At 40.7% G+C, this 70,662-nt stretch overlaps 2 protein-coding genes across 6 annotated transcripts; both read left to right on the top strand.

The window, feature by feature from the left end:
• Nucleotides 1–17,613: 17,613 nt before the first annotated feature.
• On the top strand, nucleotides 17,614–27,914 carry AKAP17A (A-kinase anchoring protein 17A). Of its 3 annotated transcripts, XM_052664702.1 has the most exons (6): nucleotides 17,614–17,711; nucleotides 17,855–18,082; nucleotides 18,326–19,068; nucleotides 21,213–21,361; nucleotides 22,442–22,682; nucleotides 24,043–27,914. In XM_052664702.1, the coding sequence occupies exons 3-6, from the start codon at nucleotides 18,394–18,396 to the stop codon at nucleotides 24,946–24,948; spliced, it is 1,971 nt and encodes a 656-aa protein (XP_052520662.1). In that variant the 5' UTR covers nucleotides 17,614–17,711; nucleotides 17,855–18,082; nucleotides 18,326–18,393; the 3' UTR covers nucleotides 24,949–27,914. The 3 variants fall into 3 exon arrangements, with proteins under 3 accessions (XP_052520662.1, XP_052520660.1, XP_052520661.1); XM_052664700.1 differs by having other exon boundaries at nucleotides 17,855–19,068; XM_052664701.1 differs by lacking the exon at nucleotides 17,614–17,711 and having other exon boundaries at nucleotides 17,796–19,068.
• On the top strand, nucleotides 17,737–41,044 carry ASMT (acetylserotonin O-methyltransferase). 3 transcript variants are annotated; one of them, XM_052664720.1, is made up of 10 exons: nucleotides 17,737–17,774; nucleotides 32,524–32,681; nucleotides 33,589–33,773; nucleotides 35,665–35,839; nucleotides 37,040–37,169; nucleotides 37,813–37,881; nucleotides 38,358–38,476; nucleotides 39,192–39,332; nucleotides 40,058–40,180; nucleotides 40,438–41,044. In XM_052664720.1, the coding sequence occupies exons 3-10, from the start codon at nucleotides 33,702–33,704 to the stop codon at nucleotides 40,647–40,649; spliced, it is 1,041 nt and encodes a 346-aa protein (XP_052520680.1). In that variant the 5' UTR covers nucleotides 17,737–17,774; nucleotides 32,524–32,681; nucleotides 33,589–33,701; the 3' UTR covers nucleotides 40,650–41,044. The 3 variants fall into 3 exon arrangements, with proteins under 3 accessions (XP_052520680.1, XP_052520682.1, XP_052520683.1); XM_052664722.1 differs by lacking the exons at nucleotides 17,737–17,774; nucleotides 32,524–32,681 and having other exon boundaries at nucleotides 32,717–33,773; XM_052664723.1 differs by lacking the exons at nucleotides 17,737–17,774; nucleotides 32,524–32,681; nucleotides 33,589–33,773 and adding an exon at nucleotides 33,781–34,652.
• Nucleotides 41,045–70,662: the final 29,618 nt, after the last annotated feature.

The raw sequence follows: 70,662 nt of genomic DNA, 5'->3' as shown, positions 1-70,662 counted from the left end.
AAGATAATTCACAAGATTATATTGTATGATTCTTACTAGCACTTATCAGTACTTAATCAATAGTCAATTTAACACAATACCATAATCCATATATATACAGTGAGCAACATATATACAAAGGTTTTAAATACATAACCAGAAGGAAATATGAGAAAATCCAGCCTTTAGCTCAGTATGCAAAGGCTTTCTAAAAGGATAGCAAGCATGCTAGAAGCTAAGCAAGCTTGTGAACCAGAGATATCACTGAAATATAGTGGAGATACTTATTTATTATACCACCCATATTCATCAGTACAGGCTAAAATGGCCAACTGAATCTACAGGCACAAATTTCTTAGGTTTTGCAGCATTACCCAGACAGTACTGTTTCCTGCAAAGTCTTCTGAACAAAACAATCTGTCTGCCCTTGTGACTTCCCCTTTTGTAGGTCAAAGGATCTTGCAATAGTGACGTTTTCCCTTTCTATGACTCATAACTAGGTCGTCTTGCAACTCATATTTAGGTCCCCTTGCACAAACCTAAATAACTTTTTTCTTCAAAGGCTGCTTTATGGATTATTTCATAGCAAATTAGAAGAGAGAAACTAATCAGGCTGTAGCTTGTGTTGATAAAAAAATACATGGTTAAGTTAGATTTCATTGCTTTAAAGTAAAATTACTTGATAAAAAGTATTTTATTCTCCACCGCCCTTTCCAGAAAAAATGTTGCTTTATATCTCTAACTGTGTTTTCATGTCATATCTATTCTGCCCACAGATATGAAATGTAAGGCAACCTGTAATTTTCTTCCCCTTCCATTCCTCTTTCCATCACACCTAGAGTGTTCCTGCAAACAGAATGGGAAAGTATAGCTTAAATAGAAAAACAGTGAAAAGGAAAAAAAAAAAGGTATTCAGTTCAGAATAGAATAAACTGCTTCGGAAACACCACTCAGGAATAACGTCTTACCTGCAGTGATGCTGTGAGTCCTGCAGACAGAATAATGAAAACTCCGAAGACTGGCGTGAATATCTACATACTGACGGTATGAAAATCCTGCATGTGGATGATGTGTCAGATTTTCCTCTGGTGCAGGTCAAGGCAAACTATGCTATATCTGAAGCTGATGTCAATAAAACAAAGTCTTATTTCCACTGACTTTAAGATATTCTGCCACTTTCTAACAATATCATTTCTTATTCGGGTATTTTTTTCTAGCACTTGTACCTTTCTTCAGAGACCTGTCAGCAATGAGAAAGGCAGTTAGCCATTAACGATTGATAGGCTTCAGTCTATTACTGCTGCAGGACTTGTTGGCTCCTGTGGTAACAAGGAGAACATGGCACTCAATACGAGTGATCAGCAAGTCACGTTTATTGATTACCGAAGATTCTCTTTTATACATTGTCGGAAATAAAACCCACTGCAATACATGTCTTAATAATGCTCATACATAGTGCAAAAGCGAGCTCATCATTGGTGCTTAGATCTGAACGCCAATCCCTCTCACTTTATGCCTGTTTCTCATTCCTACAGTTATTGCTTCTGTTTCTTTGTAACCACCGTGTCCTTGCTAGGTTAACAATTTAGGCAAGCTGGGTTCTGTAACTCTCCAACTCGTGATCAGCGAGCTGTACCATTCCCCCGTTTTCTTTAGGGACTGACATTGTTTGCTTAAACATATTGCTAATCATTCTTTGTACCATGGTTTGCAAGCACATACAAAAGCAAGGTAATAGCAGAACTATCAGCATTATCACCACTGCTACCATAATGACTGCTTTTATAATTGAGCATAGCCAAGGAGTCAGACCTAATGATTTAAGCCACCCATCCAAACCTAATCCGGATTCTACTTGCAATTGTCTGGTTAATCCAGTCAACTCAGAAAGCTGTATATGAATAGACACTGAGTGATCCGAAAGGTTCATGCAACACATGCCTTCAAAATTGTCACAACCATGGCCTTGAGCAAGTAGCAAAAAAACAATTGCCGCTCTATTTTGCAATGTCGCATGTTTACAGAATCAACATCAAGCAACAGATTAGAAATTGCCATTGAAGTTGCATTAGTGTGTTTTGCTAACCAGCACCCTAATCTATACAAATTAACGTTAGCACATATTGCAGAGCCCCAGGGAGCCAAGATAGAGACAGAGATTATAGTTTCTAAATTCCAAAAGTACACATCATCACGGCACTACCAAGTAAACGCATGAGTTATACGCTTGGTCCTGCCTTGAGAGTAATGCCGACACATGTTTAAGATCATAGATGTATTAGGTGTCAATAAGGATAACCGTCCAATTGTACAAGGGCCTCCTCTTAATTTGGATGGGATTCTGGGCCAAGCATGATCACCACATATCAGAAAATATCCAGTTGGCAATTGAACAGGGTTGTTAGCAGATACAGAAATGTTTGCAGTCGTATAATTACACCACTCACTTTCATTGCGATATATTAACAAGCTAGAGTTCACAATTGTCGAGGGGTTATTAGTGGCAACTCTACTAGAGTGACTGAAGAAGAGGCATGCATCGACCTTAATGGATCCCAATAATTCTATTTCTTGAGGCTCCTGAGGAGATATCGGAAAATAGGGAATCCATTGATCCCAGTTATCCACATTGTTTCTAGGATCCCTATTACTGCATGTGAATAGTGGTGTGAGGCTTGGGCATGGCCAAGGGTCCGCTGGCAATCCTACGAAGCAGGTTGAGAATGGGTTTCCTGGAGAAGACAGAGACAGGCAGATGGCCTCCTGTTTGGTCATATTTGCTAAGGTTACCCAAACATTAGTCTTGGTTTGGGCTGGGACCCATGCGTGTTTGGGGAGATTAACCCACACATCTCGTTCACAGAATTTCTGTAGTATTTTAGTAGCAGTCTCGACTCCAATTTGTATCACCTCCCGTTTTGTTTCCCACCAAATTTCCAATAATTCCCTTGTCTCCCTGCTTTCAATTAAAGCTAAACCCTGAAGTCCTGGTGAGCCTGTCAAATTCTGCAGGGCCTCAGCTACCGCCACTACGGTCGAACCCCTCTGCCAGCCTTGAGCACAATTAATACACCACAATTGTGTGAGGCTATTTTGATGTGCTCACCAGACCTTGTTACACTCACCACAATGTATCTTCACCCATGCCTTACAACTAAGTTCCTGACAATCAATACATGGATCATAGGCTACTCCTGGTCTGATGATGTGCAAAGTCACTCAGAGTTCAGCCAGTTGACTTCGAGTCTTCCAATGGGCCCAGTTCAGGATCAAGTAAATGAAGTATTGGCTGAATCACTGGGTCCAGAGTCAGGTGAAAGCGATGCTCGCGTCACTTCTCCTTGGCATCCAGTGTGGCCAACTGCTGGGCGAATCCAGCGACTAGTGAGGGACCCAGAGAGGACCTGCTGGAGTAAGCACACAAAGATAGCCCCGACCCAAATAAATTACTTTACACGGTTCCTGACACAATCCTGATTTTGGGTCCCTATAGCGGACCCACATTTCTGGATTCATCTGACTCGGTTTACTCCCTTGATGATGTATCATAGCTAAGGGAGCATCTGAGTTACCAAAAATACATAGATGACTGAGCACAAAAAGGCACTTAAGCAATCTTTCTCTTGGATCCTTAAAGTCCCTCTCGGGGGCATTGCTGGAATATAGCATGCATTTCTCTTGCCCTTGTATGTTGGAACAAGGGTTCCTGTTGACCTATTGCTACTAGGAGGTCTGCCCTAGCATTCCCCTCCCCAAGTTCAATTTCCCATTGATGACTTCGAATATGGATGACTGAATACGAGTCACTTCTTCGATGTACAGCACGTCGCAATTGACATAACTGTTCAAATAGGCGTCTGTTTTGTACATCCTTAATATCGGCATCTTCTATCCCCTGTGCTACACCTACTACATACAGCGAGTCAGTAACAATATTCAAAGGTTCTTGGAAGGTTACCATTGACCAAACTACTGCTAACAGCTCTAAAGTTTGGAGGGTATCTGTAACTTCTGCTGTTAAAATTTGATGATGCCGTTCCTTGTTTCTCATCCAAGTCACCGCTGCAGTCCTGGAGCGTTTTCCTGCATTTGTGAAAACCGTCACTGCATCCTCAATTGGCTGCTTAGTGTATTTCAGCTTTTCTATCCATCCTTTATTACTTTTCCAGGCTAACTTTGGGTCTGATAATGAGTCAATCCGTATTGGTGCACCTGCACTCAACAGGGCCTCCTGTAGACTAACGGAGTTTCGAAGATACCAATCTAAGGTATCTCTCTTCATGGGTATCCTTATTAATCCAGGTTCTTCTCCTGCTACTCGCAGTATTCGAGTATGGCCGTGCTTAATTAGCTGTGCCAGAATCTCGATTTTCTGATTTAAAGTTTTCTGTTGTTGTAAAGGTGGCGCAAGCCACTCCAAAACCCGTATCTCCCCCATTTTCTTTAAATGCTGTGTGAGAGCACCTAATAAGAACTTAATGCCCAAAAGAATAGTAAGATCAATCAGGAGAGTTGGGTCACGCTGTCTAACGCAACGGTTTGTGGTTGAGTTGGCAATATCGCGTATTGTAGCTTGCTGTTCTGGCGTAGGGCATACTGACTGCATAGAGTCTGGACCCTTCAGTAGGGGTCTTAGTATATCCAGAGACTCATTGGGAATGCCAACTAGTGGTCGAAGCCATTGCAGCAGCCATGGGTGCATCATTTACAGTTCTGACCTCAAGGTGCAGTTGCAGTTTCTGGGGTGTGATCTGGCGCTCTTCAACTGTCCATCCCAAATATTTCCATGGACTGGAGTCTTGCACCTTTTCAGGTGCAACTGTTAGTCCCCACTCTTCGAGCTGTTTTGTAATACCAGTCCATTGCTGCTGTGAAAAAGGGTTCTCCTGTGCAAACAATATATCATCCATATAATGATAGATAATTGTAAGTGGCCAGGCCACTCTCAGAGGTTGTAGTGCAGCATCTACGTATAGCTGGCAGAGCGTGGGTGAATTACGCATTCCTTGCAGAAGTACTGTCCATTCAAAACGCTGGCATGGCCTTTCTCTGTTCAAAGCTAGCAGTGTAAAGGCAAATCGAGGTGCGTCATTCTCGTGGAGCCTGATGGTAAAGAAACAGACCTTTAAATCAATAACAAGCAAGTGCCACCGATCTGGTAACATAGCAGGATTCGGCATCCCAGGCTGTAAGGCACCCATAGCCTGCATCTGATCATTCACAGCACGTAGATCATGTAATAGGCGGTACTTTCCAGATTTCTTCTTGATTAAAAAAATTGGAGTATTCCAAGGACTTGTGGATAAACACAGATGCCCTTGTAGATATTGTTCACGAACCAGATGATGGGCTTGTTCAAGACTTTCCTGTTTTAAAGGCCATTGCTCCACCCATATTGGAGCATCAGTTGTCCAACGGATGGGAATTGGGAAAGTCCATGCAATGGCCTCATCTATAAAGGAAGCTCTGTTGTTAGGACCATTCCAAGCTGAGAAAGAACGTCTCTGCCAATGAGGCATTGTACAATTTCAGGTAACAGAACGATTGATAGAGTATATGTAATCCTTTTGCCCTCAATATGCAGAGTCAACAAGGGTGATTTCTTCGCCAATGTAACTCCTCCTACTCCAGACACCATTGCATTACTAGTTAAGGTTGGCCATCCTTTGGGCCAGTGCGCTGCGTCCACAATGCTTGAATCTACACCTGTGTCCAGTAATGCCATTAAAGTGATGTTCTTGCCTTGATATTCCAAGTGTACAGTTCATTTAGGCCTTTGGCGTAAGTCCACAGTCACTAAGGTTAAACCTCCCGTAGAACCAAAACCCTTGTCTTTTCACTGGATGGACACGTGTGGTGTTATGCCTTGACTCATCTGCGAAAGAGGAATCAATTGTGCTATGCACGATCCTTGTAGAATATGTAACGGTGGAATAACAGTCTGTGCCATAATGTAGAATCCACTAGTCCAACCAATACATTTAAGCCTTCCATACTGGTGGATGATCTGCCAATGAGTAAGGCTTCGGTAGCCTGACCGTTGATAAGGACAGGTCCCATTATTCCAGCTGGAATTTGTTGAGGCTTGTTGTCAATCAGGGTACAGTCTATTGTGGTTGCCAGGTCCAAGCTGAGGCTTCCTGTGGTCACGGGTCGAAGTTGGCGGCTACCCCCTGCTGTGCAGGAAAGGCTGCTGATGTTGGAGCTTCTGTTTGTGTCATAGTGCGGCGCCCCCTCGTGCTGAGTCGTCCGTTTCCCAACTTCTGATTTCTGCAGCATGCCATGTTGCTGTGCGAGTTAGTTTTACAGAAGCAGCACCACACTTGACTTACAGTGCACCCTCTGCGGATATGGCCATGGCCTCCACATCTAAAGCATTTGATTTGAGGCGGAGTTGAGCCTGCCGGCTTCTTTGCAGACGTTTGCAAGGGTGCAAGAGAGGCCATTACTTGACTCTGGGTCGCGGCAGCCTGTTCTTTCAAGGCACTCCCTAATTCTTTCACTGCCTGTACCAGCATAGCCTGTGGGCCTACCGGGACATGAGACATTCGCTCTAAAGCTTCCTCTATTGTCCATGTACCTGGCAGTGCAACCAGCACTGCTCATGTTGCCTGATTTGAATTTTGCAATGCACACTGCTTTAATAATGCCCCTCGCATGTATTCTGGAACTCCCGCTTGCTCAATGGCCCCTGCCACTCTATCAATAAACAAACCGAATGGCTCTTCTCGACCCTGCTTAATACCCATGTAAGTTGGAATACCACCTGGAGCTTTCACCCTATTTAAGGCAGCTCTGGCTAATCGCATCGCCTCACGCAGCTTGTCCGGACTTAACAATGCCTGAGCCTCTAGCTGTGAGAAATTCTCCAGTCCCATCAATTCCTGCAGTGCCACACCGTGTAATGGATCACCCGGTTGGCGTTGAACATTAACACTCTCCTGACAAAGCCCTTGCCAATGAGAGGAAAATAACAGGCTTTGATGTTGGGTAAGAATCAATCTCATAATACTTCGAATATCTCCCGGCAATAAAATTTGAGTTCCCCATAGGTAATCTAACATCTGTCTAGTTGGTTCCCCATGTATACCAAATTCACTAACTATAGAACGTAATTGTGTTAGCAACTTCCAATCTAAAGCATTAATAGTCGCTTGCACATCCCTTCCCGCATAATTGTATACCATAGAACAGGCTACCTCAAGCAGTGAGTCTCCTGACTCACGATCCCCAGCCGTGAGCGCTTCCCTAGCCAGGCGATTCCATACCTCTCGCCACTCCTTAGCTATCTCCGATGCAAGTTTTGATTCTGCTCCTGAAACGGGTTCCGCCCCAACCCCCTCCTTTTCTGAGGAATTTGACAGATCTGCGGACATGAGCGGAGCTGATGGCGTTATGGATGGCAACTCAGGTGCCCTTATTAAGATAGTGTTAGTAGTAGGGGGGGTAGGGTATGACAGAGTTTCAGGGCTTGCTGCCCCTACCTTCTCCAGGGCGTCAGTCACCCGTTTTGCCACCTTTTGCTCAGCATGATACTGCTGTAAAGCATTAATCACCACCTTCCATTGTTCTGCTAATTTTTTGGCTGTTTTATCCTCCTCTAACACCGCCTCCCACAATAAATCACCAAGTTTCCTCCACTCCCCCACCTCACGAACTGTATGTGGATTAAGAAAGCAACCTTTAGCCTCCCTGTATGCTAGGATCCCCGAGAGCTCCTTATGGGGGTCAATTCCCTTAACCTGACACTTTTCTAAAAAGCAAGTAAGCAGATCATATGCTGCTTGCCTTTCCATCTCCTCAATTTGTCAGCACGCGCTGTTGCAGCCTTGCAAGGTCTCGGCGGCACATGTTGGCCAGGACTCTCCTGTGAGGTCGCCTGGGACACGGAGCGTCTTTTCTTCGGGCGCTCTTATTAGTATTCCTTGCTGCTAGGAACCGAGCCCTTTAAGTTGTTACCTGTGGTACGCACAATATTTGCCCGCATTCTCCACCATTTGTGGTAACAAGGAGAACATGGCACTCAATACGAGTGATCAGCAAGTCTCGTTTATTGATTATCGAAGATTCTCTTTTATACATGTCTTAATAATCCCCATACATAGTGCAAAAGCGAGCTCATCATTGGTGCTTAGATCTGAACGCCAATCCCTCCCACCGTATGCCTGTTTCTCATTCCTACAGTTATTGCTTCTGTTTCTTTGTAACCACCGTGTCCTTGCTACGTTAACAATTTAGACAAGCTGGGTTCTGTAACTCTCCAACTTGTGATCAGCGAGCTGTACCATGTTTACGTGCCCTTTGTCACGTAGCCATCCCTCCACAGGCTTCATATGCTCCATCATAAGAACTTTGCAAAAATGGTTTCATTTACTTTTCATGGGGATCATTAAAAAAGTTAGCCATTATATTTTTCATCTACCATAGTGATGCTTATCTTGATTATACAGTTCAAAATAAAATGCAAAAATAAAATCTCTGCTTAACATCTGTCAGCGCTACACTGGATGATAAGGTCAATAAGAACCAATGCTCAGATAGGGGCCTATTTGCCCCAAGTCACGAGAGAATCTGTTGCAAAACAAGGACCAGAATCAAAGCTACCGCTTTGAGCATAGAAATCAGCAATTTAGGAGAACCCAGAGTGAAATTTCTATGTTTTTGGGGCTGGTTACTGAAAGTTATAAGTGAAACTGAAGACATTTGAATATGCAACAATAGAAAAAGAAGAAATTGAACAGAAGATCCTTTTAATTCTTTTAAGATCTTGTTACACTGGCACTGAAGAAGACTGCTAAATCCTTTTTTAGCTTATCACTTATTGACCACCTACATGTGGGCAATATATCAAAAACCAAATCATAACAGCTGAAGAGGAAGTAGTCTGTGAATTTGCTATCAAAAACAAATGTTTAGCAATCACTTCTTCATGCTCTTCTCAACACAGATTCAACACATCTTCAGCTCACTACTTCCATCCAACTCTGTAGAGCTTAGATAGAAGTTTGCCAGCAGTTGCTTGGGAACAGCAAGATCAGGGCTACTCCACTAGCCAAAAGGAGCCAGCACAAGTAGGACAGCACCTCCACCACTCAGGGCACTGTCCTGCAGCACACAGGCAGGGACAGCTGGTGAGATGGACAGGCTCCTCTGAGCGCCTGGTGACAACAGACAGGGTAAGGCACTAAGCCTGAGGTCAGTGCAGGAAGCCACTCAGCACACTAGAACAGAAGACAGGACTGCCTACAACATAGCTGATACTTGGCCTGGGCTTCTGGACCTTTGGGCAAGAAGAATCACTGCAGATGTTGTTCCCAGTGGAACTCTTCAGGCTGTTAACACACAAACATTAAAACAACGTTTTTGATGGCCATAGCTGCATGATATTTCTTTAAAGCCCTCACAGTAACTTTTCTTGTAGATAGCATTGCTGATTGCTTCTATGAGAAAATGTGATTGCACAGGCCAAAAATATGCAAAGTCACAGAATTATAGAATTACCAAAGTTGGAAAAGACTTCCAAGATCATCCAATTGTCCACCTATCACCAATAGTTCTTAGTAACCATGTCACTCTACACAACATCTAAACTGTCTTTGAACGCCTCCAGGGTCAGTGACTCCACCACCTCTCTGGGCAGTCCAGGGAAGCTGCTTTTCCCTAAATTAAATCTTTTCCTTCTCTTACAATCTTTGATTTAATTTATCTTAATTCCTGTAAATTTCTTTAACAGAGACAACTCACAAAGATATTGTCTCTTCTATGGATTTTTATTCACTAATCTTGATTCTCAACTTCCAAAATCAGTGAGAATGTTGTAGCTGCCTTCCTCAAAACCCTGGCCCCTATCAGCGTATATAGTCTCGTTAATGACTTAGTTCTTCCCATGATTTTCTTTCTGTAGGAAAGACCTACAATTAGAAGGTGTGTGAGGATCTTTGCAAGATCTCTTATTCTGGTGGCTAATTAAATTTTTGTGCTCCACACTGCTAGCATTACAATTACCAGCCTGATCTGGCTGTAGCTACCGTCAAAGGAGGTTGAGATAGGAAACTGTAATGGAATGAATTTCCCAAATTAACCTGTAATTAAAAAAGTGTTGCTTAACTGTGAGGTCAGAACTCTGACCAAGAGCTTGATGAAAGTTTCCCAGGTGCAGGCTGCTTGATATGCACTGCAATTTGTCCAAGAACATCTGAGTTCTGAATATCTGCTTCTTTGCAGTAAGTTCAACACCCCAGTTCTTTTGGGAGCTTTCAGTCTCTGGCTGGAAGTTAGCTGCTATTAATTTTGTCCCTTATGAGTGCCTATATAACTTAGTAGATTATATCTGACTAGCAGGGCTTTTGTTTTTCGAATCAAAGCTTCAAAAGTGTTTCTCTATCTACAGATTTATCAGGAGACAGGAGGAAAGTGTGACTTACCCCCATGAGTACACCGATGGCGTGGGAGCCATAGGTATAGTATTCTAGCACACAGTCAAGAAAGGAACAGAGGGTGACCAAGGCACTGTGGACTTTTCCTACACACACTTGTGTGTCTCTACTGGCTGCAAATGGAGCTTAAAGTAATCAGTATGTGTAATATCATTTGCAAACATGTATGCTCGTTCGCGTGTATAAACTTCTATGTCTTTATATTATGGGCCAGAAACAAGCTTCAATAAAACTTTGCCAGAGGTCTGGGACACGTGATGATTATTTCATTCTATGAAGCTGTTTTAATCTGAGCCTTTGTATTTGGTCAACAAAAAAAATTATAAGGCACTTGATAAGAGGTACCAAGCCCCTGAAGTTCATTCTGAGATATACTGACAGTCTATCAGTGTGAAAAAAAAAAAAAAAAAAGCAGTGTTATGAGCAAACCAAATGTGATACAGCTCGGTCATCCTCCCTTTTTTTAGCACTTCTTATTTCAAAGTCAGATCCCAGAAAATGAGGAAGGATTACCAGGAGCAAAAAGCAGCAACGACAGTAATGCAGCCCAGCATTCTGCCATTGATTTATCTGACTTTCCTCGACATGTGCACTGGGAAGCAAGGCTGGGGTATAGGCACTGCTGCTGAGACAGAGAATTAATGCTGTAACCATTGAGATTCATGCAGGATCAGTTAAAATGACTTTGGCCTTTCTGTATTAGGTGATAAGTGTGAAGGGCAGGGTGAATGTCATCTGCTTAAGGACACTTTAGAAATTCACAGTTCTACAATTGTGGTAACATCATTTCACCTCAAAAAATAGATATATTTGGGCTGCATTAGTACTGAACATTATTGCATTCTTCCATTTGCCTAAAGAAAATATACTGCTGAGAAAGGTGACTAACATTAACTGTTTTTCATCGTAGGAAATAAAACATATCCCGTGTGCTTTTCTCTGTTATGTGCTTTAGGGCTTAATTTTGCCTTGTGGATAGAGGCTATTTAGAGCCCGAAAAGAACAATGTAATAACACTTCAACAGTTATGCAATCTATTAATTCAAGTCTTCTGTGCTGCTGCCCCCACCTTCAAATACCAGTCATAAACTGATTGCACAATGAATGTCACTGTTTTCCCTTCAATGTGAGAGTAAACAAAAAAATTTACTGTGTTTAATGACAACAGAAAACAGAAAGCACACTGAACATAACTGAGTGTCGTGTATTCTATCTGATTGTACTGATTCTAGAAAGATGCATAATAGAAATATTTCTGGAGATTTAGATCAGTATGGGAGATATATCATTTTCCAACAGACACTGTTAAATTTTAAACTAAAAAGAGTTTTTCTCATTCTTTGTTTTTTTGTTGTCATTTTTTTGTTTTGTTTTATTTTGCTTTGTTTTTGGGGATGGGGGTTAGGGTTAGGGTTGGGGAGGGAGGAAGGAAGATGGAAGGAAAGGAAATAGAATTATACTACTCTGTTGTTTCATTTCATGTAAATACTCACGTAACACATTGCATGCATCACCACAGGTGACCAAGGTCAAGAAAACGATGCACTTCAGGAAGAGCAGAATTACACAGATAAGACCACGTGTAGCTAACAGAATTATACCCTCTTTCAAGAAAAGAAGAATGACTATATTAAGACAGGAATACAAAACCCATTATTTGCTGTTTATAACTTTTTTTTCTTCTAATGAATACATATGTCACATATCTGCAAATAACAAGAGCTCCCTCTAGTGAACTTTTATGGGATTCAAAGTGTTGTAACTACTAAAGGTAGATAAGAAAAAAAGCTAACAGGCAGAAAGACAGTGAGATCATCCACTGTATCGAACAGAAAACAAAGCTTTTAGTTACATTGGATATTTTTTAGGATATGTAGCACAGTGTATGTCTGTGATGGTTTCACGTGGGTAGGTAGCTCAGCTCCACCATGCTGCTCCCCCACTCTTACTCCTCAAAATAACAGGGGGAGAAAATATGAAAAAAGGATGATGAATTGAGATATGGACAAGCTCACACATAAATTACTGTGGCACTGGTGCTTGATTGCTGCTTTCACAGGTAGTGCACATTATGGCTACTTCTTCCTGCATGCCTGTTTTTCATTCAAGAACAAGGCTGGATGTGGCTCTGGGCAACCTGGTCTGGTGGTTGGTGACCCTGCACATAGCAGGGGGGTTGAAACCAGATGATCATTGTGGTCCTCTTCAACCCAGGCCATTCTATGATTCTATGATTATGAAATGTAATCCTTATAACATTTCTTTCAGCTTTCTGTATATCAGAAAAAATGTCTTTGAAAGCTATTATGTCCATGACTGATGTTACAGCAGCAATAACATTAGTGCTAGCACTTTGTAACTTTTCAGAGCATCAATTTACACTTTTTCCTTTAAAATACAGAAGATTTATTTCTGGCATAGTCTTGAGGGGTAGGAATGTAGTTAAGCACCAGATTAAAAATCTTTGCCATATGCCGAGTCTGACTGTGCTGCTATTGAAAGTCCCTGGAATGTTACTGGATCTGCTTTGTCCACTCTCAGATGAAAGCCTGAGGTAGGAAGTGTGATGGACTGTGCTGATGCTCTCAAATTATGATACATGAACTATTTGCAAGTGCTAGATACTAGCAGTGGTTCCTGATTCTGTCTTTGTACTGGAACTTGACTAAACCATGAATTTAGTATTTCCATGCAGTGTGTAGAGCAGTACCAGCAGCTACCAACATCCGTGATCTGAAATTGCTACTCTGCACAACAGTTTCGGTCTTGGTGGAACTGTTTGACCACCAGTGAATGCTTTCATCTGTGCTTCAAAGTCCTTATTTCCATGCAGTGGCTAACACCAGTCTGCTGCTGGGGGTGAATGTAGTCTCAGTTTCTCAACAGATGGGAGTTTTATCTAACGTGAAACCTGATGCCTGTTTCAAAATGCTGGAACAGGAGCAGGAAGGTGCTGTAGTGGTTGAGTCACTGGGAAGCATCAGTGGCTGGCAGCAGGAGCAGCTTGTGGGCTCGGGATCTGCAGCAGGGAACTGAGAGCAGGACTTGAGGACAAGAAGTTATGTACCCAGGGCTCAAACTGAAGTTCTCTGAGAACATGGGGGCCTCAGTCTAGGGGATGGTAGTAGTCTAGGGGAGTGAAGGTAGGCTTTCTCCTGTGCATGTGGTGCTTCGTACACAGCTGGAAGCTTCTGCATCCTTTGCTTGCACTGAACACAAGTATAAGGAATCCATCAATGGCCTATCAAATATTTTTCCACATTTGTACAGTGAGTAAAACAGAAGCAAAAAGCAAACAAACATGAAATGAACAACTGCTTCCTGTGTTCACTACTGCAGCACTTTTTTTCACAACACTTACAAAGTGCCAGTGCGGAATGAAAGTACATTCAAAAGATAGAGTATTTTGGCATGTCTTAAATATATAGCATAATTATGGTAAATATATATGGCAAATTTACTGGTGGATGGTAAGCTGTACATGAGCCAGCAATGTGCCTTCAAAGCCCAGAAAGGTAACTGTATCCTGAGCTGCATCAAAAGAATCTCAGCATGCTGAGAGAGGTGATCCTGCCCCCCAAATACGTGCTACTAAGGCCTCACCTGGAGTACTGCATCCAGATTTGGAGTCCTCAGTACAGAAGAGACATGGACCTGTTGGAGTGTGTCCAGAGGAGGGCCAAGAAAATAGTCCCAGGGATGGAACACCTCTCCTACAAGGACAGGCTAAGAGAGCTGAGGCTATTCAGCCCGGAGAAGAGAAGGCTCTGGGGAGACCTGAGAATAGCCTTTCAGTAACTGAAGGGGGGGGAGGTGCTCTAAGAAAGTAGGGGACAGATTCTTTAGCAAGTTCTGTCCTGACAGACAAAGAGGAAATGGTTTCAAACTAACAGACAAGAGATTTAGACTGGGTATAAAGAAAAACATTTTTACAATAAGGGTGGTGAAGCACCTGATGCAGCTGTAGGTGGTTCATTGCAGGGGAGTTGACTAGATGACCTTTAAAGGTCTTGACATGCGGAATCAAACTCTGTAACCCAAGTAAGATTACAAAGCAGGTACAGTTTATTCAGTGCTGCACAGACACCTAGGTGCAAGGGCGATAGATCCACCTAACTTGCACGCTGTCAGGAAAAATCATGCTACAGATATAGGCCAAACTAATACATCATCAATAGTTTTCCCGGAATTCGGATACATATTCATTAAACCCCAAGAGTTAGTTAGCATGCTGACCCTCCCCTCTTGCACATGTGTAGTGGGTTGTGGGATGAAGATTTGTTGTTTTCCTCGCAAAGGCTTCTGACCATTTTCGCTGTAAACTCCTGGCCTTTCAGGGGGGGGGCATCCCCCCAAACCAGTTTCTTCTTGCCCTGTGGACATCTCATCACCTCCCTGCCAAATGTCCTTGGGCTGTTCTCAAACCCTTATCTTTATGGCCTTCATCCCCCTCACTATCCCAGACACAGTGTCTGCCATCCCTTGCTTCTGTAAACTATCTCTAACTATTCCCCTTCACCCCCCTTATTCTCAGTCACTGTGAAGCCTTCTTGCCTTTTTACTTTCACTTATGGGGCCTGTCTCACCTTTTAGTCTCTTCCAACTCAAACAATTTTATGATTCTATTATATATACTAGTGATTTTTTTTTTTTTTTTTAGGACACATCAGTGATTTCCATATTTCCCTTCCTTTTCCCATGAACATATCTGCTGATAAAACAACTCCTGAATATTGACAGCACCAAGAATGTCATCCAGTTAAAGACTAAGACCTATGAATTCAAGTCTCTGCATGCAGATAGCTGCTTGTTAAACAGAAGCAGGATTCATCTTCTTGGTGTGGGGAACTGAAGCCCACTGAGGTACCCATGTATCTGTTAGCTGAGCTGCAGTAGGTTCAGTCCAGGACTTGCAAAGCCTCAGGTCCTCCTGAAGTAGCAGTAGAAAGCAAACATGACCTTGAGTTCACAGCCCCCAAGACAGCACTGAATTCAGTTGTCCACCTCCTGTGCATTCCGCTGTTCAGAACACTGCAGATCACCCAGCACAGCCTCCAGCTGACAATATGCAGTCCCTCTGGAGACTGTCCAGCCCCATGTATGTGGCCTGGATATTTCACAGCATCCTGAATAACACTAGACACTTGCGTTTATGCAGCCAAATTCTGTACTGTTGGGTTGTGAAGTTTTTTCATAAACATGACTTTGAGTTGATTCTCAGGAAAACCACAAGCTGTCAGATAGGTCAGAAAACAGCAAGTGAGAGGCTGTCTTCCTTTGCAGGTGCTCCCCATGCTTGGAGACATTCAAGGACAATCACGAACCCCTTAGTCAGAGCATTGTGTTGAATGGCACAGAGTCTAGTTGTAGGCCTGTAACTAGTGGTGTTCCCCAGGAGTCAGTCCTGGGCCCAAGCTTGTTCAAACAATTGTCAGCAATCTGGATGAATGCATGAGAAAGTGTGATGATGATACAAAGCTGGGAAGAGTGAATGACACACTGGAAGGCTGTGCTGCCACTCAACAAGACCCAGACAGGCTGCAGAGTTGGGCAGAGAGGAACCTTATGAGGTTCAACATGAGCAAGTGAATAGTCTTGCACCTATGGAGGAATAACTGTGTGCACCAGTACAGGAAAGGGGATGATCTGCTGGAAAGGAGCTCTGCAAAGAAAGACCTGGGTGTCCTGGTGGAGAAAGGGCTAGCCACAAGCTGGCAGTGTGCCCTTGTGGCCAAGAAGGCCAGTGGCATCCTGGAGTGCATTAAAAAGAGTGCAGCTCTTGCACTAGGTAGAGGAAGGTGATCCTTTCCCTTTACTCTGCCTTGGTGAGGCCATATCTGGAGTGCTGTGTTCAGTTGTGGGCTCCACAGTTCAAGAAAGACAGGGAGCTATTAGAGAGAGTCTAGCAGAGGGTGACAAAGATTATTAGGGCCTGGAGCAAAAAAAATCTCCCATATGAGAAAAGGCTGAGAGACCTGTGGCATTTCACTCTGGAGAAGGTTCTGAAGGTATCTCATCACTATTTACAGAATCACAGAATCACAGAATGGTCAGGGTTGGAAGGGACCTCAAGAATCATGAAGTTTCAATCCCCCTACCACATGCAGGGCCACCAACCTCCCCATTTAATACTAGACCAGGCTGCCCAGGACCCCATCCAATCTGGTCTTCCACATCTCCAGGGATGGGGCATCCAAAACCTCTATGGGCAGCCTGTTCCAACCCCTCACCACTCTGTAAAGAATTTCCCCCTTGACATCCAACACAAATCTTCGCTCCCTCAACTTAAAACCATTTCCCCTTGTCCTGCAGTTATCTATCCTTTGAAAGAGTTGATTCCCCTCCTGTCTGTAGGCTCCCTTTAGGTACTGAAAGGCTGCAGTGAGGTCACCCCGCAGCCTTCTTTTCTCCAGGCTTAACAAGCCCAGCTCCCTCCACCTGTCTTCATTCCAGCTGCCTGATCTCCTCTGGACCCTCTCCAACAGCTCCCTGTTTTTCTTGTACTGGGGGCTCCTGACCTGGATACATTACTCCAGATGAGGCTTCACAAGAGCAGAGTAGAGGGGGACAATCACCTCCCTGTCCCTGCAGGCCACCCCTCTTCTGATGGAGACTGTTTACAATTATCTGAAGTGCAGGAATCAAGTCAATGGAGGCAGAGTCTTTTTGGTGGCGTGCAGCAATACAACATGGGGACAAGGGGCAGAAACTGGAACAGAGGTGGTTTCATACAAACATAAGAACTTTACTGTGAGGGTGATGGAGCACTGGAACAGGCTGCCCAGAGAGGCTGTGGAGTCTCTTCTGGAGATATTCAAGACCTGTCCAGACGCCTTCCTAGCTGGGTGTTGGACTTGATCTCTAGAGGTCCCTTCTAACCCCTACAGTGCTGTGATTCAGTGGCTGGACAGGGCCCTAAGTACCCTGGATCTAGCTGTAGGTATCCATGTGCACTGCAGGGTAGTTGGATGATCTGATCCTTAAAGGTCCCTTCCAACTCAAACGATTCTATAATTCTTTGCTCTGAGGGAGAACGCAGATATAGCAAACACAGCGCTCCACAGCACCCAGCGCAACCACCCAGCGCCTGCCTCCGCCACAGCCACCGGCCGCCGCCCGCTGCGCATGCGCCACCGCCCGCTCTGTCCCACTCTACCGCCGCGGAGGCCGCCATCGCTCCCGGACAGGAAGCGGAAGTTGCGGCGGCTGCGCGCGGCGGCGGCGGCGGCGCACGCGGGGTTGGGTGCCGTTTCCTGCGGGGCCCACCCGGCACCCGGCCTGGCCCGGCGACTACGGGTGAGGCGGGGAGGGGGCGGGGAGCCGCGCCTCCGCCGGCGTCTGGTCGGGGACGCCGTCGTGGTTCGTAGTGGTGAGGCTGCCGAGGGCCGGTGGTGGGGCTGCGGGCCTTTATATAAAGGGGTGTTTTTGTGTCGTTGCAGGCAGCTCGCGAGGAGCCTTCCTGCTGGCGAACGGGGCAGCCTTCGCAGCGCTCCCCGCTGGGGTGCGTTTGTTGTTCGGGGCGGGCTGACGTCGCTCCCGTTCCTTCCTCCCTGCAGCAGGGGTAGCCGAGCCGCTTTCCGAGCCGTCGCCGCGAGCCGGCTTCGTGTGTGCCCCGAGATTGCCGTCGGCTCCTTTTCTTCTGAGGCCTTGCTGAGTTTTAATTATTTGTAGGTTCTGGTGGTTGTAAAGTAATTTAAGATGTTTGTGCCGCTCGGTTTTAGCTCGGTAATTGACTCTTGTGTTAGGAGACGTTGGTTGGGAATGGTTAAATGTCCAAAGAATTGGATTGTTTACGGATAAGGGCTGTTTTATTTGACTACTGTGGGCCTGCAACTTTAAACTTGCATCTTTATTTTATTTATTTTTTCTTATCCTGTGCTTTTTCTGTGTTATGGCTGCTGCAACGATAGTTCATGATACATCAGAAGCTGTAGAGCTCTGTGCTCCCTGTGGGTTATACCTTAAACCCATTACAAAAATGACCATCAGTGTGGCACTTCCTCAGCTGAAACAACCCGGAAAGTCCATTTCGAACTGGGAAGTGATGGAAAGACTGAAAGGGATGGTGCAAACCCATCAGTTTTCCACTCTGCGGATTTCCAAAAGCACGATGGATTTCATCCGGTTCGAAGGAGAGGTTGAAAACAAAAGTTTAGTCAAGTCTTTCCTTGCGTGCCTCGATGGCAAAACGATCAAGCTGAGTGGCTTCTCTGACATTTTGAAAGTCCGTGCCGCAGAATACAAGATTGACTTTCCTACCAGGCATGACTGGGATTCGTTTTTCCGTGATGCAAAAGACATGAATGAAACTTTGCCAGGGGAAAGGCCGGATACCATTCATCTAGAAGGCTTACCTTGTAAGTGGTTTGCAGCAAAGGACTCCGGCTCAGAAAAGCCAAGTGAAGAAGTCCTTACAAAAGTTTTCCAGAAATTTGGAGAAATACGTAATGTGGACATACCCATGTTGGACCCTTACAGAGAAGAAATGACTGGCAGAAATTTTCACACGTTCAGCTTTGGAGGCCATTTAAATTTTGAAGCTTATGTTCAGTATCGGGAGTATGCAGGTTTCATTAAAGCCATGAATGCCCTGCGAGGGATGAAGCTGATGTTTAAAGGTGATGATGGCAAGGCTGTGGCTTGCAATATAAAGGTAAGAAGCTGTTGTCACAGATAAATGTTAATTCCATAGTGCCTAAAGCGTACAGTTGTTTACCAGCTGGCATTACTATACGGTGAGAACAGCTGGCATTACTATATGGTATGGGGAACCAGTCCTAATGCAGTTCTAAAAGGAAAGTGGTAGAATAAACATGCTGTTAGACTGTAAACAAAGCAGGATGAGGCTTTGCTCTTGCTCTTTTTTTTTCCCTAAACAAAGCATTTACTGATACGAAAACAGCCAAGCAACTACCAACTATTGGGAACATTACTTGTTAGATGGATTTTATAAAGTAATATATATTTGCAAATCTTGTGTTTTAATTTAAAAAATAATTTGTAGCAAATTCAGACTTGCTATGCCTGACTTTGAAGTGCATTTTCTTTTGTATACACTAACAATTAGAAATTCTGGGAAGAGTAATAGCCTTTATATTTAATACTTGTGTTGATAAGAAGCTCTATCTGTCAAGTGTCAGAATTGTGAAGTAATGCTGCGTGGCCTCTATGGCCTGTGGAATACTGAGTTAATTGTGATTAGCGAACTTCATGAACAGAAAGGCCATTCAAACATTGAAACAACATGTTAGCCTATTTCTCTGTGAATCCAGTGTATTGAATTCATAATATTTACATGCTGAGTTCTTCAGATCTTTTTCTCCGTGACCTCGTTGTCTTAGAAGTTATTGGTGGGAGATTATCTGTCAGTCTCTTCACGTTATATCTGTGCAAGTATGGCCTAAGGAAAGGTTGTGATATGTTAGGAGACTTGTCTGTGTATTTGTATATTGGCTGAATTGCTTGCTTATTTCAGTATATTTGATTTTCATTCATCCAATGAGCAAACAGATTTCAGGAAAAAACTTGAGTACTCATTTATGTAATTTGGGAGCACGCAAATATTAATTTATTAAGTTCTAATTCAGGCAGTTATTATCTGGTTATCAAAGTTGGTCAGCTGAAACGTACACAGTGTTGTACGTATACCCTCCTATTCTCAAGGGGATGTGAAATTCAAACTGTCACTTGCGTGCAGTGGATTGAGGTTCCCAAATTTAGTTTCTCTTTGCAAGAGTATGCGTGCCTTCCTGGCAGCTGCCCTGGAATTGATAGCAGAGAGAGAAGACTGTGTCTGTGCTGTCAAGACAGATCACTTTCATGCAAGGTCAGAAGACTGTCCAGCTCTGTTTCTACAGGACTTTCATTGAAACATTGTTTTTATGTTGTTTGACCAAATTACACTGCACGGTATGTATTCCTCCTTCTGTGCTCCATGGTTCATGTCTTCCACAATACAGCAGCCTGTGTTACAGATCCCTGCTTGCACATGGGTGGTATTGCAGAGTTATAAAATCACTCGGTGGTTTGGGTTGGAAGCGACGTTGAAGATCATCTATTTCCAAATGCTCTGCTGTGGACAGAGGTGCTGCCCACTAAACCAGGTTGTGGTATTTCACACAGGATTTGAGGACACCACGAGTGTGATGTGTGTTCTTGGGTGCAGCTGGACATGGCCAAGCCGTGTCCATGCATTCTAGAAGATGAGCATTTCCCCAGATCTCACTGTTCAGTTGTATGCAGCATCATCATGTTGTTTTTCCTGTGTTAAATCTATAGCTATAAGCAACAGCCTAATATATCTCAATTTGTGAATCTTTAGGCTAGGGTAGGTGAGCAGGCACTTGCTTAAACCAGATGCTAAATGTTTTAGGACTGTTTATTTTCCCCAGAAGAACTTCAGGATTGCAGGGTTGCACACAAAGGGAAGCCTCTGTTAAGGCCCATTTCTGCCTAGAGCTGTGGCATACATGAGTTGAAATTTCAATTTGCTATTCTGGAAAACATTGGACAGCCTGGGCCTGAACCTCATGCAGTTTACAGCTGGCTATCAAAACACAGAAAAGTGTAAATTGGTACCTCATTGTTCTAGCATGTAGGAAGTAACCTTCAGAGACATTTCCCAGTCATCATCTTATGGTTCTCTAGTGCTTGTTTGTTTTGAAAAACACTTTGTTTCTGACTGTATTTACACTGTCTTTTGTTCTGTTGGTTTTTTTTGTTGGTTTTTTTTGTTTTTTTTTTTTGTTTTGGTTTGCTCTGTTTGCTTACATCTCTTTTAACTTATATTCTATAAAGGTTTCTTTTGACTCAACAAAACACCTCAGTGATGCATCAATTAAGAAGCGTCAGCTTGAAAGGCAGAAGCTTCAAGAGCTTGAAAAGCAGAGAGAAGAACAAAAACGCCGGGAGAAGGAAGCTGAGGAAAAACAAAGAGAGGAAGAAAGGTAGTTATTGCTTATGGCTCTCAGTTATATCCTGAACAGTAAAGTATGGCTAAACTGCAGTTACTCATTCCTGTTTGCATCAATAGAAAACAACTGAGTACTTGAGAAGTTTACTTATTCCTGCAGCTGAAGCAAAGCACTTAAAAATGAGTGAGAATATTGTAGTCCTTTCAAGGTAGTAAGGTTCAGGGATTGTGGGACTTGGAGATGAAGAAGGATAGTTTGAACTTTTTTTTTTCTGTAAGTATTTAATTCTAGGGTCTTGAAACACATTTCTTCTACTAGTAAGTAACAAATATTGTGAAGTTTGTTTGCTCGTAGCATTGGTATTTTTCTAGAAAAGAATGAGATGAAAGCATATTGAACAGTGGTATTTTAAGAAAATGGATGTAAATCCAGATGTCAGGTGACAATTATTCAGAATATAACTGTTAATGCAGATTTTTGATGCCCATTTGTTTTGATGGGTATAATTTCTCACTGCTTAATTTCTAATTATTTAACAGTTTCTAGAAGTGTGATGTAAACCATCTTATTGAAGCAGAACTATTAATTTACTCAGTAAGTTATTTAGGTTGTCACATATACTTCTGTTTGGTTCAACATAACAAACCTGCAAAATAGTCAGTTTCTTTAAAATAATCCATTGTAAGTCTGATCTCAGAAAGCTTTAGCATAAGCTACTGTTTTTCCTTGGTGCCTGCAATGAAAAGTACCAACCCACGCACTCGTTAATTGGTTTGGAAATTTTCATCTCACTGTGATGATTGATGCCTAGCTGCCCAGTAATGTATCATTATTGTCTCTATAGAATTGTTTTTTTTTTTTTTTTTTAATCTCTTATAACCATGTTTTATGTTTGAATATCAGCATATTTTTAAATATTGACAAGCTGGTGATTGTTTTTATCAGCACACGTAAAGGCTAAAAAATGCACTGTTTTTTATTTCAGTTATTCAGTAATCAACAAACGTATATTAAGAAAAAAACTAATTCAGAGTACGAAATATATTTTTATATGTAGCCAGAGTCTAAAGTTGCACCTGCCCTAGACAAGGTAAAAATCTAATCTCATTTTAGGAAGCAGAGAGAACTTGAAGAATATGAGAGAGAGAGAAAAAGAGAAGAAAAATTGCGCAAGAGAGAACAGAAGCAGAAAGATCGTGAAGTTCGACGAAACAAAAAGCAGCTTGAGAAACTTCAAGCTGAAGAACAAAAGAAACTTCAAGAGAAGATAAAGTTAGAAGAAAGGAAGCTCCTGTTGGCACAGAGAAATCTTCAGTCCATTAGGCTAATTGCGGAACTGCTAAGCAGGGCAAAGGTAATATTATTTATTGCAAAAGCTAATGAGAAACCCGGCAGAACAACTGATGTAGGTGGGAGTGGGGGGCTGCTGCTCCTCATGGGGTTGTACTAAACCTGTTGTTTAGTTCAAAAATTGAAAACATTGCAATGAGCCCTTGGTAAAATGTGCACATAAAGGTGAATGAAAAAGTGAACTTGAATCTGTAGTCCTTCCAAGACTAATTGGTAGTCCTCTCAAGGCTAGGAAAAGAATGTAAACATGATAACGTTAATTAAACAGACGCTAAGATATAAGACTCCTCATTTCTGATTTGGGTTTTGGTACTCTTTCCACTGTAGCCTTCAGCAGTTCCACTATTTCAGGTTTCAGAGAAAGGGGTTTCATTATTTGATGTTTAAAAAAACGTGTAGAATGATTTATACTCCGGAGCAAGTACTGTCAATTAAAGTTTTGAATGTTAGATTCTGTCTCTAATGGTGATGGTTTTATTTTTTCTCTAGTATTTGATTAAGATTTGGGTAAAGTTTTGTTAAGGTATTATGTAATACACTTGAAATTTTTTTTGCAGGAATGAAAAGCAGTGTGGCAAAGCACACTTTGTTCTTTGATGCTGGTCTATCCCAATAGTGTTTTTGAATTAGAGCTCATACAGGGCTAAATGGTCAATTGTATGCTGGGAGAAAAGAGGAGTAGTTCTTGTGGATTTTGTGGCCAAGTAGACTCATAAAATAGGAGTTTTATTTTCTGTCTATAATATTGAGGACTGCACCAAGCCATTTGGGGTGGAATTTAAAAAAAAAAAAAAAAAAAAAAAGTTTGAATCTCTCTTTAGTGTCATGTGTCAGTAAAGTGACTGACAATGTGAGAATCAGTTTCTACGTGACTGCTTTTTTTTTTTTTTAATAGATCTATTGTAAAATAGTTTATGAATTATAGGTCACAAAACTGTAGGAGAAATTAAGTTTTAAATTTGTCTGAAACCTTCAAGTGTTGAGCTTGAGAATTATCAAATATTTCAAATTGCATATGTTGCTCTTGCTTGTGTGTTACATTTCTCATACTAAGGGTGCATAAAGATGAAGCTTTTCTTTGCATTGTGAAACTGCTGAAACTGAATCCACAAAATTCTTGTCGATGTTATACTGATATTTCACTTTACAACAACTGCATGTTACAGCATTCTTTATGTATTTATTTATTTTTATCTCCTGTAGCAGAGGAAGCAATCTTTTTATTTTAGGACCTTCAACGTCTGTTCATAAGACATTTTATTTTCTTACCAGTTTGCTGCTTATGTGTTATGGTACGACTTGGAAGCATGAACAGATCTATAAGTATTTTCTTTACTGTTACTTTCCCTTTCATTGTCTTTCAGACAGTAAAGCTTTTGGAACAAGAACAAAATGAAGAAAAGATCCGTCTTCAGCAACTAGAGGAGAAACGAAAGCTTCAGGAGGCTGAGCTCAGACGTGTGGAAGAAGAAAAAGAAAGAGCACTGGGGTTGCAAAGAAAAGAAAAAGAGCTGAGGGAGAAACTACTGAACAATCTTCTTAGCAAGAAAATGGATGCAGTTCATCAAAGCAAAGAAGAAACGGAAGCATCTCAGTCTGGCACTGTGAAAATTGCTAGTGATGTTCCGCACACCGTGTCATCCAGCTGCATCACTTCTACCTCAGGACAGGCTGTTACAGACAAACTGGCATCAGACTCTCAAAGAGAACTACCATCCCCTGAGAATGTAAATGCTCAATGCAAGTATTTGAATGGCAATATTCATGACAGAGTTGATGTCAAAGAAGGTCAGAAACTTCATACCACGGACTCGGAGAGGTGTTCAGAGAAAAGAAGTTCAACACTGTCATGTGTTCCTGCCAATAACCAGAAGCAGAATACCTGCAAGAAGGACTCGCGCTGTGAGCAAAGCAAACAAAGCACAGAGCCAAGGAGAAGAAAGAGCCGTTCATGTAGCAGCATAAACACTGATGAGAGTAAGGGTAAGCGAGAGAGAACCAGGCACAGAAGAGATGCGACTTACCAGGATGAAAGAAGGAGGAGGGAAAGGAGGTATTATAGACACTCTAGCAGAAGTTACAGTCCTCGACGAAGTCATAGTCCTCGTCGAAGAAGTGTAAGCCCCAGACGTTCACATTATAGAAGAACTCACAGTAGTGAACGTAAACGAGACAGAAGAGAAAAAAGCCGTAGTCGCAGAAGCTCAAGCAGGAAACGAAGGTACCGGAGGAGATCACTGAGTAAGCAAAGGAGTACTTGGAGTGGGTAGTGGAGGCCCCGACTGTTTGAAAAGGCTGTGGTTGGACACAAGGGCGAGAAAGTCGTAAATGAGACCTCACTGGTGTGACTGCTATAAGAAAACACTTCTGATTCAACCAATGCATAACTTGCATCTAGTCCCTAAAATAGATGCCTGATTTTTTTTGAAGTTCTGTTGTGCTTTGTTGTCTCTTTCTAGGTTTCTACCACAATGTAGTTGTTCTGCTTGTATTTGAATTCCTACTGTGCTAAAAGCCAACCTGCTTTCTGGATTTTTTTTATTTTTATTTTTATTTTATTTTATTTTTTTTTTTCAGTTTTCTAAATTGTAATTTCAGTTGATTTACTTTTTCCTCTCTTATGTATGTGCCAGTTACAGGAACTCCAGTTGTGACAAGCTTTGACCTACAGATTTATCTAAAATGCTTTCTGGTGTACTTAATGAAATCATGTTTAACAAAGTAGAATTTTTCCTGATTGAGACAGATAACAAGACTTTCGTATGATTCTTAAAACTGACTATTAAGATATGCAGGAAATCTTTTAAACTGCTGTGATTCCTTCATACATCTGTATAGTGCCAGGCTTTGTTGCCCAAGCTATTCTGGTATGTAATGCCCTTTGTGTAGTAATACTTTCCATGTAAGAAAGGCACACTGGTGTAGGAAGTAAAAAAGCAGTGGTAAAAAGGTGGAAAAGTTGTTTTGTTGCCTTGTTGACATACTTGGCTTTTAATTACTTCGGGTGATGTTAGAGCCACTTGAAGCGTTTTTTCAGGTACGTACAGAGCTAGCCATTGTCTTTTGAAAAAGGGGCCTTCTTGCTAAATTATTTTTACTTGTGGTGTTGGAAAGTAAGGCTGCAGTGTCTCTTGTTAAATGCATTTAAGACTACATTTGCTTCTAAAATGGAGCTCAGGAATATGAAAAGCTATAACGTTACAGTGAAAGAGTTTATTTTGCCTTTTTATGGTAAAATTAAAGAGAAACCTGTTTCCAGTGAACTGAAGTCGCTGTTTTCATGTGTCAGTATGTTAATATCTGCAGAATTGTTGTATGAGAATCATTTTGTTTAAAACAAACAAACATTTGAATAATGAGGCTTAGCTGCTTGTCTTGCCAGTCCTGTCATATACAGCTGCATCCACTGTTAATTCAGCAGGATGTGTGCTCCTGGGGTGCAGTTTTCCCTACACTGATGTGGGGAGTGCCTCTTTGTTTCTCTCCTTGAATCCACAGACTGATTTATCTAGTCATCTCAATACCACCAGTTTCCTGAATTCTGAGCAGCTGCTTTTGTTGATGAGTTAATTTTCTACAGTCTTTGCTGAAGTATTAGAAATCTATCTACTTGAAGATAAACTTATATTTTGTAACAGTTTGGCTGAAACCCACTATAATGTTGATTGCAAGTTTTGATGGAATGCCTGTTTGTAAATCTCTGTGACTCTAGCCTGCTATCAAATAACTGATGTGCTATCCATGGTAACGTCATATTTGAGGGAAGGAAAAAAAAACCAACTGTGATTACATCTGCAGTTCTGTAAGAAGTTGACCTAAGGCTGTCAATACCAATGTTTTTGAGCTCAGGGTTAGGATTCTTACTAGTTTAGTATTTCCACAATGTATCCTGTGGATTTCCATTGGGATTTATGTCAGGATCTTGGCAATTAATATATGTAATTGGGGAAATGCTAGTATATAGTGCTACTTTCAGGAAGCCTTCATGCTGTTAATGCACTGTGTTATTGCCAAATGTGAAAGTGCTTAAGGCAGTGGCAGTCATCAAAAAGTGTTCATATTAGGAAAATCCAAGAGAGATTATTTCTCGATACAAAAGAAAGCAGTGCTGGATAGGTGGTTTGGCTTTTCGCTCTAAAGAAGGCACCAAGAGTAGGCTTGATATCCCAACCTGAAGTGATTAAATTCAGGTTAAATTCCCCTGATGTCCAATGCAGTGTCTGAGATCAGAGCAATCAGGGGCTGACAGAGGCAAGGGGAAGGATGTTTATCTGTCAGGCTTTGATTGTTTAGCCTGACACATCATATTGAGCACTGTCTTCATACAACATACAAAAAGTACAGTAGCATAAAGTATTCAGTTGATTAAAAGCCTAAAAGTGCTTTGAAGCTACTTGCAAATGCTTACTTAAAATGTGAGGAGAGAATATGAAGGTAGTTGTCTTTCAGCCAGCTTGACCCAATCACAGCCTCTTAAAACTACTGCTTAAAGTTGCCCAATAAATATGCTCACTGCAGAATTTCATCTAGTATTAACACTTTGAGGTATTGTTTCAGATGCATGTTTTGCTTCAAAGCTCTCCAAAGTCTTTTCAGTGCTGAATCCACTGAAATGAATATTGCATCCTGTTTCCTTGTAACCTGGGTCTGGCTGGGCTAACTTTAACTTCATTCATAGCAGTGAGCAGGTTGGTGGTGCTTGGTTGTTGTTATTCAGTTACATAGTGAGATGCACAGTGACATGGACTCCAAAACAAACAAAAAAAATAATAATGCCATCCTATGGTACCTGGGACTGCAAGATAATTTTTTGTCAGCTGAATGACAGGCATGGTACAGTGGTACTTCTTTATAGACCAGCTTCTTTGTCTACTCCATCTGTTCTATTTGTTGGTAACCCAGGACTCGGCATGTTCTAGTCTATTTCACTCCATATGGCCTTGATAATGATGCCTATAGCTGAATGCTTTTGTACTGCAAGTAACCAACAGCACCCACAAGGCAGTCAGTTTAAAACCTGTTCAGATATTTTTCTACTCTGTGATAAGTGTGGATGTACCGTGGAACTGTAGTGGGCGCCACCACGTTTCTGTTATTGGTTCCCAAATTCAGCATTGATGATGTCTTTGAACTGCAAAGAAACTTGTTGAGACTGTAATCTTTTGATACAAACACAGCTATAATTATGTTCTGCTCTGCCCAGTACCATCTATTAAAATTTTTTTCTTATTGCTGAGGTATGTGCTTGTAATACTTCAAAAACCTCGGTGGTGCGATAACATGAAGAACATTATTTTTGATAGTAATCACATGTTCTGTATTGATTATATGTCATTATATCTCTACCAAGTGCATTCTAGAGGTCTTTGTGTTTCAAATGAAAGAATCTGGAATACCAGCAGGCTTTATAATGGCTTCTAGAAGATTACATATTACAGTCACTGATATTTTGCTCTCTTCTGGAAGAATATTGTGATGCTGATTGTCTGCTTGTATTTGCAGGACTGACTTTGAGGAGCTGAAAAAATTAGTTGGTCTTTACCTTCTTTAACATTCATTAAGAGTTAACAACTAATAATTATCAAAGACATCCCAAAATGCTTTTGAAGTACTGAATTTATATTGATATGGTGAATATTGGACAGATACCGACTAGCACGTAAGGCTACTCTGTTAACTTTACTCTCAAGCATTTAGCTGCTAGAAATCCAACTGTGAGAATTTATGCAAAGGTATCTATTTGCATGTTTTAACTCCTGAAATTGGGCTATGAGAATTATGTACCAATGGTTATCCGACTCTTACTCCTTGCTTTGACTTGCCGTGAGATATGCATAACTTTTGTTTCATTGCATCAAAGTTATACATGTATTATCCCACTTGTTAGTGTTCCTATTTATTTCCCTTGCAAAGTGACTGGAAATAGAGATTGATATCAGCGTTTTTATCTGAAATATGGCTGGAAGAGTAGCTTATTCAACAGAAACTACTTCCTATACACAGGAATGCTCCAAGCCCTTCAGTCTCTTGTTGTGAGGCTTTTCATCTGTTTTCATCTGCTTACTGGTTGCCGTGGTAATTTTGATAATGGGCAAGTCTTACTGCCAGAAGTAATTGGGATGAGTAAGAAGTGGTTACTAAAACCATGACTATATCCGTATTTCTTCTAATTGAGTCTGCCTTTGTAGAGTAAGCTATTCAGTGACATAAAATAAAGGGTATGGTTGATTAGGTTGTGCTAATAAAACGTTTCAAATGTCATGTGAAAATTGCATCTTGAAAACTGTTAAGAGTAAATGGTAATTTTAACACTGGCTTCCAACATAGCAAATATGGGATTGTGTAGTTGATGACTGATCAGTGCAGTCTGGACATCACAGGTGTCAGCTTTAAGGCAGTTTTGAACACACTGTGTAAGAGACTTGCAGCTGCTCGTGTTTAAGAGCAGGGGTACAGGTATTAGTTAAGGCAGCAATTAAACCGAGTAGTTTGGTATGTGCCTTAATTTATAAATGGGTAAGGAAAAGCAACCTCTGTTAGCTTGTACTGTTATACAGGTTAAATCTTTTTTTAAATGATGATTAAAAGAAAATATATGCATTGCCTATGTCTGATATGCTGCCTTTGAGGTTTGGTTATAATCTGGATGCAACAGTCATTTCATTAAGTTTATATTGTATTATATTGACGTGGTCCTTCTCCAGCCTGACAAGCATGTTAATTGCAGAGTCTCTCTTGCAGAATCACAATAAATTTACAGAGCTGTCTCTAGAGTGTGTATAAGGCTGCAAACGGGTTGCAGTTCTTGCTTCAGTATGGGGTATGCAGAAGCGATCCCATTGCTGTCTTATGTTCTTATGTGTAAGTGTCACTTTACTGGTATCAAAAGGAAGTGTACCAGTATTTTTCTGTTGTACCTAATCTGAAGACTGAAGGCCTGTAATGCATGGCCTTTTTTTTTTTTTTTTTTTTTTTCCTAATCATAATACAGAAAGCACACTGTACCAATTTTCCTCTTACACGCTGTATGGCCCCAACAGCATCTTCTGCTACCTAACAATAAATCTGTAGATTGGTTTTGCCATAGGTACAGGTACAACTTCTGAAAGTATAAAGCTGTTTGGAATGTTCTTCAGTTGATAACTAATCTAGTCACATGTGCACTGTGGCAGCTGTAAAGTGAGTTCCCCCTGGTCTGGGTGGGATGCTCAGGAGTGCCATCCTTGAAACGATTATTTGTAGGACAAAGAAAAGGGTTGATGGTGTGGGGGTTCTCTGGGCAGCCCAGAAGTCTCAACCTGTCCAGCAGCAAGTGCCCAAGCAAGTATTTATCATCTTGCAGGGATAGATCTTCCCTGCAATTCTGTGCATGACTATGGGAATATGCCTGAATAATCTCCTAGGAAGTACTAGTAGGAGTGTCTGCTACTGTCTACCTTAACCAAGAAAGGGAAGGACTGTCAGTGTCTTTCCCTTTTGCTGTCTGCCCTGAATGTTGATCACAAAGAGCATAAGGCTGTAACAAGCATTTGAGATGTGTCCGCAGGTGATAAGAGGGGTGCTTACCCATGTCAAGCCATGGGGAGACTTGTCACTGAAGCTCAGTTTGGAAGTAACATTGCTTATGACTTCAAATATGTTCTCAATCAGAGTTTCTGCTGAGAAAGGGGAAAGAGACTGAGCTGGGTATACAGGATTTCCTGCCTGCTACAAATGGCTGCCAGTACTGTATGTGATGTAAACAGGAAAAACTAAAACTAGCTGGTTTCAAAACTGGTAGCCAAACATGAGAAGAACAAGAAGTGAAAAAGAAGAAAGTTTCATTGAAGCTGGATGTTCAGACAAAGAAAAAATATGATACTGTCTTAGCTTTTTAGCATTCTTTTTTTTAAAAAAAAAAACAAAAAAAAAAACAAAAAAAAAACCATCAGCTATTATCTTAATGAACTTCCAGGCCAACAGACACCTGACAATAAACTCAGTATGTTCAGAGGCTGAACGTTAGTGAGAACAGTTGTTTCCATGGTAGTGTTATAGAAGCTTGTTGGTGTTGTTGTGTCCCTGAGATTTATTGCTCATAAAGAAAGTTGTATGCATGAATATACTGTCAGCTGTCATTTCTCACCAGCAGGCACATTAGTTTTACTTGAAATATGTTTTATTCATTAAGAATTTCTTTTAAGCATTATACAAAAATGGTGTTTTGTTTTTGTCATATTTGTCTGTAGTGCAAAGATGAATTTATTACCAGAGCAGAAACCTGAAGATAAAGTATCAGCTTTAGCCTGAGTGTGATCTAAGTGCTATGACAAAAACCTTGATAGGGTTTTCAGAGGCAGAAATCCACTGCAAGTTCATCTCCATGAATGCATTTTTAGCTTACAAGGGGCTTAGGCTTTAAGCCCCAGTAAAGTTTACTTGGAAACAGCAACACAGTGCATGTGGCTCTAGATCAATCTGATGTGAGTTATCCGTAACCCTCCTCCCCTATATCTCTCTGCTGGTAGTAATCCCATTAGATGATTGCATCTGGTGTCCTTGACAGATGGATTTAGTCAATTGAAAAAGAACTCCAGGTGGTTTAATCGACTGTGTGGTTGTTTTATAACCAGAGCCTCTTGTACCTACAACTTTGCCTCAAGTGGAGTGGATCTACGGCTCATTACTGGGCTCTATCAGTTATGCACATAACCATTTTGTTATTTAGTTAGAACTACAAGAATTGAGATGTTTTAAGCATTTTCTTTTCCTGTAGAACTGTCTTTAGAATGGGTCTGAGGAACAGGGGAGAACAGTTTTAGATTTGGTGAAGTGAATGAATTTTGCAGAATCACAATTCCAATATGCATTACCTAAATGATAGCTGTGATTAGTCAATATCTTTTGGGGTGTGGGGATAGCTGGGGAAGATGCTTTTTTTTTTTTTTTTTTTTTTTAGTGTAGCCACATTATTGGAATCTGTTGTCTAGTTTTCCTTCAAAGAAGCCACCTCTTGTATAAATCAGCTCACATTTTACAGTCGCAGGCAAGGAGGTATGGTTCGATCTGCAGCATTCACAATAAAAAACCAGCAGAATCTAATCTGTACAGACACATCAGGCAAGGCCATAACACTGTAATTGCAGGCTGTGTTGTCCAGGATGGTGAACTCTGTACAGTTTGGGTGAGCTGTAGCTTTTTTATATTTGGCAGAAACGCGTTGGTAATGCAGTACACCTTGTGTTGATAGAATATAGGAAACATAGATGGTTTTTGCGTTGTGTACAGAAGGGAAAAAGGCTGATAACTACTTCAAGAGTTAGTTACAGTTAGCTAGTTATATTTCACTGTTTTATTACTGGCTGAAACAAATACAGTATTTTCTGGCTATAATGAAAGGAACATAATAGAAAATATGGATTGTCAAAAGGAAACTTTCAGTTGTTAAAGTTTTGCTGCATCCTCAGAGTGGCAAAAAGGAAAGTATAGGAAACTGAATTGGCCTGTTTCTTCTAAAAATGAGGTAGGATCGAAGGAAAAGCACTGAACTGGCCTTCTGCAGTTGCAGATAAATACAACCCTAATTCCTAGGAAAAGGAGAACATCAAAATTTTATGTTGGGACAGTAAGTGCACCTTTTTAAAGATGCAGTGAGATAAAATACACAAAGTGTTGAGCTGCATTGTATTGCTCAGGTTTTGACTGTTAACCTTACTGCTGAAGCACGGAAAAAAACTACAACTGGAAAAGCATTATTTTGTAACATGTTGCCATGGCCATATCACCCAAGTCAGGTCTGATTTAATCTTATTGACTGAAGGGTCACTAAATGTGTAATATAAAAACTGTGATTCTTTCCTTTCTAGAAAGGGCCTGCTTTTACAAAATGCTGAGGGCATGATGACCAGCATTTACAAGCTGGTGTAATGAACAGTGAGGCTGATGATGAAGATGACATCTATTCCACCTCTGTCATTTGGAGGTCATCTCGTGGTCACCTGCAAAATAAAGGAAAACATGAGGAGTAAGTTTAGGGTTTTTTTTTTTTGTTTTTTGTTTTTGTTTTTTTGATTTTTTTTGTAGACTTTGCTTGCGTGACAACTGTCAGAACAAATTTATCACTGTGACAAAGCAGGACAGCAGACAGGCTCTTGTAGCCCTTCCTTGGTCTTGCTGTTTCTGTGCCTATGGATAGGATGTGCTTCATGGCAGTCTGTGGACCTGTGCCTGTCACAGCACTTCTCAGGTCCCCTCCTGCATGCTTTGCAGTAGTTATGTCATTCTTTAAATTGTATGGCTAAGCCTTGATGTCACGCTATTCTAATCTGAACAGGTCCCTGTTTCAGTGGTATCAAGGTAAAGACTGTGTGTGTCTCCTAGCTCATGATGATTGATGGATGAGTGAAACTGGGAAGGTCAGAGATGCTTGGCTTGGCTAGGAGGATGTCTAGACCTTTCTGAACTGAGTGGATGCTCCTCCACTCATAACCCATGAGAATGTCCCAGTTTCACTTCTGAAGAAGCATGCCACCAAGTTGTCTTCTGTCCTCCATTTCATTGGGCTTCCTGTACTAGGAATGTCTCTCAGCATCAAGACATCAGTGTGATGGGATAGAGCTGCTTTTGAAGAAGCCTAGGATAAGACTTGGGTTTGGTTTATGAACTGGTGCATTATACTGAGTTCAGGTTCTTCATATCTGCTCTGTATTGTGATCTTCAGAGCTCGTTTTTTCCTCAGACATCTTCAACTTTCAGTTGTTTCTGAAATACCATCATGTTAATTGACCACTGAACCAATGGTATTTGCTTTAATCTGCGCCAACACTTCTTAGCCTGGTTCTTGATGATGAAAGATGCAAAGAAATAGTTGAGGCTGCCTTAAAAAAACTGTTGAAGGTAAATAACTTAGCTTATGTGTTTGTTAACCAAAGTGTTTCTCAGAAGCAATGAGATTAAGTGGATCAGCTGGTGTGCTGTGCCTAGTGGAAAGAAGCTTATTTAAATTAAGAGGAGCAGAGAACCTGTGTCTCAGTACTAAAGGAAGATGGACTCCACAGAAGACCTTGAGTATCCTCAAATCATCTTTCAATACAGCAATGGATTTTTAGTCTCAAAGGTAAGAACCATAAATCAGTCTTGGATAGAAATCTTAAAAGCAAAGTGAAAGATATACTCAAAAATCTCACCTTAGTTCCTTAATCTAAACCTTTAGAAAGAAAATTGTCTCATAGGAAACTATCCTATCTCCTCATCTAGCTGTGAAGGAAATTTGAGAAGACAAAAGTTTGAGAACTTTGGCTCCTCAGGTTAGAATTAATGTTTATTGAGATCCCACTGACCTTAGGATGAGCAGATCTTGTCGCTGCTGGAGGCTTTGAAAGCACAGTGCATTATAGCTGAGAACTTGTTGTCTGCCTCAAATGAGCAAGGCTCCTTATATCATGGGATTTCTTTTCTTTTTTTTTTTTTTTTTTTTGGAGTTTGAGAGCCAGAAGACTGCCTTGCGTTTCTGCCTTTTCCCTTTTCATACCCAACAAATGGTAAGACTTTTCAGATTTGTTCTGAGAGAGTTTCCTTTCTTCTCACATGATTTTTTGATTTATATTTTGCAGAAGGCAATTTTTGGTAACTTCCATTTGTTGTCACTTTTTGACTTTAAAAGGATGGTCTTCTTTAAAGCTATTTTTTCCAGACAGCATCTGATCATGGCACAAGGTTAGAATGAATAGTTGTAATTTCCTTAACACTTGCTGATGTTTGCCTTTGTGTGTGGACATAGGCAGAAAAATCCTGTCTTCCAATGCAGTGGAGGTTTTTTCTTCATTTACAACTCTAGTTATCTTTCCTACTGTCTTCTGCTGCACCTCTAGCCAACATGGTAACAAAAGGAATACACTTCAGAGGTCTGTAAATGCTGCTGAATCCAAAGGCTCCAGAAGTGCAGAACACTTAGTGAAGAGAGGAAAAAATAGATGACGACAGACCTTTCTGCTTGGTGAGAAATAAGATTGCCCAGCACTTTCAAAATTAAAAGCAATATGATGTTTTTGAGAAGCAGTCTCAACTTTGGTTAAGCCATGCTGTTCTTACTGAGGGTAAGAGTAGCTTCCCTTGGACGTTATCAAATCACTGTATAATCAGTAGTCCAATGAGCTGATGACGTTATGCAGGTTTTGGGGGGCTTTTAGGTGGTCAATGAAATAGGTTATCTGCTACTTACAAATTTGACTGTTTACAGCTAGAGAAGGATATTTTTGTTATGTGTAGTTGTGTATGTCTGTCTTAAGGCTTCTCTCTAAAGCTTATACATACACCTTCACTCTTTTTGAAAAGACAGTGCATTTTTGTTGGCCTGAATAAGGCTGCCATCTCGGTTGAGACAAAACTCCCTTCCCTGGAGACTCTGCTGTAGCTGTGGACTTTGGTACCTGAAAATAAATCAGTTTTGTGTGTGCGTATTACTCAAAGAGGGTCTACAGAGTGGGATATCCACCCCTTCCCTATAGCATATGTTAAATAATTAGTTGAAAGGGGAGGGGAAAAAAAAAAAAGAAAGAAAAAAAGAATGACCCCCTCCTCTGAATAAGACCAAACCAACAAAACATAAAGCCAACAAACTCACAGTCTTACCTTTGCTTAAGTTCTCCAAGCCAAAAAAAAAAAATCCCAAAAAACAGAGCAACCAAACAAGTGAGACTTGTAAATGTGTTCTGAAACAAAGCTAAAATCAAGAACATTCACAACCGAAGAATGGCCCTTAAGCATGAACTTTATAAGTCTGAAAAATTGTTTGGTTTGGCTAGTAAACATAAAAATAAGGTTGCACTATAAGGAATCTATGGCATTATCAGTGCTTAGAGAATATTCAGCTGGACTTGTGCATATAAAATAATTTTTTTTTTCAGGTAAAAAAAATATTTTATTATGTGCATATTTTCTCCAACAAAACAACTTGGAAATGCAGTTAACTTTGGTACTTTCACCTGAGCCCTTCCTCTCACTTCCAGGTTATGTTCACTGCCTGTGAGTTAGGAGTCTTCGATCTTCTGCTGGAGTCAGGACAACCTCTATCTTTAGATGTCATTGCTGCACGCTTGGGTACAAGCATCATGGGGATGGAAAGACTTCTGGATGCCTGTGTGGGATTGAAGCTTTTGGCAGTAGAGCTGAGACGAGAAGGAGGTAAAGAAGGAAGATGAAGGGGAATCACAGAATGGTTGAGATTGACGAGGACCTCTGGGTTCATCTGGTCTGACTCCTTTCCAGCAGGGCCACCCAGAGCAGGGTGCCCAGATCAATGTCCAGGCAGCTATTGGAGATCTCCAAGGAGGAGATTCTACAGCCTCTGGGAGCCTGTGCTTTTTCACCCGCACGACACAGAAGTGCTGTCTGGTGTTCAGACTTCCCTTATTCTTGTTTGTGCCCACTGCCTCTTGTCCTGGCACTGGGCATCATGAAAGAGAGCCTGGCTCCATCTTCTTTGCACCCTTTAAAGGGTAGAAGGAAAAAAGGAAAACTCTTAGAGTTCTCATGATTTTGAAACTGAGGTCCAGTGTGAGGAAAGGTGATACCTAGTCTTAGGCCGGTTACCATAGCTTAAAGAAGAGATCATCTGAAAGAAGCAGGAAATGTCGGCATGATTGGAGACATACAGAAACTCTCTCTTGGGGTTTCGTTTATCTCTAAACTTCTTTGTGCAAGAGCTTTAAATGATCTTGTACAAGATAACTATCACTACAGAACTTGTGTCCAGAGAAGTATGATGTGTGGGCATGATTTTAAGCTTTAAAACAAAATGTGAAGGCAACTTAAAAGCACATTTGTTTTCTTTGGAAGTTTTACCATTGTGTGAAGGAGCTTGTTAGGTTTCTGGTCTGAACTGAGAAGTGACAGGAATTCCATCTTGCCCTGAAGTCTTTGAGTCCATGTAATCAGAAAAGGCTGTGCCCATCAGACATCTAGTGATGATGAACTTTGAAATGTTTGAGTCCTGGTGTGGTTGTGTTTTCTTGCCCTATTTCAGGCTTACAGCAGGTGCTCTAGGAGTTCAGGGAACTTATTCTGACAGCAGAAGCATGTAGATAAATAATGAACCTTACAAAATGTTCCTCTTGCTGTTCCTGAGATGTTTGACTCTGAAGGAAACATAGGTAGATAGTGTTTACCCATGCTAAATGGGACAATGCAGATTTCACCAGCCCTCACCAACCCCAGAATACTGTGCTACACATTACCTTTGGAAGAACTAAGTGTAGAAGCAACGTGTTTCTCTGTTGGGATGTACAGATATGTTCTGATAATGTGTATATATATCATGCTGTACAATGGGCTTGGCAAGATGATATCATATATGTTAGTAAATGTATTTATTTCACCTCTTAGCCTTCTACAGAAACACAGAAATTTCCAATATCTACCTTACGAAGTCAAGTCCCAAGTCTCAGTATCATATTATGATGTATTACTCCAATACCGTCTACTTGTGCTGGCACTACCTGACTGATACTGTGAGGTGAGGATGAGGATGCGGGTGTTGCAGGCTACTTTGCTACATTTGTGTGTCTCTTCTTAGCGTCCCTAGAAGGGGTACAGAAGATATTGGATGGTTCTGAGAAAATAAAATTAAAAAAAAAAAAAAAAAAATCTACTGCTGTTGCTACTGCATGTTTGTCCATTTCTCCTCCTATCTCCTCCCTACAGTAGATCTAGAAAGGACCTCTGTGTGTTTTGGTATTTGGGAGACAACTTGTTCATTGCAGTTGCTTTTATTTTTGGAGACATCAAAATAAAGGATGAGTAGCAATGACTAAGGATACTTCTATTGCAAAGGCATAATAGAGTAGCTCACTATAGGGCATGGAGTCTCACTTATTCTAGTCTGCAACAAATGAAAAACTGGCTATGCATGAAGGTGGTGACTGGTGATCATCACACCAGTTTTGCACCTCTGCCTCAAATGTAGCTCCATGGAGAACAAGACATTCTTGTTGAAATATTTCGCCATCTTTTGGGAGTGGCAGGCAGGGATGTCATTACATCCATGGCACAGAGACATATAGTCTGTCTACTAACCTCAGCTCCTGTGTGTGTTTGCAGTAAAGAAGGAATCCATGCTAATATGATAATGTTTTGGGGTTTTTTTATTGCTATTTTAGAGAAGGAAGAAATCAATATGAAAGAGCTTTTGGCATTTCATCTGAAGACCTCTTTGGAGCCATGTACAGGTATTAGTATATTAATATAAATATATTTCTTGTGGTAGGCAAAATTTGTTTTTAATTATGACTGAGTTTTAATATTGTGATGTGAGAATTCAATTCATTAAAAACATCATGCAGAGTTTTCCCTTCTCAGCAATATCCATTACTGGAACACTTGGATATTTTGAATAGGAATGTATAATTTCCTATTATGAAAAAGAAATCTCAGGTCTCCCTGAAGTACAAGAACTAGCAGTAATACACTCATTGACTTTGCTATATTTAATTCCCAATTCAAGTGCATCAGTGCATACCTATTCCTTTTTGCTGGATAAGTCTCAAGCTTGGTTTATGTGCAAAGAGAAGATACTGGTTGCAAATAAAATGAGATGTCAATGCTTAAGCTAAATTTCTTAGTAAGAATTCTATGATAAGAGTCACTAAGAATACTATGAGTTACATTTCTAAGTTACGTTTCTGTATGCTGTGTCTGTTACTAGATCAGAAGAAGAAATGCTGAAGTTCTTGGCTGGCCAGAACTCAATCTGGAGTATATGTGGCAGAGATGTACTTACTGCATTTGACCTTTCTCCTTTCACACAGATTTATGATCTCGGAGGTGAGCATCAGTAGATCTTTTTCAAAAAGCCTCTGAATTATTTTTCCAAGCTTGAGGAGGGCAAATAAAAACATACAGAAGAGCATCTTCTATTTTATATGATGGGCAAAGCAATGGATAGGGTATATCTTAATCTTGTCAGCAACAGAGGGATGTTTTCTCATTCTGCATGTGTTTTTAAAAAATATTAGATTGGTGTGAGTATTAGGAAGCTCAAGTTTTTGTCCGTGGATTCTCATATGTGCATATAGTGGCTCATCTCATTTACATGTCAGATTTGCTCTTTTGTATTTCCTTGCTTGATATGTTCTTCCAGAGCCAGACTCTTTCTCCTACAGTCAGTGCCATTATATTGATGTGCCATTATGCCCGCACTCTCTTTCCCCATTGCTGCTGAGCACTGCTGAGATTTATGGAACCTGTTAGGTTACCTTACTGCTCCATCCCTCACTTGGCAGCTCTGTTTTTCACTTCCCACCTTTTGTGACCCACCACTGGCTGAGGTGCTGTGTAAGGGCTGTAAGAGCTGGAGCTGACCCTGCAGGCTGGAGTGGCCACTGCTGTCCTTCCTCTTCCTTTTCTATGGCACTTGAGGACAAACGTATGCCATCAGGTGCTGTAGAGCTGGATGCACCACTGCTGACGTTGCTTTACAGTAGGTGTGCAGAACAAGGTGGTTTTGTTTCAGCACTGATCTACTTTTCTCTCCACAAAGGTGGTGGAGGAGCTCTGGCCCAAGAATGTGTTTTCTTGTATCCAAATTGCACAGTCACTGTTTATGACCTGCCCAAAGTTGTACAAGTGGCCAAAGAGCGATTGGTTCCCTCAGAGGAGCGACGGATTGCCTTCCATGAAGGTAGGTGCAGACATCTCTGTGGGAAGGTGCTAGCAGTGGTGGGGCGATGTAGGCCTGCAGGGTTGTGGTGGGCAAGGGTTGCCTATGGCTGGTTGCTCACTGGGGAGATTGGTGACCAAAAGTGCCCTTGTTCAACACTGCCTTGAATTAGTCACTTATCCAGACAACGTGAAAGTACTGACAGCCAAAGTTGGTGTGCAGAGCATTGTGTGTTCCTCTTATCCAGTCCTCAAATAGCCTTTGTACCATCTGTGATGAAAATGTGTTTAGGGACATCTTGTGTTTAATGTCTTCAGAAATCTTTATTGAAAGGACTGAGTATTGCTCAAAGTTATGAGAAAAGAAAGAAGCTTTTGAAGAAGGGAAGAAATATGTTAAAGCAAAGATGAAGAAACAGGGGAAAGGCTGTATATGTACAGTGATGCAAAGAACTAGGAGTGCTGATGAGAAAGTAAGCTGTGAATAGAAAAATATGAATGCAGTAAATGCAGTACACCAGATGCTGAGTAAAAGGCATGACTGTGTAACTAGTGTTAGGAGGTGCAAACGTGTTTTCTCCTGATGGATTTATGGTGTAGCTCCATTTTACTGGGTTAGTCTGTTGAGGTCTGATGTGGGTCATAGGTCAAACCTAGAGTCCTTAGATTTTAAGAGAACAAAAGATACTTGCTGAACCTCCTCTTTGTTTCAGGAGTTTTGTGTGGAACACGTATTTTGCTTTACAGGAGATTTTTTTAAAGATTCAATCCCTGAAGCTGACCTCTACATTTTATCAAAGATACTGCATGATTGGGATGATGAAAAATGTGGGCAGCTGCTGGCAGAAGTTTATAAGGCCTGCAGACCTGGTAGGTGTGAGCTTTGGGGAAAAGAAAGGGAGACTCTCACCCATTAGTTATATGGATCACACAGCTTCAGCAACGGGATAGCCAAAAAGTGGGATGCTCCAATGCCTTTTCTCCCTTCTTGTCCTCTGTGATGAAAAAACAAGACTTAACTGAGAGGCTGCTGCTTATGGAAAGAACAGAATAGGATCTGGTCTAACAACTCAATTGAAAAATATCCCATCTTCGCAGGGTTTTCATAACACTCTTTGTTCAACCAGGTGGTGGAGTGCTACTGGTTGAATCACTCCTGAGAGGAGACAGAAGCGGACCTGTGGAAACCCAGCTGTATTCATTGAACATGTTGGTGCAGACAGAAGGAAAGGAACGAACAGCAGCTGAGTACAGCGAGCTCCTTGGGGCAGCTGGCTTCAGGGACGTCCGAGTCAGGAGAACTGGAAAGATCTATGATGCTGTTCTGGGGAGGAAATGATAGTGTCTTTTATTCTGTGTGACTAAGTACACGTGGACAAATGTGATATTCTTTTCGTAGAAGACTATTATAGATGTAGTTTTTATTGAAGGAAGTCAACTTCTCTGTTAGCTGATTATCAGGAGAATCATTAATAATACACTTTCGGTGTGTATAGGTTGTGAATTCAGCAGCCTGACTAGGGCTTGCCTTTGAATCTGAATAGCACAGAGAGAATTTGACATCTGTTCCACAGTAAATTACCCATGAAAGAAATGTGCAGTGTTGCTGCTAACCACTTTACATATTTTTCTTCTTTTTTATTTTTATTTTAAGTTTAACAGAGTACCTGACAAAAGCGAAGCTGAATTTTCATTTGTGGATTCCGGCATAATAAAACTGACCACTGTACTGAGCTGTGTTATATGCTTTTTTTTATTCCTTGGAACCAAAGTAGTATAAGACGACTATATTATATCCTTGTGGTTTATCTTGTCTGAGTTTCCAGAGAAAATCTCTTTGAGGTTTGGTGATTTTTAGCATGTAAAATGATTTATTTTTAAATTTCTTCTGGATTTGTGTTGAAGTTGAGAGAGAAAATTTTGTAGTCTAACTTGATGATTAGCTAAGCCTGGTGATGTTACTGAGGGAGTGGTGAGGTACTGAAGCAGATTGCTGTAGAGGTTGTATTTGCTTAGGTCCTGGAGGTATTCAAGGCTAGACTGGATGCTTCTCCATTTCTGTGTTTTGTTTTGTTTTTTTTTTTTAATTTTTTTTTTTTTTTTAACCTCCTGGACAGTAACCACATCATCAGATTCCCTGAATATTATTGCCATTATTTTTATCATCTTACTCACCCATTTCTTTCAGCATGGTTTTCAACAGTTCATTGTATTGTTTGATTTTGTGAGAAGCCCTGGGCAATCTGATCTAGTACTTAAGATAGCAAGTGGCAGCTCTGCCTGTGGCAGGAGGGGTGGGAGTGGTATAGGATCTTTATGATCCTTGAAGGCCTTTCCAACTCAAGCTATTCTGTTGCAGCTGGGAGGGAGAATGGTGCAGCCTTAGCGTTTAGCTGCATACTTGGTAAGTCTTCAAGAATTATCAGGAGACATTCAGTAAAATCATTTGGTCAAGCACTATCTGCAATAACTCACCCAGTTTTTGGAAGCAGAAATACAGACTGCTGGAGTGAGAATCATTTGGAAAAGGCAGGTCATTCTGTTGATGCAACATGAGCACTTGTTTGTTGCATATTTACCTGGAGACTGAGATGCTCTTCTTAGGAGCTCCTGAGAGATCTGCAGCAGGAAGGTGACTTTGCCAGGAGCTGCTGTCTGTGAGTAATTTGTTCTGAGTGCTGGCTGGCTAGACAGAGCGAGGTGCTGTGTCCTGCAGCAAGCAGGCACACATGCAAAGTAATCAAACGAGCAGCCAGTGGGCAGTGCGTGGGGCTGACTCAGGTCTTTGCTGATATCCCCATCCCCACCTTAAAACAGTTTAGAGAGATGTTTTTGCTTATTGGACCGCTTTGGTAAGGGTGGCAGTTTCATGCTATGGTGGTATCTGTGAATTAATTGCCTTTGTAAGTGAATGAATTAAGTGGCTAAGAATGAACCATCTACAGTTTTTTACCAAGGATAAATTAATGTTAATATTCTTGAATGAGGAGCACAGCAAAAATGGCCAATGATGTATGCTGAATCAGAAAGTCCAGCATATGCTTTCTTTCATATGCTTTTTTTTCCCAATAAAGTCCCTGTTCACATGCTCCCTGTTGCTCACATGGCTGCACCGTTAACAGCATCAGTAGATAGGACAATCATGGTTGATGTGCTGCTGCATGTAAAATGGTGCACCCTACAACTTTGAGTTAGAATTCCTCATGGCTGATGTCAATGGTAATCCTGCCTTTTACCTGAGGGGGTAAAAAAATGCACATGAGTATTGATAATGACAATGGCAGTATACTGAATTTGTTAAATGAAAATCTATATTCATCTTTAGAGATGTGGAGCTTTAAAACTACAAAGTAATGTAATTATAGGACTTGACGTTTCCTTTGAGCTATTTCTACTCAGTTTTGATTTTCCTACTCTGTTTCTGACCCCTGTCCTTTCCACCATGATTTGTTCAACTTCCTCTTTCTTCCGAGTCTCTCTTCTTGGGGCGGTGTGGCTGGAGGACTGCGTAGAGGAAATGGATCTGGGGGTATTGACTGATGCTCGGCTGAACATGAGCCAACAGTGTGCCCAGGTGGCTAAGAAGGCCAATGGCATCCTGGCTTGCATCAGAAACAGCGTTGCAAGCAGGAGCAGAGAGGTGATTGTTCCCCTGTATTCAGCACTGGTGAGGCCGCACCTCGAGTACTGTGTCCAGTTTTGGGCCCCTCACTGCAAGAAAGATATTGAGGCCCTGGAACGTGTTCGAAGGAGGGCAACAAAGCTGGTGAGGGGTCTGGAACACAGGCCATATGAGGAGAGGCTGAAGGAGCTGGGAATGTTCAGCCTGGAGAAGAGGAGGCTCAGGGGAGACCTCATTGCTCTCTATAACTTCCTGAAGGGAGGCTGTAGTGAGCTGGGGGTCGGCCTCTTCTCTCGTGTCATTAGTGATAGGACCAGGGGGAATGGCTTCAAGCTACGGCAGGGGAGATTCAGGCTGGACATGAGGAAGTATTACTTTTCGGAAAGGGTGGTCAGGCACTGGAATGGACTGCCCAGGGAGGTGGTGGAGTCACCGAGCCTGGGGGTGTTCAAGGAAAGACTGGATGTTGTGTTGAGGGACATGGTTTAGTAGGAGCTATTGGGAATAGGTGAACGGTTGGACTGGGTGATCTTTTAGGTCTTTTCCAACCTTGGTGATTCTATGATTCTATGATTCTGTGTGCTTTTGTCCTTTGTTCATCTACTCTTTGCTTCCAGAATCAAGAATAGAGAGTTGCCTTATTCATATTGAACAAATCAGTGCCACAGAAGGGCCCAGCTTAAGACCCGCCTTGACCAAAGCTATAGCTGGTCTCATCAGAGCCTCTTCCCTTCCCTTCCTTTTACTTTTTTCTCCTTTTACTAACAGACAGATTGTGAAGACAATCTTCTCCCCACATGAGGAAGAACGCATGCTCAGAAGGACCAAGTTGCTTCCTTTGCTCATGAGGGGATTGCTTTTGTGAGGAGCAGCCACTCTAGGCAGGGCTCCTGCTCATCTTGATGGCAGATACCAAAGAGAACTTTTCTTTGCAGGAATTTTTATATATAGCAACTACTTTGCTGTATACAGGCAAATAAAAACCCTGTTCTCTATGGCTTCCATGCTCCAGTAGGAATTTCTAGCAGCACCTTGTTATATTCAGATCTTGCGGCTGTTTTTTTGCTTGTTGTTGGATATTGTAATGTTGACAAAGATCATACAGGAACAAAGCAGTAAGGTGGAGTTTTCCAAGCAACAGCCTTTTGTCCTTTAGTTGATGGATACATAACACAAGCAGTTCCCAAATTCAAGGCTCTTTCATAGTACTACAGCAGGAGATTTTCTGTTTGATATGGATGGCTCTTGTCAACAGGGTTCTTTCCTCCTCTTATGGGGTTTCTAGCCATGTAGGCTGAGATGAATTTTTTTAGCTCCCAATATGACTTAGGAGTAAAGAATGAAACTTGGCCAAAACTGGGTAAAACAGCAAGAGCAAAACAAGGAGTGTCTTGAATGCATCAGGCAGGAAATGCAATTCCGAAGCTGAGATGGCTGTGGCCAGTAGGGCTGGGTGAGTTCTCCTGCCCCACGGTCACTCTGGTGGGACAGAAATGCCACACAACATCTCCCTCCTCCTGAGTAGGGCTGCTGCTCTTTTGGTTAGTGTTTAGACATGAGATGACAGTGAAAGGGTAGTCATGAAATACGATCAAAATTAAGAGATACGCGTATAACAATGTTAAACGCGGTGTTTTTGTTGTTTTAATTTATTTTATCTGCTGAAGTAGTCTTTCCTTTTTCTGTGGCAATAATTCAACTTGTAAGGTTTCACTAAGAGCAAATGAGATGGTTTCCTGACTGTATCAGGGAGGTATTACTTCATCTATAACAGTGGTGCCTAGTGGTTCAGTGCATGGAGCTTACAGAGCAAGCTTTTGGAGGCAGAGGAGCTGCAGGGGTGGCTTCTGTGAGCAGAGTCCAGCATTGCCCCATGTCAGAGCAGAGCAGCTGCAAATGAACCCACTGCTGCCAGAGCTGCACCGTGAGCAATGCTGGGTGTGCAATGGGAGAGTGGATTTAAGGAAGGGAACACCGCTGTGCTATAGCAGCTGGGAAAGAGGGGTGAGAGGTGGGAGAGAAGTGGCCCTGCAGGCACAGAGGTCAATGAGAGTGGAAACTTGTGAGCCATCTTCCTGCCCTTATCTCAATACACGATCTTTGTAAATCATGTTTTTTCCCCATTAAAGAAGGACAAAAAAGAGAGCAGTGTGATGAAGCTCAGTTGCCCATTGGTGTTCAATTGCACTTCTGTTAACTTTGCAAGGTTCTGCTTCTGATCTACAGTGGTTGGTATCAGTACATTTTGAGAAACTGCAGTGTGAAAAAAGCTTGATAGATGTCTCTTGCTGCTTATTATCCCACACCTAAATTCCACATCATAACAAAGACCCTGAAAGCATTAAGTTGATTGAAGACAGATGCCCCTGGTTCGTAAAGGATTTGCTGGTAGCCAAGGGTCTTTGGGAAGCACGGCTGGGTCTGTCCACCAGGTGTCCTGGGCTGCTCATGCTGCTAGAAGCACGTGTGTGTTTTTCTCTATAGATAATGTACATTTACGCACTCTAATTTCACCCTTCAAAAAACACCTTATTGTAAATCATCCATGTTTGGAACAATCTCTCAGCGATTATCAATGATGTGGTAAAAGCTTCCATACAGTAATATGAAATGGTAGAGGTTTTAGGAGAGCAACAAGATGAATTATTTCTATGCATTAAAGGCCTATGAACGTCAAACTTTATACAAAAAGAAAGGTGCTGACTGGAATGCTATCTCTTTCATGTCACATGCTGATATGCAGATTTTATTATTTCCAAGAAAAAGAGGCTGTTCCATTAAGGATGAAATATCCTCTGTGATAACCTGTAAATGGGAAGATCGTGTGCCATAAAGCATACCTTAACAGCATTGTGGCTGAGAAAACCATAGCATTTGTTCTCTAGTGGGTGTTTTAAAATAACAATTGATAAAATAATGCTCTTGAGAAGACAGGAAATACCAGCTGGTGGAAACAGCTGGTTCCCCAGCTATAAGCATATATAATAAGCAAAACACTGTGTAAGCCAGTTTGTTAGAGAAGTTCATTTGTTATTATAGAGCAAATTGATTAGTTTTAAAAGCGTGTGATCACAGTGTTTCTGTTTTAGAAAAAATTCTGCAGCTACCCGTGTCTGTGAAGAACGACTCTGATACAAAAGTTACATTCATTGTTGTGCAAAATGAATGTATTTAGTGTAATGTATCTTGTGATTTAATCATACGGTCACACTGAAGTGAAAACCACACTTTACAAGAGGTTTGGTGTTCTGCACACCTCTGTGTTGTGTTCCACTCCCCTAACCTGGCATTTGGAAAGCTGGAGTGTCCCTTTATCCTGACTGCAGGCTTGGCAGCCCTGGGGATACAGCACAGGGATAAGGGAAGAACAACCTGAAAATTCAGGAAATCCTCAGAGCAAGTAACTCCTCCAGAAATATTAAGCTTATCCATGAATTCATGCCAAATTCAGGTAACTTAGCCTTTTTTATTCCAGGTAGCAATACCAAGCCCTCAAACGTGAGGTGTGTGAATGTTTTCCATCTGGTAGAAAACAGGGACTTTATGAGAAGTTTTAGTGATTTCTTTTCCTATGGAACTGTCTTTGGAATAGGTCTGAGGAAACAAAATAGTTGCAGAGGGTTCAGTGAGAATGGGCCTAGATCTGGGCAAATGATTGAGCTCTGCAGGATTATGTTTAGTATCTATGCAGACCGAAGATCCTAAATAGAAACTATCATCATGCATTATACTCAGAATGGGGATGGTATGAGGAGATGTCTATTGTTAATGTAGTTGTGTTCTTGAAACTCACTGCCCTGCGTTTTCCTTTAGAGAAGACACGTCTTGCAAATGCAAGCTGCACGGATGCCAGGGTATGTTGTTGAGGATGAGGAGCTCAAAGCATTTCCATACTTTGGGGTTTGCTGTAGTTTCATTATGTTCAGATCTAGTATTCTGGTAATGCAGGAGGATGTTACGATAGGAAGTGTATGCTGTTTCTGAATTGTATATATTAGGATATTTTGAGTGCTAAGTATATATATGTATGTGCAATGTAAGGATACTTGGATTTAAATAGCTGGTTATGGACTATTCAGCCTGAAAGATAAAGGCAAGAAACAAAAATATAAGAAATCATAGTGAGGTACACAAATGCCAGCAAACAGGCTTCGACAAGGACAATGCCAAATGATGACACTCTATGGGGTCCACTAGAGGATGTCCTAAAGAGGTTAATCTAGATCTCTGTATCTGAGAAATGAAATAAACAGGAATTTGATGAGAGAGAGCAAACACCATGGGATTGTTTGCTGTTATGTATATCCAAGCCTGTTCATTCTGTTCCCTGCAGGTAATATGGTATTTGAAAATAACACAGCATTCTTTAGTTGACTTGGGGGAATTAATGTGGAAAACTTAATGTGAGGTTCAAGGGTAACACTGTATTTAGGGAAAGGTCCAGAAGCACGAAAAGGAATGAATCAAGGGGACAGGGGAAGAACATGTCGAGGAACATGGAGATGAAGGAGAATGAAATGGCTGGTTTTGTGTTGGTGCAGACAGAAGGAAAGGAGCAGCAGCAGAATACAGTGAGCTCCTTGGGACAGATGGCTTCAGGGAGGTTTGAGTTGGGAGAACTGGAAAACTCTGATTCTGTTCTAGGGAGGAAAATATGGTAAGCTGCCATATTTTTACTTAAGGCAGTGAATGTTTCTGTAGGCTGGTACATTGTTAGGAGAATCACTGATATCTGAGCACATTTGGGTTGTGCATCTGAGTATGGGAAAAATAAATTCATACCTGTTCCAGAAGGAATTGCCTAGAAAAGAAAAGTAGCATGGAGAGCTTATTCTTACTGCTCTGTGTGCTGGTTTTGCTTCAGGTCTTTGTTCCATTCTCTCCAATTTTAACACAGTACCTGACAAAGACAGTTCTTAATTTCTGCTGTTTCCTTTCTTGTAGTATAAAACTGATAACTGTACTGAGCTCTGTTGAACTCATGTTCCCTGGAGACTGATGAAGTGAATTCTAACTCTTTGTTATTGGTCACTTTTGAACTTGTGATTCTGTCCTAAGGGGAACAGACAATGGCACCTGAATTGGGAAGTAAAAAAACTCCTAGCAAATGAAATATTTCTTCTTTTTTTGCTATAGTTTGTAAGACACATTGGAACAGCAGTCAATACCTGTACACTTGCAGGGGCAGCAATGCAATTTGTTATTGGAGGAAAAAATACACTCTTTCCAAATCCTCCTTAGGAGTTAAGCACTGAATTTCTGGATGTGAGTATCCCACAAGTGCCAGAATTCAGAAGGAAACTTGTTTACAAAGACAATTTCTCTCTATTCAGGAGCTGCACAGAAACACATACTGGCCTTGCGTTATGTGCCATTTCAACTGTAGCAGATGTGCCTCTTGCAAAAAGAGAGGGTCTTTGGATGAGAAAGTGGACTTAGAGGAACACGAGACCCACCTGGCTTTTGTTGTGATAGGACCGGTGGTTTTGGCATTAAGTGATCAATTCAAGATAAGGTAGTATCCAAGAAGCCAGATCCATGGTGAACCAAGATACAAGGAAGGTCTGGGGGAAGATGTTAAGAAAAATAGAGTTGTCCTCCCCTTAAAAGGCAGATTAACTTGGGAAAAAGAGAACTTCACAGTCTAGCCTGATGACTGTCAGGAGTACAGATTCTCTAAATGAGTGACAGTTCTTAGACCCCAGGGAATAGCAGCTGTGAGTTAGCATGAAGTTGTGGAGCATCTAATTACCCATCAGGGATCTCCCTGCTACTTGTTGTCCATTATTTGTTTAAATCAATTGATGTTAAATCAGCTCTGATGTGGGTGCAGCTCTCTCACTTGCCACTAGATGTTGCTGTTGCTGTGTCCATCTGCTACAGTAGCATCAGCCACTATCAAGGAGAAACAAACAAACAAAAACCAAACCGAAAGACTGGAAAATTTTATATGGTCATTTGCGGAGACAGCTAAGGTGCCATGTAAATTATGAAGTTTAGATATAGGGGGTCAAGGTGAAAATGAATAAGGCATCTCTGTTCAGCTCTCAGTAAATGCAAACCTGTCTTTATCATGTGGTGCTCAGTCTGGAAGCTGAGGTGGAAGAAACAAACCCCTGACCTTAATGTTCTATGCATTTTATGCCTTGAACACACCATTCCTTTTACAGCCTCTGCTTCCCTCCTAATGATCTTCAATACTATTTCCAAGGTCCCTAAACTGCCTGCTGCTCTGTGTTCCCCAGCGGGCCCAGTTGCCAGCTTGCTATCCCATGCCTGCAGCCACCCTCCAGGTAGCTCTGAATTCTGTACATTTCTCAAGGTCTGCTTGGCCAGTTACGTCCCTAGCCAGGGCCCCATCATCTGCCATAAATGCCTGGCCTAGATGATGCATTTCTGGATCCTGCATTTCAGCAAAAGGATCAAAGCAGGGTGCAGTGGAGGGTTTCACTACTGAACAATTTGTAGCTGTAAACAGGGAAGACAGGCAAAGAGATTTGCTTGGTTTCCCCATGAAGTCTACGGTGAGGCCGAGAGAAGAATCCACCATCACCAAGACCATGCCGGCACTTATCCACTAGAGGGACTCAAAGCACAGAGTAATGAGGTTAGGAGCAAGCCAGGACTGCATACTTGACATCTTCATGTAATCCAGGATTCCCCCATGCCATGTGTGGCGTTCCTGACTCTGCTTTATATGCAGGAGGGACTTTGGAGTGCCTACAAGTTGGATGCAATCATGCCGGAGTTTCTCTGCTCTTGTGTTAATTCATGTAATGTAGACAGTGATCCGTGTGATATAACTGGAATATTTTAGAACCATTTATTCAATTTTGTATACTTAAATTTGCCAGTGAGCAAGCAGCACAGTGAACACTATTTGTACATCTCTGAATTCATGTTCTGCAGACATTCACGTTTTGTGTGGTAGATTTCGTTACTTGAATCTGAGGTGACATTCCTGCGTTTAACAGCAGTATGTGAACAGATGCGAACCAGAATTTTTTTACTTTTTGACAATTTCTGAAGGCTTTTAGAGGACTAAAAGTGTCACTGGAGGTGGGGGCCATGCATCAACTGTATTTTTACCTGCCTCAAAGTGATGCTAATTAGTGTTGGTTTAACCCCATTAGGCAGCCAAGCACTGCATAGCTGCTTATTCACCTGTCTGCACAAATGAATCGGTGATAGAATCTGAAGAACAAAAGTCAGAAAATTTTTAGGTTGAGATAAAGACAGCTTAGTAAGTGGGAAAAAAAAAAAGAAAAAAAAAAAGAAGTGATTCAAATGCAGTCACTCATTGTCTCCCAGAAGCAAATTAATTATTGGCCAATCTCCAAGCAATGTCTGCCTTCTACAAACCACCCACCCATCTGTTTTACAGTTGAATATGTCATTGCATGGTGTGGAATACCCTCCTAGCCAATTTGGGTCAGCTGTTCAGCCTAGCTGATTGGTGAGAGGCCCATTGCCTTAAAGTCTGGGCTCAGGCACTCTAATTTACTGGGCATCTGCTATAGAGATCTTGTGGTATTTGCCCTACTCAGCTGGAGTTTAAACCTTGGAGGCTGAACTCACACAAGAAACCATGAAGGAGACACACAAGGAGATCTACTAAATCTGGGTGTTTCCTTTGGGGTCTGTGTACCAGGAGGAGGACCAGTAACAGATAGCAGATAATTGACTATCGTGAAGGGAATGAAATATGAACTTGAACCTGGACATAATTCAGTTTACTTTCACAGCTTCTTTGTGGAAGTAATACAACCTTTCTAGTGTGAAAATAAGACAGGGAATGGAATAGGAGAAAGTATAGGTTTGAAAGTGGCCAGTCTACCTGATTGTTTTAGGATTTTGGTTATGGTTAGTTAGTGTTTAGGTTAAGAGAAAGACAGCCAAAACTCCAGGTGGAGTGGACTGGAAAGAGTTTATCAATAGGAATGGCTGGCTAGAAGAGAACTTGCTTATGAGAGGTTTTTTTTATCTGGGTTACAACTTTGTGACCCAGCCTAAGCCTTCAAGTAGGGCTCTTAGTGCTCAGATTCAGAAAAAGAGAAAGCCTACAGCTCCAGCCTAGCAAGAAGCTAGAGTGTAGCTGCAGCAGGAAAAAACAGTCTGGAAATAAAAAACTAAACACTCGTCTGGAAGATCTTCTTGGACTAGGGATTGGATGTGTGACTTCACTTAAACTTAACCTCCAGTTAGGCCTATTTTAGTGTTATAGAGTTAGTGTTAAGAGAAAGAGAAAACTGAAAACTCCAGATAGAGTGGGACTGGAAAGGTGTCAGATGAAAGAGCAGTCTAGACAATGGCTTCTCTAAGGCTCAGCCCAAACTTAATTTCTTTCTTCCAGTTGATGTTAAGACATCAAAGTTGGAGTTACTCCTAGAAATGTTAACAAAGCTTTGTATTTCTCATTTCCCTCCATCAGGGCTGATGATAGAAGTGCCTTGCTACTCCTACTCTCCTATCAGGCCTTGCAGGCTTTATTTGAAGACAATGGAATGTTGTAAACAGACATCTCAAATATGAGATATTTCTCCTGAGTTGTTCATCTTGTTTATAAAATTTTGACAAAGGTTTCAGATATATATATTTTAATAATTCCGCATTAAGATTATAAAAAAGTGCCTTCCATTTTGTGCCGGAATCTATTTTTTACAGAGTTGTCAACCTTAATATCTCAAACATTAGGAAGGTCTGAAAATCATGAAACTTATTTTTTTAAATAAATTAGACATTTTTAACTTGCTTATACATTTCTGAATCTCTATGACATGATATTCATGTTTATGAGCTTTTCTGCACAGATACACAGGGTAGAAGCTTCTCTGTTTTCTCTTATTGGAAGCAAGAATTTATCTTGTTGGTAACTCTCTGACAACCAGGAAAAATCTACAAGAAAAAAAAGCAAGAGGATAAATATCAAAATGAAAATGAAAAGAGAGAAGAAGTGGTGCTCATCCTTGTATTCACCTGTACCCATAAGTTCCTTTTGTTGCAAGGAAAGAAATATAGGCACTTAAGGGTACCATTTTTCCAGAATATTTTGCATATCCTATTAACCTACAGAGACTAGAAAGGGAAGTGAGGGCATCTGGAAGAGACAGACATCAGATGATTCTATCTGTGGTGCTTTTAATCCAGGAACAGATGCCTTTCTGAAATGAATGTTCAGTTCAATGAATTCCTGAGCTTAGTAATTGGCATCAAACGTTGCTTAAGAAATCTTTGCAAAGGCTATTATCTTTATGGGGCTAATCTCCCTGGGCTCTCATTAGGATCAGAGGAGACTGAATGAATCAGGTACAGAAGGAGTCTGTCTACAGCCATCTACATGAGCCTCCCTCTTCTTATACTATAGGAAGAGCTTAGAGAAAAGCTTTTTTGTTCCCTCTGTGATATTTACAAAATCAAACCACAAGGCCACAATGGCCTTTCTTATCCTTAAACAAACCAGGGCATGGTTCCTGGTTGAGCCATTGTGCAGATCATATCTGAGTAGGATCGTTGCCCTGTAGATACCCACAGGTTCCTTGGTGGAATGAGAGGCTGTGGAGAGTTCCCTCACAAGCTGCAGCTGTTGTGCAGTGTTCCCCACCTGAGAGATCTGCAGCAGGAAGGTGACTTTGCCAGGAGCTGCTGTCTGTGAGTAATTTGTTCTGAGTGCTGGCTGGCTAGACAGAGCGAGGTGCTGTGTCCTGCAGCAAGCAGGCACACATGCAAAGTAATCAAACGAGGCTGACTGAGCAGCCAGTGGGCAGTGCGTGGGGCTGACTCAGGTCTTTGCTGATATCCCCATCCCCACCTTAAAATAGTTCAGAGAGATGTTTTTGCTTATTGGACCGCTTTGGTAAGGGTGGCAGTTTCATGCTACAAAGTAGCCTGAAGGATATGGTGGTGTCTGTGAATTAATTGCCTTTGTAAGTGAATGAATTAAGTGGCTAAGAATGAACCATCTACAGATTTACCAAGGAGAACTTAATGTACTCCTGAATGAGGAGCACAGGAAAATCAGCCTCTCTTCTCTGTTGAAAAAAATCAAAACAACTCTCACACAGGTTTGTCTGCAAGCTCTTCCAAACACTTACATCTATGGACACTCATCAACCCCATCTCATTATCTTCTGTGCCTCTAAACTCCTTTTTCAGCTTTGCTACTATCTGTTGTGATCCCGCTATGTAAAACCCACTGTAATTGTCAGCTCTTCCAAGTATGGAACCAACCTGTAAAGCCCAGGCATGCCAAATATATTTGGTCTTAGCCAATGTGGGCAGATGTAGTGTGCCCCAAATCCTGCAATTTCCCAGCCCGGGCTCAGCACACTGGCTTAGTACTGCAGTGGCAACTGAATCTACTGGGCAGGTGTCAGTGAAAAGGGCACAGTTTGAGTCCCTAGAAGTTTTAGGTTGCAAACATGAGGGGTTGCAGAAAAATGAAACAATATGCCTTTGATTTGGGGGTTGGACTCGATGATCTCTGGAGGTCCCTTCCAACCCCTGCAATTCTGTGATTCTGTGATTTCTAGAGTGAACCTTGAGTTGGGCAAGGAATTAAAAGCAGAAAAAGAGCTAAATCCAGAGCGTACCAATGGAATATCCATTGCTCATCTGGTTGCTCTGTCCCCTGAGTCAGCAGATAGGCTAGACACAATCAGTATGCTACAGCTGCATGTATAATCTGATGTTTAAGCTTGACGAGTCAGAGGACTCCTGTCTCAGTTGGAGTCAATGATAATCCTGCCCTTAACTTGAGCAAGTGCAAGAATGGGCCATTTTTGTTAATCAGAACTAATTCTCTAAACTCAGTACTTGTGTGAGTACTGTAGTAGGGAAGAGCAATGACAGGGACTTAGAACTACCATGCCTTTGCTAGAAAACCTTTGTGGGGTGAGCTCAGAGTCTCTTCTGTTCCTCTGAAAGTTGTAGCCATTTTGCTGTGCAGGCACTGGCAACTTTACTGGAAAGATATCAGCCTATATATGTAAAAGCAAAAATGAAAACTCAGCCAACGCCCCTTCAAAAAGTTGCTTTCATTTTTTTCCCCACTAGTTGCAGTACCTAGGGTCTGACAGAGCCTGAAGCCAAACTGTGCTTGCCAAGCTAAGGAAACGACAACCCTGACTGCCCTGAATTGAAGGCCTTGTCAGACTTAGCAGAGTTTTTGCTAAAGAGTTTCTTCATTTTTCTTGCTAAATGATGAACACTGCTGAAAACCTCCTGTCCACATGAAGAGCGCACATGTGATCAACAGAATCAAGTTGCTCCTTTTACTCACGAGGACATTGAGGAGCAGGCACCCTTGGCAATGTTTCTGCTAGCACTGGTGATTGATGATTCTCTGTGAGAACCCTGATAATTCTGCGCAACAGTGCTTTGCAGTGCAGGGGCAAATTGAAACCCTATTATCTCTAAGATTCTCAGTAGGAATTGATGGTGAAAACTTGTCATGTTTGGTGTCTTTCAGCTATGATTTTGCCCGATGGTGGATGTGTGTTTTAAAGCGTGCATTCCAGAAATAGCTAAGTTGACACCTCTCAGTGACCTTTAACAGTCCTTTAAGCAAACTGCAATCAGCAGATTGAGTTTTAGCATAACTTCAATTGCGAAATTTGATCTGAGAGGCTCTTACACATGGTTGGATAATGCAATCTTCAGAGTTTTTGCTAAAAACATCTTCGCTAAGAAGCAATTAACTCTGGTCTTCACTTTTGCACCTGGTGAATTTTTAGCTGTGCTTTAGCTTTTACACTGAAGAGCAGTGACAGCCCTTGAACAAAAATGGTAGGTTGGGTGTAGAGAGATCTGCTGTGAGATAGACAGACTTGAGTGAGATATCCTTTGTTTAGTCTGGAGAAGAGGAGGCTCAGGGGAGAGATCATTGCACTCTACAACTTCCTGAAGGGAGGCTGTGATGAGGAGGGATTTGGCCTCTTCTCCCAAGCAACAAACAGGACCCAAGGAAATGGCCACAAGTTGTATCAGAGGAGGTTTAGTTTAGACATAAGGAAGAACTTTTTCTCTCAGAGAGTGGTCAGGCACTGGAATGGCTGCCCAGGGAGGTGGTGGAGTCACCATCACTTGCAGCATTCAAGAGGCATCTGGATGAGGAGCTATGAGATGTGGTTTAGAGACAGTGGTAAGAGGAGAATGGTTGGACTAGACGATCTTATAGGTCGTTTCCAACCTTGTGATTCTATGATTCTACAATTCATGAGGGTGTCCTGTTTCCAAAAGCAGTGATGGAGACCTGGCACAAATTGGAAAAGAAAGCAGGTGATTTTAGCAGTGGCATTGTTGCCCCTCTAGGTCTATCCGGATGAAGAGAGAGGAATGTGTTGGCATGACTTGTGCTCATTCATTCTTTGTTGTTCGGTTTTCTTGGCAGTCTGGCTGAGTTTCTTCTAAAACAGTGAAATGGGAAAAACAAATTGTGACTTTTTTAGGGTTTATTTTCCCTCTACTGATGTTAAAAAATGGTATGATGACAGTGATCAGTGTGTTTTGGGTTAAAACAGTTCCCAAATTTCAAACCTGTGCTGGGAACAGAAGCTTGCCTTGGCGGATACAGATGGCTCCTGTAGACAGAGCAGAGTTCCTGTCTACTCTTCATCACTGATCCCCTCATACCTACTCTGTATTTTTAAATCCTTGAAATCTTTGCTCCTTGAGAGAAGGATCAACTCCTCTAATGTGTATGGAAGGGACATCACCCTCATTTTGAATGAGTAAATAAATGGAAAATCATGCAGCAGAACTATTCAGGCAACAAGCAACTGGAAGCAGTTACCTACTGAGTTTTGTGATGTGTTGTTATATCTACTCTGCAAATTTATAAGCATGCTGCACACCATTGATCAATTTTTCTCTGTATCAGTGGGAAACGCGACTAGAAAACACAGCTATACACTGTACAATCCAAGTTAAGGTATCATAAAGAAAAAATGTAGAAATTCTTTCACTTCATTTATTAATTTTTGTAGGATTTTCACCCAAATTCCCAGTAAGTGTCTAAATGTGAATTGAGATTTTGCTATTTTTTCTGAGATCATAATCTCAGAATATATGCTAAGCATTCATTTAATTTTGTGACTTCCCAATGAAGCAAATGCATGTCCTACTAAAATTCTGAAATCAAATACTGGGTAAAAAAGTTTTTAAACCCTTCTTCGTTTGTTTGTATAAAAGCTAACGTTATATTCTACAGATATGGAGGCAGCTTGTATTCAGCATCAATTGCAAATGCAGAATGCGATACAGCCGTGCCTCTCAGGATTCATAGCCTGAAAGCTTCTTTTGTGACCACAATGAAGTAGAAATATCAAACATAAGAAATCATAAAGTAAAAGAATAGCTGCTAAGCCAAGGTTCTTTACACTGGCCAAGTACACTATTTGCAGAAGAAAGAACACCAACCAAAACAATAACATTGTTGTGCATTTAAAGATAAATTGCAAGGAAGTTTTGAATTGTGGAAGGGAAAGGTTGCTGACTTTGAAACCAGTTAAAAAATGGATTTATCTTCAGGAAAAAATAATTGTTAATCCTGGCTGAAGTGTTAAAGCTTGACCTTGCTTGTTCGGCTCCTCAAAGACAACAGCAATTTTCTTTATAAAAACAGCAGTTAATGTAGTTGCCATTGGGGGTAGCTATTGTGTTTCTCTCTCCCTAGATGATCCCATAATGAACACAGAACCGGTTATTTCTGCAATATAGCTGGTATAGAAAAAAATCTTTATCCACAACAATTTCAGGTTCAGCAGTATCTTAGAAGTATGACAGAAATCACACTAATTATTAGCATTGCCTACAGCATGGAAAGAAAGACTTTACCGTAAATCCCTATAACTGATGCACATTTTAATCATTGAACTAATAAAAAAATATGTACAGTACATTTTGTGCTGGAGCTTGAAGTTGGCATACTTGAAGAGATGTGCCTTTCCCTAGTTTGAATAAATTTGGTTTTGAAATAACAATGATCTGGAGGAGTGGAAAAAATCCACTTAAAGCTAATGAAACCTCAAGAGTATGCAGAAATGTCTCATAAGCAGATTCTGTGTGCCTAGCAGAACTTGTTGTTCTACTCCCACGTGATTAGTTGTTCTCATGGGAATAAAGGGAGCTAAATAAATGCTTTCCCTCCCTCTCCCTTCTCCAGCATATGGGACATTGAGATGTAAACGTTTCCCTGCTTTTAAGACATTGGTGGACAAAGTAAGAGAAGTAAGAGGACCTGAGGACATGGTCAGGATAACGCCTGGATCATTGGGTCTTCTCAGATTATTGAAGAGATCATCAATTCCATACTGGTGTCAATACACAACTTTACAAAGCTGAATTTATGATAAATAGCGCACTTTGAACATATTATGTATCTAACATTAAAAACATTGTTTCCAAGAGAGGGATGTGATGCAGTGATAAAGTACCTTGGACTGGTAGAAATTAGAGCTTTTCAGATGACAATGTGAAAGACATTTCTGCTGCATGAAGAGCAAGTCTGTTCCCTGTACCTCTGCAGCAGTGCAAGACATGTATGGCTTCCCATGGAAAGCAGAAAAGATCACATCTTCCCTGGCTTTCTTCTAGTTTATGGAGGAAGAGCGGGAAGAATGAGAAACATGATGGCATAACTCAATGTCTGGGAAATATAATATGTGGGAATCTCTTTGTTCTGTGTTATAACTTGAATCCATAGCTTCCTCCAGAAAAGGATATGGTCTTGGTAGTCATATTGAGCGATTCTGGTTTGAGCACCAGCAGCTCAGTTTTTCAAACTATATTCTTTTTGATCTAAAGCTGAATTCCGAGCATACTGAAGCTTCAGCAAACACCTGTATTTTTCCTGGAGTGGTATAAAACACCGATAAGATATACAATTGCTTTAATGATTGTATGGGTTTAATTTGGTACTTATTAAAAGAGGGAGTTCTAACTCCAACTTGCTTCACAGCACACAGATGTTTTCTGCACCTTTCTGTAAGACTTTTGATCTGCAGACACTTCAGTAGTTGTACCTATAGAATGTTGAAGTGTGATCTGTGCCTGGGTGTGGAGAAATGTCAGGTTCAGGCTGAGATGACAAGGAAAGAGCACAGATGACAAATGAATATGAGACTCCTTCAAGGGAGTCAGTGGCAGTCACTAATCTTGATCTCAACCAGGAATATTTCCATGGCCATTCAAATTGGCAGTTATCTGCTTGGCTGTCAACAAATTTGTTCATTTGATCCAAATTATCTAAGACATGTTAAATGGCCAGTTAATCCAGAATAAACTAATCAACATTTTCAAATACTTTTTAGTCAGTTAACAGAATGTCTTTAAGATTCTGAAACTTACTAGCAGAGTATAAACTTTCTTCTAGAATTCAGATTCAACCCAGAGAAATTCTAGGAAATGGGAGTACAGATTCACGAGTTCCAAAGAGTCAAATAAGCACTCTGGGCATTTGAAAATACGAACCCTGTCCAAGGAATTAATGAATTATATTACAGGATCTTATGCTGAACTGTTCCAGTAATGATAACACAAAAACACAAAAAACATCTGGTTTTCTTAAAAGGAAAATTGTAGCTAATTGTAATTTGTGAATTGTCCTTTTGCCAGTTAAGATTTCGGAAAGACAAAAGAGCTTTTTGTCTGCCCTCATTTTGGCTCTTGAAATGGGTCTGCCACCTACTTTAGTTTTTGATCTTTCTACAGTGTTAATTGGGTAAGGCTGCATCATGTTTCTTGATTCCCAGCAGAAAAGACGGGGAGAGCCTTGTAACTCCTCCTTATTCAACAACAGCAACAAGATGGCACAGGTGTAGGTAGTAGGCCTTATTTATGCTCCTGTGGTACTTTCAGGAGTACAGACTCTTTATGATTTTTGCACTGTATCTGTAGGCAAAGCCCTTTTCCCAGGCTCTGGCTGTGATGACTTTTTCAGTTACATTGCATTGGAAGGATGTTACTGAGTTGTGATGCTGAAAGTTACATAGAAGGATAAAGATGAAAGAAAAGGAAAACAAAAAAGCAAGTGTGTTACTTGTAAGAATAGAGAACTGCCTAAGAAACACATTAAAGATAACAAGAATGAAAGTTTAAATTAATTACTTGCAGTACTTAAGACATTCCAATATAAGAAAGATGAAGGAAGGGTAATAAAGAAAAGTTTTCCTAAATCATGTGAAGCCATTCAGCACTGGTTTCCAACCAAACAGAACATGTAGAGACACAAAGAGGAATAAAAACATAAAACAAGGCTGAGGTTGGTCTGGGAGGAGATTTGGGTGAAGGTCTTCGCTCAAGCAGCTCTGCTCTGCAGATGGTGAGGCAGTGAGCTGCCCCATGCTTCACCAGAAAAAAAAATAATAAAAAAAAAAAATTGAGGAAAGTGAATCACACAAACAGTATAAGAACTTAGATGAAAATCATATGCTCTGCTATTATTCTTTCACATCTTCCATTAAAACAAATGGACAAGAGTGTATATCTTGCAGAATATAATTGTCTTTATTTTGCAGAAGACTGACATTCACAGTTCTCCAGTACTACATTATACATATCTATGAAAAGGTCATGTTAGCCTTTGGCCAGATCAATAATTGTCGATTTCTTATTCTGTCAATTTTTTCATTAATGACTAGAGCTAGCCACAGAAGGGATGAATGTCTAAAAATTACTAATTGGATCAGTAAATGGGCAGCAAAAAGAGTGTAACTGAGTGGATTTTCTGGACAATATTGAAAAGCAGGTCAAAATGGTTGTGATATTGCTGTGCAAGGTAAATTGTGTTTCTGAAGCATGGCTCTGTGTACTCTGATTTGTAAATAAACAAACCATTCCTTACATTAGCCTTTTGGAGAAAATTGGGATTTTTTTTCAAAATGTATATATAGCCTAAGACCCTGCTATGGGCAGGGTCACCAACCAGCAGACCAGGCTGCCCAGAGCCACATCCAGCCTGGCCTTGAATGCCTCCAGGGATGGGGCATCCACAGCCTCCTTGGGCAACCTGTTCCAGTGTGTCACCACCCTCTGAGTGAAAAAATACCTCCTAATATCTAACATAAATTTTATTTGCTCTTAGTTAAACCTGGTGTTTGCCATTCATGTACAAATATCTGAGTTCATTTTCTGATGACTCTACTGTTGAAGTTTCTGAACAGCAGATTTCTGCAAACTACTCTCTTTGTTATATAAATCCTTGCTGTAAATAAATTAATGTATGTCTGTCTAATGACACACTGAACATAACTGACACCAGTCTAAGGACAGCTTATTTTCTCACATTCTTTGGAATAAAATATTTCTCTGGCCTGTTTTCCTAAAGGAAAAGTCTCTTTTCCCTCTTTACTATGGGTAATTTCAGTCAAGTATTTACCAGGGAAAGGAATGGCCTGACATACACACCACACATGATTGTTTCTTCGGTAAATACAGCTAAAATTATCATGTTTTCCATTATTTTGAGGCAAAATAAAGAAGCCTAGGTTGTTTTTCTTTGTTACCTTGCTTTGAAGATGTGTAAATGTAGCTTAAGTCTGAGTGATTATCACAAAGCTTCTGCATTTCAACTCTTACAGTAGGGGACAGAAGAGAAAAGAAAAGGTCTTCAAATCTCAGGATGATATCTTTTGTAAAATATGAACTAATTCTTTAGACCAATGCAGGAGAGGCTGAGAACAACACATTAAATCTGAATTGAGAAGAACCAACCAGCTCCTGTACAACATTCTTTGTTTTTGTGCTTTGCCCCATGCATTGACTAATGTATCATGTTATGTTCCCAATATGGAGAAAAATTAATCATTGCTATAATTAACCTTTTTTCAACAAAACATAGTTTTCAATATTTCTTATTAGATAAGAACACTAGATTAAAAAAAACAAAGCCGGAATGATCTCATGGAATTATACTGGCTATTAGTTGGCTATTTCTGGATTAGTGAAATGACTAACAGCTGAAAAAGGCTGTATACCTGGCTGGATGTGACTAGGAAAGCTCTAAGTGTATTCAATAGGGAAGAACACACCAGACAGAAGCCTTCAGGTTTCTTCTGCAAACCATATGTTTGTTGCATTTGATGCAAGAAAAGCAATGCTTGGCACATGTGAGAATGCTATGGTGTCCTGAATGATTTTTCTATCTGAACGCATGCCAGAATGATCAGCTTTGAGATTTTCTTATGACTCCTAACATATCAGCAGAATTTAACCTAAAGAAAATCACTGTTACAGGAGACACAGTCTGACTATTTAGTCCATATTTTCTTGTCAGTGCCCAAGAAGTATTTCATCAGCTAATGGAAAACATAAATCACATCCTTCTTTTATGCATCTGTGATGTGTATCTCAACAATGATATAATTACCCAAAAGAACTCTGAACACCTCGTTCATCTCTAACATTTTTTTTCGTAAGTCTAAGGATTTTTTAAGAGATAATCTTAAGTAAATAGGTATCAGCTATGATTTACGTAGACAGTTAACCTGCTAATATACTCTTTGATTTCAATCTCAATTTTCCACTAGCTGCTTAGCTAGAACACATACAGCACTTCAGTTTAAGCAAATCCATTTTCTTGCCTGTCCCACAGGCTTCTGTCCATTCTGGGGGTGGTATACCATAGGCAAAATTCTAAATAGTTATGCTGCAGGAGCTCAGATATGATTGACTGTTGTTCAAGGCATCCCGCTTCTGCTACCTCAGAGACAGGCTCTAAATGGAAGAAAATAATATAGGAGAATAGCTAGGAACAATCCTGAATGCTCAAGATGGAGTTAGAAAAAGATGTGTCTTAGCAAAAATAAAACCAATGCAGACCTGATTCTCCAGTCTGTCACCCCAATTTTAAATCAGTGTAACATCATAGAATTGTGTGCAGTTAAACCAATAGACAGCTCAGGCAATGGAGATGAAAGCTGGACTCCAGTGAGCCTTTGGAAGTATGCTGCAGCATTCTGCTGTGCTGAATTCAAAATGCAACAGTGAGAGCACTCTTGTCAGGCTGGCTTCTCATATACCTTTTTCAGCAATGCACAATATTTTCATCAGACAGTTTGGAAAAGGAGCATTCCAGCTGAGGACAAATTAAGGTCGAAAACAAAAATACCCAGTCTCAAGATGATAAGGGAGACTGAAAAGATTGTAGATTTTTCATTTTCTTTTGCCTTTTGTTGTTGTTGTTGTTATTGTTGTATTATGCATTAAAAAATCCTGAGTAGGAAAATCAGCAGACTGGGAATAATGGAAGCTAGGAAAAGGCACGAAAAGCAGTCAGACTGGAGAAAAAAATATTGCAACACTATCAATAAAAAACTATCATAAAGATTCCTTCCTTAAAAATGGAAGCCCTGGATAGAGAAGAAGGGAAAACTAGAAAATGGCCCCATGGACACCAGTCCAGGGAAAGCCTCTGACCTTTGCTCTGATGCAGAATTCAGAGAGTAGAGTGGGGCTCTGCACAGGTCCTGGAGTTTGGTCTGGTAAATCTGATTGCATATCGATATTCACAAAATACTGAATCAATACAATGGCAATATTCATTGTAAAGTTCTCCTGACAGGATCCAGGAGAGCTAGAACTCCGATGGGCTTCGCTCTTGATGCCAGGCCAGTGTAGGAACACAAGGTGGGGGAGATGTCAGTTCCTTTGAATTTTGCTTTTTAAAAGACCCATTGTTTCTTAAGTCATATGGGAAGAAGGGGTTTGTGGGTAGAAATAATTCAGCATTAGAAGGAAGATCCCAGTGAGAAACTGTTTTTATGTGGGCAGATGGATTTGAAACTTGGCTCAGTGCTGTTCCTAATCTATAATAAGAAGCTGTTGTTCTGTGTGATATCCTGGCCATATGCTAAAGCCAGTGGATAGTCTATAATAAAAGAGTGAAGAATAGTTTATATTTCTGAATTTGTTCGTACACTCTGTGGCTCTTGCTTCCTTGTCAGACAAGTAAAGCTCAGATGGAGACAGACAGTTCTCCTATTTGTCCTTTGTTTATCATAAGAAGGGAACATTCTGCCTCTTTCCTGAAAATTATGTATTTCAGAACAGACAAGAACAAACTGAACAATTGGGCTCAGACGTTTTTAACAACTCCAGCTCTCAGACCTTAATGCTATTTTCTGCTGTGCTAGTAAGGGGACACAAGGCAGTTAAGTTGTATGGGAAACTCAGGTGACTAGAAAGTAAAGAAAAAACACATTTACTCATGCATCCTCAGTCTGCAAATAAGACAAAGAGAAATAAGACAAATACAGTCTTGACATGTATTGACAGCATAAGCACAGCGGGAGACATCTGTCTGGCCAAGGACACTTGTGGTGAAGCCTGACTAGGACAGAACCTGTCAGAAGCCTCCCTTCCCATGTGTTACACCCATTTTCAAGTTTCTGAAATCTTTAGAATTTTGCAGCACTTATTTAGAGTTACTTCTAGATGTTTCAGATCCACTTGATAGTGACAGGACACTGAGAAAGGGAGGGTTCAGATTAGATATTAGGAGGAAGTTTTTTACTCAGAAGGTGGTGACACACTGGAACAGGTTGCCCAAGGAGGCTTTGGATGCCCCGTCCCTGGAGGCATTCAAGGCCAGGCTGGATGTGGCTCTGGGCAGCCTGGTTTGGTGGTTGGTGACCCTGCCCATAGCAGGGGGTTGGAACTAGGGGATCACTGTGGTCCTTTTCAACCAAGGTCATTCTATGATTCTATGATTCTATGATCCAAGAGTTGGTAGATGGAGCTATTAACATATTAACATGAAGTTATTTTGCTTGTTTGGTCCTGTTGTTATTGTGGTAATGAAGGGAATCTGGATCCTTAAGCAGAGTATGGAGCGATTGGGTGGGCTGTGGGAAATGTAATCTTGGATTTCTTTGGGGATATACCATAAGGCTCTCTTTCTTAGACAAAACACAAAATTTGAGAAAAAGCTTTGAATATTGTCAAGGCCTGCATTGAAGAACAAACAGGAAATACATAGTAGTTAGTGAAGTAGCCCAACAGCCATGCCATTACTTTGTTGTGGAAGATACATTACAGTAGAAATACTTCCACTGAGGTATGCAACATATATTCTGCCTTTCTGTTTTAACATGCTTTTTTTTTTTTTTTTTTTTTTTTTTCTTTCTTTCTTTCTTTCTTTGTTTCTTTCTTTCTTTTTTTTTTTTTTTTTTTTTTTTTTTTTTTTTTTTTTTTTTTTAAAGTGATGCATTTTCTGAAAGCTTTGTTAAAAATCAGGACTCTGTATATTTTAAAGTGAACCAAGGATCAGTGGAGTTGTAGTATTATATTAAATCTCTGGGAAGAAAGTGAGATGGCTGAAAGTGAAGGCTGCTCCAAAGGTAATGCTTCCTACGTTCTCATGTAGGCCCACGACTGCAGAGGTGGAGGATGGTGGTATGGCAGTAGAGGCTGAACCTCACCACCAACATTCCTTTACATGTTGCCATGCAACAGATGGCTGCAGAGGGGCAGTCTGACAAAATGGCATCCGACATGAAAGTGAAGATGAAAAAAGTGTGTCACTGCACTCCTCCATGTGGAAAAAATGGCACCCACTGACATTCACTGATGCTTATTGAATGTTGATAGAGACCAATCAGTGGATGTTAGCACAGTGAGGCAGTGGGTGCTGTGTTTCAGCAGTAGCAACAGTGACAGTGGATTACCTCAGTTCACACAGATTTTTACAAGTGTGGCATGCAGGCACTTTGTTGATCATTGGTGAAAATGCATAGCTAATGGTGGTGACTATGCTGAAAAACAGTATTTTATTTCTGAGAATTTTTCTTTCAAATAGTGTTATTGTGCTTTTTGCATTTGTTGTAGTTTGAAGAAAAAACCACAACATTACTCTCAGGGCAAATTATGTATTTATTTCAAAAGGAGAGTAGCTCTAGAGGTAGTTTGGTACATACCTGTCTAGCCTAGAAAAGCATTGTGGTAGTGTTTCCAAGCCGTCTGCAAGCTAAGTAGTGTACCTACACATCTACACTACAGAGAACAAGGCTGTGCAGTTGTCAGAATCAGTCCCAAAAGTAAAGGAGTGAACAGTGTGCTGACCATGGGCTACAAGGCCCTACTTCTCAGGGTGGTTTTGGTTTAGGCAGTCACTGGCAGCCTATTTACATTCTCTCCAAGACAGCAGATAATTTGGTGAACTCGGCATTCTTCTTCATTTTTGGAGGGCAACAGTTTAATTTGAACGTACTGTATTTTCCTTCTAAATCCCTTTCTCCGATCATATGCCATTTAGTCAAAAAGCTTTTCTTCAAAAGGAAAAATGTATCATCACAGACTTAAGGATAGGTTGATTTTCCTGACAAAATCTATTCTTGACTTTCTAGGCATAACCATTTCCAGTGAAAATGGAGTAACTTCACAATAACACCTGCCCTATCTTTCAGTTCATTTTGTCCACGGTATGAGTTTTTCTTATATAACAAAATTAATTTTCATTTAGAAAAGTCTCAGTGATATACATTATTCTAAATTAAACCATTTATAGGCAAACGAGAATTAATTAATACATTGTATTACAAAGTATGCCTCTTTATTGCCTAAGGTTCAAAGGAAACTCTTAGATATAGTAAAAAATGCAGAGGAAAATGATTGCGTATGTTCTGCTCTTTTATTCCACAGGTCTAAAAAACATTTGCTTATACAGATAAAAATATTCAATTATTATTTCACAGAAGCTATTTTGTTTTCCACCTTTTTTTTTTTTTTTTTTTTTTTTTTTTGCCATTTTCTCCTGTATTTTACTGAAAATATGATGAAAAAAAGTGAGATGAAAAACTCAATTTTTGTGTTCTCATTTTAATGAAAAACCATGAGTTTAAAAAAAGGCTGAAACTTAATACAAACCTTTCTTAGAGGGATATTTGCTGGAAAACTTCCAGACAACTTTAGAAAGAGCAAAGAGCTAGCTAGTGAAAACTTTGCTTTTCAGTGAGGTTTAATGCTGTTGTCTGAGTTTATTCACTGAATGGGTTGTAAGGCATGAAGGCTGAATGTCACTGCTCATGGTGTACAGTTGTGCTAAAGAAGTTGTGCTAAAGAATACCTTTTTTTTTTTCAAATGAGACTGGAGATACTGTTAGGTCTATTGTGTTAATTATGTTAAAACAAGTACAACAGAAATACAATGAAAAGCTTAAAAGGAAGCAGAATTAGATGTTTGCTTCATTAACTTTAATTGAAGAAAAGCCAGAACCAAATTAAAGTCAAGTAGGAATGAACTGCATACATCTTGAAACAGCAATAGGAATTGTTTGACATGGTGCTGTATTTAATTGGTTTGTTATAATAAATTAAGAGGAGGTTTAATATGATGTAGAGGTAATCCTTCTAAATTTAGGAAAGACAAGAGTGGCTGGTGACTCATGCACTTTGGAGAGATTTAAGTGTATGTTTTAAGACAGTGAAGAAATGGAAAAAGCATTTCAAAAAACAAAAATCTGAAAGAGTGAAAGAGATGAATGAGAAAAGGCTAAATGGTGAAAAATAGACAACATGACTATTATATAACTGTGTGGGCACAGAAGGCACAATCCCTTCATATCTCTGATCAGGCATATAGGGTTCTGCTGTCTTTTGCAAGCTAAGGTGTTGGTCAGCAATGTTTGGAGATGGTAACTTTAGTGCTTCTGGAAGTGGCTAAAAGATAGACAGACATCACAAGGATAAATTATAATTCTGTCAGAATCAAAATCCAGAGGTTAAAGAAGATGAGACTTATGTGTAGAATGGCTTCAGCCCTAGCAGTAAAAACATACTATTTATATTCCATAGGGGAAAACATTATTTATGGTAGTCCTAATGGGATAGGAATTCAACTGTACAAAAGGCCACTCTAAAGCCAAAAATAAACACACCAAGGCTTTTAATACAGGAAAAATTCTCTGAAGATATGCCCTATTCACGTCATCATTTATGAAAGTCACTAATATGATTAATTTTGACATATCTAAATGTGCTTAAGTGTGTCTTCTGCAGGATAGGCTTCCATATACCTGAAAATACTGAATGTTTATGTCACTTTCAAAGATGGCAAGGAAATTATACTGTGACAGTAGCTTTAGTATTGTAGATAGAGAAATATATGCATTCATTGACAGAAAAGCAATATGTTTTATGGTACTTACTCAAAATTCTCAAGAAAACAGCAGAAACCAGGATGCTTTCAGGAAGTGGCTACATAAAACTTAGTAGTCTGATTACAGAGCAGAAGCATTTTTAAATGTATTAGTCTGACCCAGGGAGAGAATAAAGTACTTTAGACCAAGATTTACTTACTAATAAAAGACTGAATCAGCAGTACAAAAGAGGGGGCTCAAAAAAAACCAGCTGAGTCAATAGTGTTCTCCCAACACTTCAAAGGACTGAGATTTGGTTTTCATGTAGTTCCAGATTCTAGCGCTTATGGAACAAGGTGACATCACTTTAAGGCAGCTTAGGACCAGAATCCTTAGGGCCAGATAATGCATTTGCCCTTAGTCACGTGTGGTATAGTCTCTCTTTCCTGGTTATACCATTTAAAATTTAGGTGCTCGGGTGAACACAAGCATGTTCACAGTGCAACTTGGGCGCTGAAGTTTTAGGAGAATATTGTCTCAAACCTCTACCAAGAGGAAAGGGAAGTGCAGGGGAATGAGCTTTAAAAGAAGAGGATGGAATCGTGTAGAGTAGATGGAGTCTGGTTCATTATGGATAGTGTGATAGGGGATGACAGGAGATGAGTGTCTCATATGTCCTCGGTCTTCCTCAGATAGTCAATAGCTGGGCTCATTTTGTGTGAAGAGAGGTGGTTCAGATTTTATTTAACCCAACCATTACTCTCCTCTACTACTGATCACACACTGACACTTCATCTGTCATGTCTTAACAATCTGAAATGGTGGAAGCTGTGACACATTGCTCCAGAATAGTGAAAAATGATTTGTAAAGGTTTATTCTCAGATTCACTGTAGCAGTGTTTTCACTGATTAACATATACATTGACTGCTGTATATTTTGTAGGCTGACATATGTATCATAATTTTTCCCTCTCTTGTCTCCACATATCTTAAGCATACCAGTGGTCTATGAAATGATTAGATGTGCCCTTAAATAAACGCAAAGGATCTAGAAATAGTTACAATAATTGCTTTATTACCTCATTTCTGTTTATCACTTCTCTATTAGCTTTTATGAATGGATTTACCTGTCAGATAAGATACTTTCTGTAGACTGCCAAAGCCAATGCTTTTAAGTACCTCAGTGAAATCAACCCTTTCTCCCAGTGGAATGTTTGTAACTTTCCCCATGTAAAACACATACAGCAACATCTAAGAAGATAAAGGCAAAGCAAATATGTAGAATCTATCAAACACTCATCATTTATCTGGTCCCTTGCTCAGGCCACATTGGGTACAACTGAGAAGGAAAATCTGGAACGAGACAACCATTACTTCCTCAGCCACCAGTCTGGGTGCAGAGCAGGAGAGCCATAGTGTCACTTCTGTATGCTACTGCTGCAGTGTGCTGGAGCTTGCTGGTGATAACAAAAAGCAAGAAGAAATTGCTCTCTCTTCTCTTTCTCTGCAGGGCCACCTGCTTATTTCAGAGGAGCCCTCACCAGGGCACTTCAAGTCACTCTCAGCTTTCTTCACACTGATCTAAAGAAGATGAAGTCAGCAGTAAAACTGCCTTGCAGCAACTAGGATATTTCATTTTTCTTTTCCTACTTTCTACTTTCATTGTTAAATGATGATGAATCAACACAATCAAGCTGAACAGTTCTTCCTTTTGTTTGCTTTGTATTTTTCTCTCCAATGAAAGTGACTGCTCGTTGGTGCAAGGCGAACAATTACAATAATTTACCCCTGAAGGGTTTTCAAACCTTATTCTTCAGAGCTGAAGCTTTTCTTTATGGCTTTAAAGCTGAGGTTTTTTGGTTGTTGATTTTCTTTTTAATTAAAGGTTTAAACCCTTCAATTTTCATCTCGTATTTGAGCCGTTGAAGCGCTCTTCAGAAGCTTGCAAACTAAACTTCAAATAGAGGGCCTGTTTCTGCTCCCTTTGAAGTCATGACAAGCCTCCTGTTGATTGCAGAGAGGAAAAGTAGCCAAAAGTACAAAGGAGCTTTATTTCCTTCCGATTTCTTCACTTACCCTGCTATTGTACCATATATCAGAGGTGATGCAGACTTCTGTTGGCAAAACAGATATATCATTAAAACAACTTCCAAAGCAACAGCTTATAAAGCTGTTACTATGAGCACAGCTGAACATTATTCACCAATGACTTCATCTGGTCTCTGCTGAACACTGCAAAGCAAAGTAAGAGAGCCCTGAGTTGCAGCAAAAAGCTCCCATGGTCAGTGGCTCCAGGTGGAGCTGCCAGGGTGTCTCCAGTGAGGGCAAACATAGTTGTTCAGGCAGCATTTTTCTTTTAGGAACCATCACTGATTCAGTAATTCTCTTTTGTTTTTTTCTCAGAACTGCTGTTTTTGTAAGAAAAGGCAGGTGAAGATAGGAGCTTTAGCTTGACTGAGCTCAAAAACTTTTACGTTGTTTTTTAAGTGGCATTCCCTGTAGACTGGCAACTCTTTTTTTCCTGCCACTTCCAATCAGAAAGATGCTTGAAGTTGGCCAACTGGGAGACAATACTTGTCCTAAACTTAGAAAACTTAAAAAAGTGAAATTTTGTACCCTGTGAAGTTGTTGATGAAAGCCACCAGAAAAAAAGCAGTGAGGAAATTCCAGGAAATGAAAAATGTAGCTTCTCTAGCCATATCATCAGAAGAGATTTTTTTTCCTTGCAATAGGAGATAAAGGAGGAAGACAATCTTGGGGACTATCACTGTCCAGATGTTGTATGAAACTGATAAAGCTGTTGGTGAACACATCTGGAATTGCAGATCCTCGAAATGTATCCCACTGAAGTTGTACTAGCCATTCTGAAACCCAGTGCCTTCAAGATGATTCTCATCTCTCATCTCTGTGTGCTCATCTTCACTTTTCTGATTCACTCTCTCTCTCTATTATTCAAATGAAAGCATAGAGGAATTATCTTGCTCGGAGAGGATAAAAAGGATATGCATTCAGGACTAACCATTAGTGGTTGACATAGGAGGGATGTAAAGATTTCCAGGATCTAGTCTAGCAGTACTTCACTTGGGAGAGGAAAAGGAGCAGCTTCTTACCAGGACTTTGTGGAATAAGGAATAAGTTGTACTGGTTATAAATTTGTATAAGTTGTACTGGTTATAAATTTTCAGAAAGTGCTCTGCATCCAAACAATGAAGGTCAGGCATTATCACCTTACTGCACCTTCAGTGCAGTCAGGTTGATCCCACCATGTTAACTATGCTCAGGAAATTCCTGAAAATTGCTTACATGTTTAGAGTTAATAGGCCATTGTTCAAAGCAAATCTCTAATATGAATATTTGCTGGAAGAGATTTTCATGGGATAAGATATCTGGGCCAGTAAGTTCATAGGCAATTTTATGGAAGCTGAACTTCAGAGACATCACTACAGGCTGTGAGCATGAAATAATACCTTTTGTTGTGTAAAACAAATAGGCAATCAGCATCTGATAAATTGCAGTGTCATGCTTGGTGTTGTTTTGTGTGGTGATGAAAGGCAGTGAATTTTTTTGACCGCTATAAATTTATTTGTATGTACCTTCTTTGAAATCATTATAGCACACCTCCATTATTCGTGCCTGAATTTACTTATTATAAAGAAAAA

This window comes from Tympanuchus pallidicinctus, unplaced genomic scaffold (genome assembly GCF_026119805.1).
Source record: "Tympanuchus pallidicinctus isolate F22 unplaced genomic scaffold, pur_lepc_1.0 scaffold6, whole genome shotgun sequence".
NCBI lineage: Eukaryota > Metazoa > Chordata > Aves > Galliformes > Phasianidae > Tympanuchus > Tympanuchus pallidicinctus.
Note: the sequence above shows the minus strand (reverse complement) of the source record. Positions and strands in the feature narration are given on the sequence as shown.

Bases quoted from the DNA above. Each gene is read 5' to 3' on its own strand.
- ASMT (XM_052664720.1), top strand. From the start codon at position 33,702: ATGGACTCCACAGAAGACCTTGAGTATCCTCAAATCATCTTTCAATAC. The intron at 33,774-35,664 runs GTAAGAACCATA...TCTCACTTCCAG, and splicing joins ATGGATTTTTAGTCTCAAAG to GTTATGTTCACTGCCTGTGA. The intron at 39,333-40,057 runs GTAGGTGCAGAC...TTTGCTTTACAG, and splicing joins ACGGATTGCCTTCCATGAAG to GAGATTTTTTTAAAGATTCA.
- AKAP17A (XM_052664700.1), top strand. From the start codon at position 18,307: ATGGCTGCTGCAACGATAGTTCATGATACATCAGAAGCTGTAGAGCTC. The intron at 19,069-21,212 runs GTAAGAAGCTGT...TATTCTATAAAG, and splicing joins CTGTGGCTTGCAATATAAAG to GTTTCTTTTGACTCAACAAA. The intron at 21,362-22,441 runs GTAGTTATTGCT...ATCTCATTTTAG, and splicing joins AAACAAAGAGAGGAAGAAAG to GAAGCAGAGAGAACTTGAAG.